The following is a 72,089-nucleotide window of genomic DNA, read 5'->3' as shown; positions in this document are numbered from 1 at the left end:
GCGTGTCATTCCCCTAGCCCTGATCAATATTGCTTTGCTAATGATAAAAATGACAAAGAAATAATAAAAGCAATGGAAGAACACGAAAATAAAACAGCAGTTATTGAAGATACAGAAACAGTTAACATTTCCAATGATACGACTATTAAAGAAGTAAAAATTGGATTAACACTAAGTCAAGATGAACGCAAAGAGCTAATTAACTTGCTTAGTGAATTTGTTGATGTATTTGCTTGGTCATACCAAGATATGCCAGGAATTGACAGGGATATAGCTCAGCATACGATACCACTCATTCCAGGTATGAAGCCTGTCAAACAAAAGCTGCGCCAAATGAAACCGGATGTGGCTCTCAAAATCAAGGAAGAAATCAGGAAGCAATTGGCCGCAGGTTTCATCAGAGTATCCAAGTATCCGGAACGGATAGAAAATGTGGTTCCAGTTCCAAAGAAGGATGGAAGGGTCAGAATGTGTGTTGATTACAGGGATCTCAATAAAGCAAGCCCAAAAGATGGGTTCCCTCTACCTAACATTGACATTCTGGTCGATAATACAGCAAACCATGCACTCCTGTCATTTATGGATGGTTACGCCGGACATAATCAGGTATTGATGGCCGAAGAAGACATGGAGAAAACCACATTCATCACACAATGGGGCACATATTGCTATACGGTAATGCCATTCGGGTTGAAAAACGCGGGTGCCACCTACCAAAGAGCAGCTACAGCATTGTTACATGACATGATGCACAAAGAGGTGGAGGTCTATGTCGATGATATGATTGTCAAGTCTAAGGATCGCCTAGGCCATATCGACGCACTTCGCAAGTTTTTTGAAAGACTCCGTAAGTACAACATGAGATTAAATCCAGCAAAATGTGCATTCGGAGTCACGTCAGGCAAATTACTTGGATATGTGATCAGTTCCCGAGGGATTGAAATAGATCCTTCAAAAGTAAAAGCGATCATGCCCATGCCACAACCCAAAAATGAGAAGGAGATCTGAGGCTTCATTGGAAGGTTGTAGTATACAAGTAGGTTCATATCAAAGCTCACAGCAATATGTGAACCTATATTCAAGAATCTTAAGAAGAATGTCCCAGTCACATGGGATGATGATTGCCAAAAGGCTTTCGACAAAATCAAAGAGTATTTGGCAAACCCACCCGTGCTAGCGCCAGCAATACTTGACTTTCCTCTTCGACTCTACCTTACGGTCACAAGAGAAACGATGGGGGCAATGCTAGCACAAGAGATCGAAAGCAAGGAGAATGCAATCTATTACCTGAGCAAGAAACTCCAAGGATATGAGACGCGATACACGCCACTCGAGAAGTTGTGTCTCGCACTTGTATGGGCCGCACAGAAACTAAGACATTACATACTCACTCATACAGTGCATGTCGTGTCTAAGATGGATCCTCTCAAATACTTGTTCGAGAAAGCAACACTCAACGGTAGATTATCAAGGTGGATACACCCATTTGTGTCTCCCCAAAACCAAACCTAGTGATGAGTGCCTTTCACGTCGAATCATAATCGAATGAAACGAAAGTGTGGAAAGGTCTAGTGTTGCGGAAAGTTTTATTTCTTTTCTCTTCTCTCTGTTTTTGAAAACTTTATTTTGAGAAAACAGCCAATCCAGTTTGGTTGGTCCATGATATGGGTCCAATAGTGGTGTATTTGGATGGGGCTTGCAAAGACCTTTCCAACGGTATATTATAAGCCCAATTCCGATGAATATTGAGGAAGTTATGGCCAATTTACTAAATTGGGCCTGGTTTGAGCTTTAAGTACGACCCAATGATCTAGGGGAGGGCCTAATATGATTTATCATTCCTAATGCAATTAGGAATGGTTTTGGTCTTCTAGAACATTCTAGAAGGTTCTTATCATTCTTAATTCAATTAGGACTCTTCAGAGTTTTAATTAGATCAAATAGCATTTTCGACTGAAATTATATTATTTTATCTTCCAATATAGGAAATTTATCAGATTTTCGAAAACGCGTTGAATTCCGAATTGGCGTCCAACCCCAGGCCTTGGCGCCTGGAACCGGGATTGGCGCTAGACGCCAGCATTGGCGCCTGGCGCTAGCCACTGGTCCTGGCGCCAATGAGCCAGGGCTGGCGCCAATGTGTTTTTGTGGTCTTCAGACTCTGTTTTGATAAATTATCTTTTTTGGATGATTTTCTCTATAAATATCGTATCAAAAACTCCGTTTTCATTCATCATCTACATCTATCGTTCACCAATTCTCTTTATTCTTAAGTTTTCATCAACTCTCTTCATTCACAAATTATTCATCAATTAGCATTCATCTCTTTCAATAATCCTTTTCATTCATCTCTTCATTCATCAACTTTCATCAACATTCATTCTCTCTTTTCTAAAACTTTGCTTTTTAATACAAAATTCCGCATTCACAAGATCTAGAAACACCTAGCCATATTCGAAGTTGCCTTCGCCCTAGACGTGAAAGGTTTAATTTCTGAGGGTTTGGTCCCAAATCTCTCTTTCAATTATTTAATTTAATTGTTTTGATTATTATTTTCCTTGAAGTTACTAACGTGTGTATTTTGTTATTAGAAAGAGGTACGAGGCATCCACGTAAGTATTTTAATTGATTTATTGATATTATGATGTAGAAATCATGTTTATATTGTTGTTAGGATATTCCTAGTATCATGTCTAGGGTATTTTTAATATTAAATATGATTGCTATGATGTTTCCTATTTTCTTTCTAATATTAATTCATGTTAGTATCATGTTAGGGCTAAAGATTTTTTTTTTATTGCTTAGTGACATGCTAGGGTTTGTTATTAATCTTGTTAGTATCATGCCTAGGATCTTGCTATTATTATGCTTTAATATTAACATGATCATGATTATGAATATTATTATAATTTAATTTTATGATGATTTTATTATTATTATTATGATATGATTATGATTATTATTCATGATGTTATTTATTTATTATGTTGCTTGATATTTATTTATTTCTTGATCACCTTTATTGCATGTTAAAGGGAATTGGTATTTGCAATCACGCTTAATAAGATATTTAATAATCTTGTTTAGGGTTAATTGTGATTATAATTCAAGTGATCGCCAATAATAGTTTATTTGTGTATTATATTCAACCAACATAGATTAAACAGGTTTAGGGTTAACCTATTGATTGCATGTTAATCAGAAAGCGCACATGAATACGAGCAGAATAAAGTAGAGGCCTATTATTAGGGCATGTTCAATCTCTTTTAGGTTGGATTTGTACCATCATCCCTGAACCCTTATTTGGTTCATGACCTTATGGAGTTAACGATCTCTTGGATCGTTAAGGGGTGTAACCTTCACCTCGTGAACGGTTTACAAGTTCCTTAAAAACTTGTTGGCGACTCTTTTGCTCTATCTTCTTCCCTTTTGGACGCCACCGTACTTTAGTGTATGATCACAGTGGGGTTAAAGCTAGTGGGATTTTAAAGGCTTGAAATTATTCCCTACAATAGTCAATCTGGCTCAGTTTGACTTGAGATTTGTGCCACAAAAAGCCATCAAAGGTTCTGCAGTTTCTGACTTCTTAGCAGACTTTCCGCTAGAAGAAGCTGAAAAAGAAGAAGATGAGTACTATTTCCCTGACGAAGATTTACTCATGACCGAAGACCATAGTTGGACGCTCTATTTTGATGGAGCATCAAACCAAAAAGGATGTGGTGTAGGAGTCTTACTCGTATCACCCAATGAAGAACACATCCCAATTTCCATGAAGCTCGACTTTGATGTGACCAACAATGCCGCAGAATATGAAGCATGTATTTTGGGGTTAGAAACAGCTGTCGCCTTGGGAATTAAGAAACTCAGAATCTATGGTGATTCTTCACTAATAATAACCAAATCTCCAAGAGATGGAAAGTGAGAAGCGAAAGTCTCGCTACGTATCAAGCTCATCTAGAAACTCTCACGGAGCAACTAGATGAAGTGGAATATACGTATTTGCCAAGAGAAGAAAAACAGTTCGCCGACGCACTAGCTAAATTAGCATCCATGGTGCAAATTCCAGCCGACACAATCAGAATGCCACTGACCATAGAGAGAAGATATGAACCAGCTTATGTTCACGCACTTGACGATGAACGAGAACCACAGGAAGAAGATGAAGAGCCATGGTATACAGACATCCTTAATTATGTGACAAGAGCAGAATATCCTCCTAATACTGATAAAAAGGCACGTCGTGCTTTGAGGCTCCTGGCCTCACAGTATGTGCTCATCAGGGGATAACTCCACAAGAGAACTGCAACAGGAAGGAATCTCTTATGTATAGCCAAGAAAGAAGCACATAAAACCATGGAAAACCATCATGCTGGTATATGTGGAACTCACATGAATGCAAAGATGTTAGTCTAAAAGATTCAACGTCAAGGTTACTATTGGACTACTATGGAGAGAGATTGTCACAAGTACGTCAAGAAGTGTATGAAGTGTCAAATCTACGCAAACTTACAACATGTTCCACCTTCGCTTCTCTACACGTATACTTCTCCATGGCCTTTCTCCACTTGGGGCATTGACATCATTGGAAAAATAACACCACCAGGACAAGGGGGGCATGAATTCATTCTCGTAGCAATCGACTACTTCACCAAATGGGTCGAGGCTGCCTCATATGCCAAGCTGACGGCAAAAAACGTAGCTCAATTCATTGAGAAAAATATCATATGCCGCTATGGGGTACCACATGAGATGATCAATGACAATGGAACACATTTCCAAGCCGAATGCGCGGAATTATTGCAAAAATATCATATCAAACATCACCGATCATCACCTTACAGACCACAAACAAACGGAGCAGTCGAATCGGCCAACAAAAATGTGAAGACCATCATCGAAAAGATGACGGAAAATTATAAAAATTGGCCAAGTAAGCTACATTTCGCCCTTTGGGGTTATCGAACCTCTGTTCGTACATCGACAGGGGCTACCCCTTTCTCTTTGGTCTATGGAGTTGAAGCTGTACAACCTATTGAGCTCGAAATACCTTCTCTTCGAATCGCATTGGAAAGCCAACTAGATGAATTCGACTGGATTAGAGTAAGATACGACGAACTGGTCTTGCTTGATGAAAAACGCTTGGCAGCTTTGCATCATGTCCAAACCTACCAACAGCGTATGGCACGACATTTTAATAAAAAAAGTCAAGACCAGGAATATCAAGAGGGTGACCTAGTGCTTAAGGCACTTCGTAAAAATGTGTTAGATCCAAGAGGAAAATTCAGACCGAACTGGTCAGGCCCGTACATTGTTAAAGCCATCCTGTCTGGCGAAGCGGCACAATTGGTAGACATGGATGGTAACGGCTTCCATAATTTGACCAACTTGGATCAACTCAAGAAATTCTATGCCTAGTCGCATGGGTTCATGACCCAATAGAGCTACGTCTGGCCTGATTCCTTTTTAGGATACGTAGGCAACCCCTCAAGGGGGCCCGACCACTTTAAAATAATAAAAAAAAATCCTCCCTCTGTTGATCAAATATTTGCGTCGGTTCAGCATTGCGTCACGGCAAAAAAAAAAAAAAAAAAAAAAAAAGGGGGAAAATGCCGCGACACGGGAATTCATCCCGTCTGACGGGAGAAGTTCCCGTGCCACGGCACCCTCTGAACGAAAATAAAGGAAAGGGAACCTCCAGTGACACGGGAATTTATCCCGTCTGACGGGAGAAATGTCCCGTGCCACGTCATCTCTGTCAGCCAAAAAAAAAAAAAAAAATTTGTCGTGACGCGGGAATTTGTACCGTGTCACGGGACTGTTCCACCGTGACACGGTGGAATTTCAGTTTTCCCGTTTTATTTTTGGAATATTGGCGCATTCGTTGCGAATTCATTGTTCGAGTTTTTATTTTCGTTCTTCCATTGCGTCCGACTCCTTGACTTGGATAAATAAATAATGAATAAAAGTCATTGTAATTTTTGTTTTTAAGACTGAAATAAATGTGCTATTATTAAAGTAAATGCGACTACAAGTATTGGCATCATATGCCTTATTTTAAATAAAAATTATAAATAAGAAAAGCACTATTGATCTAATCTCTTTTCTCTTTAGGAACATCTTTCTCCTGCTCAATTAGGTCGGCCTTCACCATTAGTGTGTCTTTTGTAGCTCGAACCGTCACACCCCTAGTCGAACTTTCACCCCTTTCACCTTTCTTGAACTTTTTCGGTTGTTTCTCCCTATACACCATCTTTTCTTTACCCTTTCCTTTCACATAGGTCTTCTTTCTTGGCATCTTAGGAGTCTTAAACTCAATTCCTTGTGTTCTCGGACCTAGACGATCTTTAAGGGGAGCTTTCTTATCTCCAAGACGACTCTTTACATCAGACTTGCGTGATCCAAATCGTTCCCTCCTACTTCTAGGATTCAACCATGCCTTGTATGCACTAGATAAAGGAGGAGGAGCTTGGTCACTTGCAGAAACGGTCCACAAAGGTCTTCCAATCCAATAAGCCTCGTACTTGTGAACGTTACTTTCATGCAACGATACTTCACGAGGACTATCGTTATAGCGTGGAATTACTTGTTCAAGTCCATACTACCGCATCAGTCGAGAGGGACAGTAAAAGGTCAATTTGAAGATACTAGGAACGCAACAATATGGAGTTTCATTCGTGCCAACCATCCTAGTAAGCCTCCACCAAGACACCACCCAACGAATGGAAAATTCCCTCTTTGCAAAGAAATTTTTCCAATCTTCATACGACATGTTCGCAGAGTAATTCTTTTTCCTACGGACTAAGTCATTAGGGCCATATTTTTCAATATCGTCGGGGGCTTCAAATAACTCCAAACGCTCCATCAACCAAATCTGCAAAAAAACAAAAAAAAAAAGGAAAAATTAATTAATCGACAAAAAAAAAAAAAAAAAAAAAAGTATGCAGATTCCCGTGACACGGCAGTTTTAACTGTGTCACGGCAGACACCCACCGTGACACGGTGACTGTTTTGTGTCACGGGGGCTATTCGGAGCGTGTTTTTACCTGCAGTAGTACCAGAGAGCCCTTCCTGATGGCTTTCCGGTCATCTTTTGCCTCGTCAAGACCACGAAATGTTTCTCCAAGGCACGTTGGCATAGGAGATCTTCCGGATTCAACATGCTCAAGCACAGACGCTAGACAAGCATGTCCTACCCTACCGTTTGCAAATAGTAGCTTGCTAAACATGCAAAAAATATATGCCCTTCTACGATATACATGATAAGACTCAGAGATAGGGCGATTAAAATATAAATTAGCAAGTTTTTCTAAGTCTACTTCATTACCACAAACGATTCTATTTAAATCTGGATCTGTTAGATTCAGATGGCGTTCAAAATCTTGGTAATAATATTCACGTAGGGTAGGCATGGCAATAAGATTTCTAGCAGGAAATCCAAAGATTGCACCAAATTCCTCCGGCAGAGGACAGATTTCATCATAATCAAATTTGAAACAGTGTGTTTCTGGACTCCAATAATCTAATGCTACCCTAAGAAAATCATGTTCAATAGCTACGTGTCGCAGGGCTAGCAAACCCCTGACATGAAATAATTCTAACTCTCTTTTTTCAGCATTGGTCAAAGAATAAGACCAATCGCGCAATGTATTATCAAAATTCTGAGACATTATTATTGAAATATGAAATTCTAAATTATTTTGTGTTTCGTAGTTATGCATATCGTGAATAATATGGTCTTATTTTATAGCAAAAGCGCTCGAAGCTGCCCAGAATTTATCTTTTCACACGCGTAAAACAAACCGCTGGCTAATACGCGTCCCGTGACACGGGAAATTCCACCGTGTCACGGGAACTTTTGCCGTGACACGGCACTTTACGCGCTTTCTTTTTTTTCATCTTTTCCCGTATCTATCCGGATTTTTTTATAATTTTTTATCTTTAACGTTTATTTTTCAGTTTTTTCTGAGAGTTTTATTTCTAATAAAATTCTCACCTTTTTTATTTTTATCTTTATTTTATTTTAAGATTTTATTTCTTTTTTTATTTTATTTTTATTTTGGGAAGATATTTTTTATTTTATCTCTTTCTCATTTTATTTTTATTTTTATTTTTATTTCTTGTCTTTTCTTTTCTTTTGGGGAAAGTAATTTTTATTTCTTTTTCTTTTGGGGAAGGTCGGTACCCTCCATTACTCCACTTATGTCTTTTCGTCGTGTCGTTAATAAATACACAATCACACACAAGAAGTCTCAAACACACACTAACACACACAATAATAAATATATAAACTGTAAATAATGTACAAAGAGTCGTAATACATAAATATGTCAAGTGTCATCATAGTATGTACAAAAACCCTCGGTCAAAAATCTCTAGAACCAGAATCAGTCTCATCTCCACCATGTGCATGTGGTCCACCCTGTGTATATGGGAACGGCGAACTGAAGAGTCCCTCGACCATTCGGGTACGGGGAGTAGCGTCCCTACTAGTCCCCGTAGGCCGAGCAGTAGCCAAGCTCAAAGCAGGACCCGTCCAGCCGGAAAACGGAGTAGACTGGCCCAAAGATACTGGAATCGTCGGCGAAGGCATCGTCCCATACATCGGAACCAAGAACAAGCCCGACAGCGGTGGAGGAATCCCGGATAATGGAGCTGAAAATGAACTAGGATCCAAAGGAGACCCAAACTCGGGAACTGGAGGCTGTGAAAATGACTGATGTTGCCCCTGACTCTTGCCCGGAAAACGCTGAGAAGACTGACCCTGCTGCCACTGAGCCTCCTGAAATGGCTGAGTAGTCTGGGGCTCTCGCTGAGAACGTCGGTGAGCCTCAGGAGATCGTCTACCGCGACCAAGCTCCTCCTCGTCCGAGCCTCTGGGCCTCGAACGCGAGCGGGACCTCCGTCGCTCCTGAAAGATACAAAATCAAAAGGTGTCAACAATGCAAAATAAAAAAAATGGTAGAAATGAAAAAAATAAGTGATACCTCAAGAACGTCGCTAGAGCTCCGACAACTCGCACCACGCCGAAGCTTGATGATACAATACTTCAGCGCGTCCACCAGCTTCATGATTCCCATCATCTCCGGGCGGTTAGGCTAAGGATAAAACAAAGAAAAGTCAGTAACAAGCGACGTTAAAAAGATGAATAATGCATCAAAGAAAACTCACCGGCTCAAAGACCTCGGGCAGAGACTCCTGCGCCTGTCTGTAACCCTCCGGCGCATCAGCAATATGGTCCTCCGTGATACCGATCGGCCCGGGGTAGCGGACAGACTGAGGAGGAATCTGAATCCTCCCCACAGGGTGGATGGTCGTCTGAAAATATGATCGAATAATCAAGTTATTCGACTATTTTAAAACAGAGACTAGCAAAGAAGATTCTCAAAAGAAATCATACCTCGGGAAGACGGGGTGGAGGAGCCAGAGAGGGAAGCAAATCTCGCGCATAGTCGCTCTCCATGTGAACGAGCTCCTGCCATGGAAGAGTGTAGCGCTCTCCCCTGTCGATCAACTCTCTGATCAAGCGGGAGTCCAGCATCGACTCTGGCGGGGATGAAGGCACCACAAAGCGATCGCCGCTATGCTGACGGACGACTCGCTCCCCCAAATACCAGACGAAGCGCCCGGTACCAACCAAAATGGTACGGTACACTGAAAGACGCAGGGCCTCGGGTAGATCAGTCATCCCGGCCCAAGGGCGGTACTGGACATCGATGGGAACCTGGGAACCGTAAAAAGTTAGGCGTGAAACAATAGAAACAACATCAGAAGGAAAGAACGCAACAAAACTAATCCTTACGCCAACGGAAGAGGTGCCTCGGCGTAGTAGCCCACGAAGTGCCGGAACAGACTCCACCCGCGACTCTCCTCGGTCGCGCCAGCTGGCCCCGACGGGGAAGTCATGGACCGCTCCCCGACACCGGCGAGGAGCCAAGCCTGGGAAGTACTCGTAGAACCATAGCTGCAACAAAAATAATATTTAGCACACAAGTCGAACAAACTAAAATGAAACAAAAAGTGAAAAAATTATCACCTCTACGACTCTCCACAAGCCATAAACGGTGATAGGGGACTCGTCATTCAACTGCCGACAGCCATGACGAAGAGACAAAAGAAGATCTGCGTACCCAAGACTGGCCCAGCTATAGGATCCTATCTCGATGATCCTGGCCAAAGAAGGGAGGTAGCAAAGGAGCACGCGTGAACTCCTATTGGGAGAGAGGGTCATAGAGATCAAGATCAAGATGAAGATCCGCACCCGCTGCTCAGCTGTCGTATCCTCCATCTCGAAGCCGTGAGCTAGAACTGAAGCCAGCTCCGATCGTCCACTCCTAGGACCACCTCGAGACACTGGTCGGGTCTTGATGTGCTGAACAATCGGGCCCAACAAATCAGCTACCTCAGTCGATCCCCAATATAGATCGGACATCTGGCCTACAGCCCGGTCAGTAAAGCGCAGCCCGCTGATCATGCTGAAGTCTAGGGGGGTCACCGTCATCTCCCCCCAAGCAAAGTAAAACGTGTTGGTAGTATCCCAGAAATACTCCAACAATGCGCGAACGACCGTCGCGCCGCAACCCCGGGGGCTGCGAAACCCTACAACCGCCGCGTAGAAATCGACCAAGCCAGCCGACTCCCATAGATCGCTCGTAGCAGGATCCCTCGTAATGACCTGGTGAAGTCGAGGGATCAAATCACCGGCTCCGGAACCATGCTGGCGAAGTGTGCCATCGACTATGCCGGAGAGTGCGCGGTGAGAGACGTGGTTTTCACGGTAGAAAACCAACTGGTCTGGGGTCCACGGAGGTGGAACCCACCTACCCCTACTCGTAGAAGTCCGAGGCTCGGACTCTAAGACGTCGTCGTCCATGCCCTCAGGGACAGTGGGAGTGTCCTCCCGAAAAGCCCGACGTCGGCCGCGGATAGAAAGGTCGCAATCTCGTCGTCTAGGCATGCTATTATAAAAATCTAAATGTTTAGCATCATTTCCTAAACATTTTAAGTTGCGTATTTATAAAAATAAAAATTTAAATACTTAGCATCATTTCCTAAGTTATTTAATTTTTGAGTTACATGCTAAATTTTTACCTCCAGGCTAAAAATTAGCAAAATTATGGTATTTAGTTTTTCCATGACAAACTAATACTACAGTTCTCCTAGCCGCATGATACTATGTTCTCCATGAAAATATAGTACATATGCAAAATATGAATCAACACATCATTTCACAAGATTCACCACCATTTTTTCACCATTTCAAGAGCAAAACATGAACATTATTTCACAAAGTAGCACCCAAAAATGGTGATTTGCTCAAATCTCCATCAAATCATGCAATTTTTGTCTCAAATCTCTCACAAACACACATGTATACATATACAAGTAAAATCATGGCAAGAATTTCAACATAAAGCTTTAAAATCAAAAACCCCCAAATTGATTTTTTAGGGTATGTCATGAAATTGTTTATGTGAAGCCAATTCAAAGCAAAAATCAAAGGAAACTTACATGAATGTTTGTAGAGGGTCGAAAATGAGGAGAATATCGAGAAATTACAGCAAATTGGTGATATCGAACTCCAAAAACTCGAAAAAAATTTCCGGCCACCAGCACGTTTGCCGCGACACGGTCAACAATAACCGTGACACGGAGAAGCAATCCCGTGTCACGGTGAGCTTCAAAGCTGACGGAGCTCCGACGACTTAGGCGGCAGCTCCGGGACAGAAACAGCAACGGCAAACAGCAGCAGCGAAGAACAGCAGCAAACCGCAGCAAAAATACAAAAAAAAAAAGGAAAAAAGTCAAATCTGCAGAATAACCGTGTCACGGTCGCCGTTACCGTGTCACGGTGAGCTTCGACGGCCGGCGGTTAACCTCAAGCGTGGCGCGGCGATTTTTGGTAAGCAAGAAGCAAAAATGGAGAAATGAAGAGGTGATGTGAAATGGTGAAGTGTGAAAGCAAGTATGCGAATTTAAAGACAGAAAAGGACAAAAAAAAGAAAAAGTGATCGTTGCTTTGAATGATTCAAACAGCGAAAAGAAAAACAGAAAAAAAGAAAAAGAAGAAAAAAAGGGAGTCCCGTGACACGGGATTCTAGTCCCGTCTGACGAGAAGTCTTTCCCGTGTCACGGCAAATGGCTGACGTGGCACGGCAAAACTGCGCTTGGTCAGGGAATATTCTCGGCTTTTTGACTTGTTTGACTGATTTTCCGAGCTTATTGGGCGATTATTTTTCGCTAGAGTTACGCGGAAAATCCCAACTGATATTTAAGGGGGACTAAAATTACCATTTTACCCCTGGCAAGCGTCAAAGCCTATTTTCGGCATTTTAAGCATTTAATATGGTCGGATAATCGGCTTAAAATTGTGAATCATCTGCGGCCAACGTTCGGGGATAATCAAACCACCATTCACTTACTAATTTCAGCAATCATCGGCTTTCCTCAGGCTTGGAAAGCGTTATCGGTGGATTTTTCTTCAAGTATAGAAAACCGCCAAGTCGGCTTCCCTCAGGCTTGGAAAGAGTTATCGGTGGATTTTTTTTCTTCAAGTATAGAAAACCGCCAAGCATCATCAGTGGATTTTTCTTCAAGTATAGAAAACCACAAAATTCCTTTGTCAGCTTTCCTCAAGCATGGAAGGCATTATCGGTGGAATTCTTCAAGCATAGAATGACACCAAATTCATATGTCGACTTTCCTCAGGCATGGAAGGTATTATCCGGTAGCTTTCTTCAGGCTTAGAAAACTACCAAACTCTTCAGTCGGCTTTCCTCAAGCATGGAAAACATTTCAACAAACGCCATCAGGTGGATTCCTTCAAGCATAGGAAGCTACCAAACTCATTTGTCACCGATACACTGGTGTCAGATACGTATTCTATCCCTTTACTCTGTAGAACTAACATTTTTCTGCAGGTATCGGCGTATACAGAATGATTCAGGATCGCAGAACGTCTTAAATCATTCTCCGTCCCTATCGGCTACTTTGACTATCGTTTTCGAAACTGACGTTTCTACAAACTCAGTCAAAGTGGGGGCTTCTGTAGACACCTAAAAATGTCTCCCCAAAACCAAACCCGATGATAAATAACCTTTCACCGCCACTATTGGCCGGGTTTAGTATTTAATCCCGAGAGTGCTTAAAAAATCGTATTTTATTAAATTCATACTTTTGAAAGGTCCATGGATTAGTCTTGATGTTTGGTAAAAGCATAGTTTTAATTTTATCCCAAGCTTATTAATTAATTTTAAGCCCAAACCTTTTTATTTTATTATTTTATTATTTATTTTTGGCCCAAACATTTTATTTATTTTTATTTTATTATTTTCTTATTTTAGCCCGAATAATAAAAGTCAGAAAAAAGCCCGAAATTATCAATCGGCACTTAAAAAGCCGAAAGAAATTAGGGTTAAAAATGAATTTAGACGGGAAAATGGACTGGAAGTGACCGTGTCACGGTACAGTCTGACCGTGTCACGGGAACCCTTCCCGTCTGACGGTGGGACTTCCCGTGACACGGGAGGTCTGCCGTGACACGGGACGTTCCGTGTCCTTTCCGCGTAAACCCTTAACGCGTTTTTCATTCCGTTTTCTGAAAATTTCCCGCGTCACTCCAAAACTGTACCGTGTCACGGGAAAGTGTACCGTCTGACGGTACAGTCTGACCGTGTCACGGGATACTTTTTTAGGGTTTTTATCATTTTAGGGTTCCGTGTGCCCCCTCAGCACATTTTCCCTATAAATACCCCCTCATTTCTGATGTACGGGGCAACCAGAATTTTATTATTCTTATTATTCTCTCTTCTATGCTATTAACCTAAACACTAGCCTACCCTTTTCACTTCAAAATTCCTTCTTCAAGCACTCAAAGGAGTCCATATTTCACTCGAGGTTCTGTCCTTAAGCCAAGGCGTGAAAGGTAGAATCGTTTGAGGGTTTAGCCCCAAAATCAACCTTATTTTATTTAATTTAATTTAGTTATTGTTTTATTATTTCCTTGAAGTTACTAACTCGTTTATTATTTTGTAGTTGCAAACAAACAGATTCAAAGTAAGGATCATGCTCTTTTTATTATTATTTTTCTAACGATTTTTATGTTGTTGGAATTGTGATTAAATTGGTATTAATGTTGATTCTATTATTATTTTATTTATTGATCACCCTATTGCATGTTTAAAGGGAATATGTAATTGAAAATCACGCCTAATAAGATAATTTAGACAACCGGTTTAGGATCCTTTTAATCTTATTATTAATTGAAGTGATCACCAAATTTTTAAAATTATGTGTGCATTAATTTTGAACCCATTTAGTTAAATAATAGTTTGGAGCGAATTGAATATTTTTTTTGTATGCCTTTGAGATCACATGAATTCTTTTCAATATAAGAATCGAGTAGAGGCCAATACGGGCGAATGTGACTCCATGACTCACTTCGTACCATCATCCCCGATCCTCATTTCGTGGTTCCGAACCATATGGAGTTAGTAATCTCATGGATTATGAATGGGGTGTAACCTTCACGGGTCAATCGTTGTTGCCTATCGTTGTCCCTTATCGTGGTTGCCTTTTATGATCCGTGAACGGTTTACAAGTTCCTTAAAAACTTGTTGGCGGCTCCCTACTTTATTTGTCCCTAATCGTTGTCCCTAATCGTAATGTCAATTCCCACTTCCTATGAGTGCCAAACATATTCACACATGCTTTTTACGTATGCGCACTTCGAGCGACGCCTACAGGAACATTAAGGGCTTAAATAACCCTAATAAGCATCTAAAGATCAAGAATTATCTGATTCAGAATCACATAGGTCTCTGCTGCTAGTTTGAGAATGAATAATTTTTTCCTGAGATTTATAAGAGAATATTTTCAGGCTTGTGTGTTACTACAAATTTTAGCACTATAAAGGGTGGCAGAATCCTGGTGGCATGGTTACTGGAAATTTTTAGTGTTAACGTAGTTTTTTTTTCCCCCTCAGATTATTCATACTAGAATATATAGTTAATAATAATCTAAAGAAGACTTTTGACTACTCTTTTGTGTATGGCTCGAATGAGGCTAAGGATAGACTAGTGGCATTGTGGGATCAGCTTTTTCACATAGAAAGTGTCTGTAATGGACCTTGAATAGTCTCCGGTGACTTTAACTACCCTATAAACTCTGAAGACAAAATTGGCAAGCAAGTTACAAGTGGTGAAATGGCTCCTTTTAGGAATTGTGTTGATTCTTGTGGTCTCTAGGATACGGTTCAGGTTGGTCCAAAGTACACATAGACTAATAAATTAAACAACTGGGTAATGAGGTTCGAGTTTACAACAAGAAAGATAGAATTTTTGATAAATTCAGACTGGATTTCAGCTTTTCCTGGCTCTTATATATATGCTCACTATAATCCTGAAATGTGGTTTGATCATTGTCCTGCTATCATTTATTTTAACGAGGAGGTGTGTTCAAGCCTTAGAATTTTTTAATTTTTTGATATGTAGGGAAATAGTCCTAATTTTGGAGAGAGGTGAGAAAAGCTTGGAGTATTGGTGTTGTAGGGAGGAAAATGTTCCAAGTGGTGAAGAAGCTAAAAGGGGTTAAGAAATCTTTGAAAGGCTTGAATAGATTGGATTATTCTGAAATTGGAGCCAGATTTTAGGCTGCTAAAGAGGATTTAATTGTTATTCAAAAGCTTATTCAGACTAACTACAGTGATATTTCTTTACATGAAAAGGAAACTGATCTGTTAATTGTATGTGCTAAGTTAAGGTAGGATTACTTCTCCTTTCTTCAGCAGAAAAGTAAGTTTAACTGGTTGAAACTTGGTGTTGAGAATACTATTTTTTTTTTCATCCAAGTATCAAGATGCAAGCTTATAAGAAGAGAGTAGCTTCCATTAAAGATATGAATAGGCAATGGTGTATGAATAGATCAGGCTCTATTGTAGATGCTTTTATAGAATATTATAAATGGCTTCTTGGGTCTGAGCATGAGTATTCTGTCAAGAATGATCTTGAAATTATTGCCTAAGTTGCCCTGGTTTCTGAAGATCATAAAAAGATTTTACAATTTCGTTTATCAAGGATGAAATCAAGAAGGCCATGTTAGGTATTCCTAGGATTAAGACCCTAGGCTATGATGGTTTTAATAGTACCTTTTACAAGATTTGGTGGGGAATAGTTGGGGAAGATGTTTGTGATGTAGTTCTGTAGTTTGTTGAAACTGGAAAGTTGCTCAAAGAGATAAATTGCACAAATCTGGTTTTTTTGCCTAAGTGTGATCAACCAAAATCTATTACTGATTTCAGACCTTTTGCATGTTTTAATGTGTATTACAAAGTTATCAATAAACTATTGTGCTCCAGGTTGAAGAAGATACTCCCTGATATAATCTCTCATAATCAATATGGTTTCGTGAAAGGAAGAAGAATTTGCCACAACATTTATTTGCATTGTTTGAAACCTTATTGGTAGATATAATAGAAAGAATTCACCTTGTTCAAAGTGGATATCAGAAAAAACTTATGATTCTGTGAGTTAGAGTTTTTTAGAAGATATGTTAAAGGCTTTGCATTTTCCTAATCTTTTTGTGAGGCTTGTTATGGAATGTGTTACTACTCAGTGTTTTCTTTGGTGATTAATGGAGAAGTTTAAGGGTTTCTTACTTGAGATAAGAGGTTTGAGACAAGGGGATCCTTTATGGCTTTATCTCCTTTATTGTTTGTGATATGCATGGATTATTTGACAAGAATTCTGCATAAAGTGAGTGACGATAAGGATTTTATCTTCCATCCAAGGTGTATAGGGGTTAAGCTCAATCATCTTGTTTTTGCAGATGATTTTATTGTGATGTGTGGGGGGGGGGGCGAAAAATCTGCAAGCTACGTTTGCTGTTGTTTTTGGATTGATTGAAAATGGATGGAAGTCTAATGTCTATTTCTTGTTTTAAGAAGGAAGCCTTAACCCCTAGCATGAACCCCACTGTGATCATACAGTAAAGTACGGTGGCGTCCAAAAGGGAAGAAGATAGAGCAAAAGAGTCGCCAACAAGTTTTTTAGGAACTTGTAAACTGTTCACAGGGTGAAGGTTACACCCCTTAACGATCCAAGAGATCGTCAACTCCATAAGGTCTAGAACCAAATAAGGGTTCGGGGATGAAGGTACAAATCCAACCTAAAAGAGATTGAACCTGCCCTAATAATAGGCCTCTACTTTATTCAGATCGTATTCATGTGCGCTTTCTAATTAACATACAATCAATAGGATTAACCCTAAACCTGTTTATCTATGTTGGTTGAATATTAATGCACAAACAAAACTATTATTGGAGATCACTTGAATTATAATCAAATTAACCCTAAACAAGATTATTAATTATCTTATTAAGCGTGATTACAAGTACCAATTCCCTTTAAACATGCATAAAAGGTGTGATCAAGCAATAACAATAAATATCAAGCAACATAATAAATAATAAATAATGATCATGACAATAAAATTATAATCATAATTAAAATAATAATAATCATAAAAATAATAATCATAATAATAATCATAATAATAATCGTGTTCATGTTAATATTAAAACATAATAATAGCAAGATCCTAGGCATGATACTAACAAGATTAATAACAAACCCTAGCATGTCACTAAGCAATAAAAATCAAATCTTTAACCCTAACATGATACTAACAATCATAAATATTAGGAAGAACATAGGAAGCATCTTAACAATCATATTTAATATTAAAGTTACCCTAGACATGATACTAGGAACCATAATAACAATATAAACATGATTTCTACATCATAACATCAATTAATCAATTAAAGCACTTACTTTGATGCCTCGTAGCTCTTTCTAATAACAAAATACACACGTTAGTAACTTCAAGGAAAATAATAAACAAACAATTAAATAAAATAATTGAAATAGAGATTTGGGACCAAACCCTCAGAAATTAAACCTTTCACATCTAGGGCGAAGACAACTTCGAATATGGCTAGGTGTTTCTAGATCTTGTAGAATTTTGTATTCGAAAAGCAATTTTAGAAGAGAGAGAGAGAGAGATGAAATAATCAAGAAAACTTGATGAGAATCGGTGAATGATTAAGAGAGAATTAGAGAATTAATGATTGCGAATGAAAACTTATTGTAGGTGAGAATTCGTGAGAATTGGTGAATGAAAACGAAGTTTTTAATACGTTATTTATAGAGAAATCAGCCAAAAAGATAAAATATCAAAATAGAGCACTTGGCGCACGCAAAACGAGGTTAGTGCACGCAAAACAGAGCTGGCGCCAGAACCAGCTAATTGGCGCCAGGCGCCAATGGCTAGCACCAGGCGCCAGGCCTGGTTCCAGGCGCCAATGCCTGGAATCAGGCGCCAGGCCTGTTTTCAACGCGTTTTCGAAAGTCAGATAAGTTTGCCGTACTGGAGGATAAAATCATATATTTTCCTCGAAAATGCTATTTGATATTAATTAAAACTCTAAAAAGTCAACAAAAGTCAATTTATCAATGCTAATTGAATTAGGAATGAAAAAAACCTTCTTCTAGAAGAATCTACAAGACTAAAACCATTCCTAATTGCATTAGGAATGATAAATCATATTAGGCCCTCCCCTAGATCATTGGGCCGTATATAAAGCTCAAACCGGGCCCAGTTTAGTAAATTGGTCATAACTTTCTCAATATTCATCGGAATTGGGCTTATAATATATCATTGGAAAGCTCTTATCAAGCTCCATCCAACTACACTACTATAGGACCCATATCATAGATCAACCAAATCAGATTTTCTGTTTTCTTAAAATAAGATTTCAAAAACAGAGAGAAGAGAAAAGAAATTAAAACTATTCGCAACACTAGACTTTCATCACTTTCGCTTTATTCGATTATGATTAGACGCGAAAGGTACTCATCACTGGGTTTGGTTTTGGGGAGACACAAATGGGTGTCTACAGAAGCCCCCACTTTGACTGATTTTGGAGAAACGCGAGTTTCGAAAACGAAAGTCAAAAGTATCGATAGGGACGGAGAATGATTCAGAACGTTCTGCAATCCTAAATCACTCTTGTAACGCCGATACCTGCAAAACTAGCGTTAGTTAAACAGATAAAAGAGTTAAGAAACGCGTATCTTGCACCGTCGAGCACACGTCTCTGAAAGTAACCGATTGTTTTGACGACCTCCTGCAAGCTAGAGAACTCCATCCCGCTTGAAAACTGCTACGCCCGTAACTGCTTCCAAATTAGAATATTGCTTCGCCTGAAACGATCCTCCTCTGCTATGATAGTATTCCACATCCAAGGGAATACTATCGAAGATTGCTTCTCTTGAAACAATCCTCAGTTGTTTGTGAAAACTCTCCACAATCTAGGGAACGCCACCTTGTTGTTTCGATGTTCACTCGTCTCTGAACAAAGAGCTTCCTTTTGATATGTTCACGCGCTTCTAAACAAAGAGCTTCTTTTTGATATGTTCACGCGCCTCTGAACAAAGAGCTTTTTTTTATATGTTCTTCTGAATGATGTGTCCACGCATCTCTGAACGAAGATCTTGATAATAGGATGTCCACGCGTCTCTGAGAAAAAGAGCTTGAAAATAGGAGATCTTTGATGATATGTCCACGCGTCTCCGGACAAAAGAGCTTTTGAATGATATGCCCACGCGTCTCTTGAGCAAAAGAGCTTTTGAATAATATGCCCACGCGTCTCTAGAGCAAAGAGCTTTAATGGAGATGTTCACGCGTCTCTGAACAAAAAATCTTTAATAATATGCCCACGCGTCTCTGGAGCAACGAGCTTTGATGAAGATGTTCACGCGTCTCTTAACAAAAGAGCTTCGATGATTGAATGTTTGTTGCGATAATATTCCGAAGAAAAATTTCAGAAGACCAACGTTTGTCGATCTCTAAAGCTCGCCTGAACTTTGCTTCCGCTAAAACCAGTATGTCGGTGTCTCCGTGATGAGCCAATTCTTAGGCGCTTTAAGCTAAGTGAGACGATCTTTCATCAGGTCGACCACTTATTGCAATTGTAATCAAACTGACTACTTAATCATGTCAAATTGCTTATAGGGGCTAACTGGCGTACCAAGGAACCCGAAATTGTCGTATGAGGTCGAAATCACTTTTCTGAGAGGTTTCGAGCTTTGTCGCTGCTGAAATATCTCTGGCGCCAAGAATTGACTCTGTCGCCGAACGCTGTGATAGGGTCTTCCCTATTCTGTTGCACCTGTATTTATTTTGACTATAGAACTTTGCCAACTTCTTTAACCATCTTAGGGTTGACCTAAGGTTTAACATCGCTTAACTTATCGACTTGACACGGCTCAAGGTATAAACTTGACTCGACATGATTGACCGACTCAAGGTTGACTCGACTCGAAGTGAAATGACACATGTGTTGGACTAAAATCAAAGTGATATGACACGACATGACTCAATGTGTACATGACTCGTGTGTGCATTGTATTATGATTGTGCGACTCGAAAATGCAAAAAACAAAAATTTTCCGTCATTTTTGTGGAGGGTACCGACTTTCTCCCGAAAAAGAAAGACGTGAAAAAGAAAATCGAAAATTTGAAGATGCATGTTGAATGAGCTTAGTCAAATGTTGTTTGATACTATCTCTCAAGGTGCAAGGATTAATCCATCTAGGCTATCTCAACTGTTGACTCAATGATAAAAGTATTTTGGTAACTTAGGCACGGAGGCTAAGCACTTCGTACTTTGTGATGCAATGATGAGTGATGTTGATATGACAAGGCATGCTTCAACGGTGTATTAAGATTTCATGACAAAGGGTTCCTAAGGGAAGTATGTTTGGTCATGTATCTGTGATGTGTGTGAAAGTGACACTAAAGTTAGGCCGCGAGAGCTAAGCGTGTGGAAAAATATAATTATTAGAAGAGTCAAATAATGGTGACTCTTAGGCTAGGTAGGCTAATGATGTAGGGATCAAGCCCCCAAGTCTAGCTCTAAATGAATAGGGATGAGCATAGGGAATCCCTTGATATGATCATGGTGTAAGTGTGTGAATGTGAATATGAATGCATTTTTATTACGGCCGCACCTCAATGTGAGGTTGCCTACGTATCCGTTAGGAATCAGGCCGAACGTAGCTCTTGCCGAACCTCGCACAAGCGTGTATACCTCAAAAAGGTCTTTTTAAGGGTTGTAACGTGGTTAGGCTAAAGGTTTGAAGAAGAAGGGGATAAAGGCTCAAGACCCTAGATAAGCCCTCAAGATGTGCAACCTCGCTTTTGAATCCTCATATTTTTATGCTAGAGTTCCTACTCTTTTTTAGCTCTTTTTTTTAGCATTTATTTCATTTTTATAAGTGTGGGAAATCCCGATCATGTGGTATATCACTCACTTGGCATTCATGTTTCTCAGGCACGGTACCGAGCACTCGATAAGAGACGCAATCTGAGACGTGTTCTTATCGAAGATATTTTCATATCAAAGACATTGGAACACTTGCCCTTTTGTACACTTTTATTTATTTTTTGCTTATTTTAATTTTCTGAATTCACTCAAGCTTTTTAGAATTGCATAAGTTTCACACCATCCCATCCCAAGGTTAGGTAGATGTAGGTTGAAAAAAGAAAGGTCTGTCGTTAGATGAGGCTCAAAGTGGTTTATGAAGAAAGGATTGTATATTATAAAGGTGAAAGGAGATATGATGTGGCTACAAGGGTGCCTCAAATCATTGGTATACCTTGTGCTCAATTCGACATGGATCTTTTTATTTTTTTTATTTTTTTATGTTTTTTAATGCAATATTAATGAAATGATCATATATAAGGAAATAAATTATCATTTTATTAAAAAAAGGGAAAAGAATCTACAAAATTCATCCAAAGGAAAAGAAAAGGTGCCTATGCTAGACTTATTGGGGAAAGGGAAAAAAAAAAGAAATAGAAAAAGAGGTCATGAAATCTTGTCGTTGAAGCTCGCCTCTTGTCTGGTGTCATTCGCTTCATCATCACTCAGTATTTTCGCTAGCTAGAGGCAATGGGACCTTGTTTGCTTCTATGAGATCTTGAATGAGATTTTGAAACCTGTAGCATTAATCAGTAGTATGACCGTTTCCTCGATGGTACTTGCAATAGGAGTTTGGATTCCATCTCGAAGATCAATTTTCTGGTGTTGGATCCTTGGTAGGGCCAATAGGTTTGATTAATCCTCGACCATAGAGACGATCGAAAGCAGCATCGTAGGTCATTCCAATGGGTGTGAACTCTCGCCTGGGTTTCCTTTTAGATCCTTGATTGTCCATGGCTAAGACACCATTATGGTCAAAGGTACTAACATTATTAATAGAGTGGGCGTTTTCGGAAGAAGAAGGATTGTCGCTCTTCTTTCCTTTCCAGCCACCGTGGTTACTATTGTTAGTAGCTTTTTGCTTTGCGAGGTCGTCTTCGATTTCAGTTCCGATGTCATAAACGGCCTTGAAAGTATTCAAGTTGTGTTGATATTTTAAGTGCTTCGAATACTTCTCTTGGAGATTCTTGATAAACATCCTCACAGATTCCTTTTTGGTGGGGACCTCAATCATCTTAGCGGAAGTTTCTCTCCACTTATTAAAGAAAGAAGTAAAGCCTTCATTCTCTTTTTGTCTTAGCATCTCAAGTTGTCTATGATCGGTTTCAACTTGAATATTGCACTTGTACCTATCAATGAAAGCGTTTACTATCGATTCCTAGGTAGAGGTTTTCTCTTTGTCAAGGGAGAAGTACCATTGTTGGAAAACGGTTTCAAGAGATAGAGAGAGGGGAAAACCTTCTTATCGATACCCTTAATGTTCATTATAGTTTCGAAAGCTCTTAGATGAAAATAAGGGTTATCCGTTGCCTTGAATTTAGGGATGTCAGTGGCGTTGAACTTACGCGGAAGAAGTTCCTTGGCCAGCGAGACCCCTTGTGAACTCATGCCCTGAAATTTATAGTCGCTAGATAGCTTGCTCAAGCTTTCTTGCATGAGGTCCATCTGTTGTTGCTTCACGGGATCATTGATCTTGAGTGTAAGTAGCTTCAGTGTCTCAGTCACGGTAACCAGTTAGTTCCTAAGATCATTGACTTCTTCTTGAGTTGCCATTATCTTTTTAGCCTTCCTCTTTTGACGAATTGACTTATCAAAAAAACGAGACTTGAATAAAGAGGTTGTCCTTGATTAATCGCCCTTCTCTCCTCGACCAAGTACTGTGGAAAAGGAATTTGGGGATATTCATTGTTAATTATTTGACTCAAACTTTATTCAATGTGCAATGGATGGAGGAAGTGAAGAAAGATTGGAATAGAATGTGAAAGAAGATTTAGATGGAGGGATATGAAGAATTAGGAATAGAGTGTATCCCCCAACTCAAATGACGGAAAAGACCGACTCATGCATGAACCTAAGACATGGTCATGGTGACATATACTCGAAGTGTATGCTAGGACTAGTGAGTGTAGTTAATATGTTAAGACTCGTGTCATGACCATGTGGCTAGACTATGTGACTAGACTCAAGCAAAGACTAAGTTAAGACCTCACGCATACGCATTAAACTGGACAGGCGGTGGTATTTTAGTCATAACTTTTTATCTGTGACTCTAATTTGTATGAAACCAACGCCAAATTAAAGACAAAACTCGGGGCTACAGATCCATAGGTTGTAAGACTCGTAGTTCTTCCTATAACTCTGGCTATAACCAATACAAGTTGACGCTTGTGTAGTATACGAGAATAAAAATCCGGGTTGACTTTAAAGGAACTATGACTCGATTTTATGTTTATTTATTAGCTCTAATTAATTAATTAATTAATTAAACAAATTCCTTTAGTCATTAATCAGTTTATTTAGTCTTAACACAAGTCAAACAAGCGGTTAGGAAAAATCACATAGAGTATGCACAACAAATAATGCACAATTAGTCAAGTAGGCACAATATGATGCAATGAGTTTGCAACCTAACCATGGCTCTAGTTCTCTAAAGTTTGGGATATGGTTTAGTCAAAGAGGGTCCAGGTTAATTGTCCGGATGCACCACACGGAAGCCTAACCGTGAAGGGTTGGCGCGAGTGGATGGGACACCGCGAGCTTTAGAAAAAACTCGCTTCCATGGTTTGGTGAATTCAACATCTCGGATGTACCCTTTGTTGCACGGAGCGTTCAATCGGGTAGATGGAGCATGAATTCCCAGAGGGTTATGTCCATATGTAGAACACATATGGGTTTCGGAAAAGTGAGAAAAAATTCAATCAGGAAGTAGGATCGAGCAAACAATACAAAAAACCGGTCAAAATTAGAGCACATATTTCTGGCTCAGTATTGGGGGAAATTGGCGCCAGCAAACAGAGACTGCGCCAGCTTTTAACTGTAGCGCCTGGCGCCAATATTGGCGTCTGGCGCTACGACTAAAATGCTGGCGCCAAGCTCTGGCCCCTGGCGCTACTTCCCACATGCCTCAGCAGCTTTCTATGCTCGATAAAATCTTCCAGTTTCGCGCGGTGTTATTTCAGTCCTAGTTGTGAAAGATATTTCTCAAATTTCCTACGTGTAAAATCCTATGTTTTCAACTCATTACGGATGGTCTTTCCAATGAGATCTTTTTTATGCATATGACAATAATGTTAATCAAAATTACGCACATGAAATACTTAGAACGTTTCGAGTCTCATCCACTCATTCTAAATCATTGCCGAAACAAATTCAGGAATTAAAATAAAAATCCTCCCCAGTGGAGTCGCCAAAAACTGTAGGGAATAAATTTCAAGCGTTAACCCCTAGCTTGAACCCCACTGTGATCATACACTAAAGTACGGTGGCGTCCAAAAGGGAAGAAGATAGAGCAAAAGAGTCGCCAACAAATTTTAGGAACTTGTAAACCGTTCACGAGGTGAAGGTTACACCCCTTAACGATCCAAGAGATCGTCAACTCCATAAGGTCTAGAACCAAATAAGGGTTCGGGGATGAAGGTACAAATTCAACCTAAAAGAGATTGAACCTTCCCTAATAATAGGCCTCTACTTTGTTCAGATCGTATTCATGTGCGCTTTTTAATTAACATGCAATCAATAGGATTAACCCTAAACCTGTTTATCTATGTTGGTTGAATATAAATGCACAAATAAACTATTATTGGCGATCACTTGAAATTATAATCATATTAACCCTAACAAGATTATTAAATATCTTATTAAGCGTGATTAGAAGTACAAATTTCCTTTAAACATGCAATAAAAGGTGTGATCAAGCAATAACAATAAATATCAAGCAACATAATAATAAATATCATGACAATAAAATTATAATAATATTCATAATCATCATAAATTATAATAATAATCACAATCATATTCATGTTAATAATAAAGCATAATAATAGCAAGATCCTAGGCATGATACTAACAAGATTAATAACAAACCCTAGCATGTCACTAAGCAATAAAAATCAAATCTTTAACCCTAACATGATACTAACAATCATAAAAATTAGGAAGAACATAGGAAGCATCGTAACAATCATATTTAATATTAAAATTGCCCTAGACATGATACTAGGAATATCATAATAACAATGTAAACATGATTTCTACATCATAACATCAAAAAATCAATTAAAGTACTTACTTTGATGCCTCGTACCTCTTTCTAATAACAAAATACACATGTTAGTAACTTCAAGGAAAATAATAAACAAACAATTAAATTAAATAATTGAAAGAGAGATTTGGGACCAAACCCTCAGAAATTAAACCTTTCACGTCTAGGGCGAAGGCAACTTCGAATATGGCCAGGTGTATCTAAGACTTGTGAATGCGGAATTTTGTATTTGAAAGCAAGGTTTAGAAAGAGAGAAAAAGATGATTGAAATAATCAAGAAAACTTGATGAGAATTGGTGAATGATTAAGAGAGAATTAGAGAATTAATGATTGCGAATGAAAACTGATTGTAGGTGAGAATTCGTGAGAATTGGTGAATGAAAACGGAATTTTTAATACGTTATTTATAGAGAAATCAGCCAAAAAGATAAAATATCAAAACAGAGCACTTGGTGCACGCAAAACGAGGTTGGCGCACGCAAAACAGAGCTGGCGCCAGAACCAGCTAATTGGCGCCAGGCGCCAATGGCTGGCGCCAGGCCTGGTTCCAGGCGCCAATGCCTGGAGTCAGGCGCTAGGCCTGTTTTCAACGCGTTTTCGAAAGTCAGATAAGTTTGCCGTACCGGAGGATAAAATCGTATCTTTTCCTCGAAAATGCTTTTTTATTTTAATTAAAACTCTGAAAAGTCAACAAAATGTCAATTTATCAATGCTAATTGAATTAGGAATGAAAAGAAACTTCTAGAAGAATCTAGAAGACTAAAACCATTCCTAGTTGCATTAGGAATGATAAATCTATATTAGGCCCTCCCCTAGATCATTGGGCAGCATATAAAGCTCAAACCGGGCCCAGTTTAGTAAATTGGCCATAACTTCCTCAATATTCATCGGAATTGGGCTTATAATATATCGTTGGAAAGCTCTTGTCAAGCCCCATCCAACTACACTACTATTGGACCCATATCATGGACCAACCAAACTGGATTGACTGTTTTCTTAAAATAAGTTTTCAAAAACAGAGAGAAGATAAAAGAAATTAAAACTATCCGCAACACTAGACTTTCCACACTTTCGCTTTATTCGATTATGATTCGACACGAAAGGTACTCATCACTGGGTTTGGTTTTGGGGAAACACAAATGGGTGTCTACAGGTTTTAAGAAGGAAGCCTTCCTTTCAGGTATTTATGAGTGAATGTTAATGCCAAGAAGCTTTCAAAAGAAGATTGTCAAGTGTTGATAGACAAAGTTGTTGCCACAATTAGAATTTGGGGTGAAAGAACTATGTCTTATAGTGCAAGAGTCGTGCTAGTAAATTTTGTGCTCCTTTCTTTGCAAAGCTCACTTGATATTGTGTCATATGCAGAGGTGATAACTTTTAAAATAGTTTCCCAAATTGTATAACCCACATAGAACCTATTCTTTTGAGCTTTTAGGCAGAGCAGAGCATATTTGAGCATTATTATTATTATTATTATTATTATTATTATTATTATTATTATTATTATTATTATTATTATTATTATTATTATTATTATTATTATTATTATTATTATTACTACTACTATTAATATTATTACTACCTCCGTTTCTGAAAGTTCAACTCACTTACTATGCATGGGGTTAAAATAAAATAATTTTGACCTTGTTCTATGACTTATACAATATAAATAAATTAGCATATGAGATCTTATTGGATTCCCCTTATTATAAATTTTCAATATATCAACTTTTTATAATTTTTTACTTAAACATAGCCGAGATATTCATGGTCAAAGATGTTCATTGGAGATTGCATAAATACAAAGTGAGTCGAACTTTCAGGAGTAGAGGGAGTATTAGTTATTGTTATTATTATTATTATTATTATTATTATTATTATTATTATTATTATTATTATTATTATTATTATTATTATTATTATTATTATTATTATTATTATTATTATTAATTATTTTTTATCTTTAAATATTAGTTATTATTATTATGTTTAAATATTAATTATTATAATTGAATATTAAATATTATTATTATTATTATTATTATTATTATTAAATTATTATCATATTCTGTAAATATTAATAATAAATATTATTAAATAATAATTATTATATTTATCATTAATTATTATTTTTAAGTAGAGCAAAGTTGAATATAACGTTAAAAGAAAATGTCTTCAATTTTCGTGCCAAAAGTATGCTTTTTAGAGGTTTTGGGGTCATTTTTCCATGTGAGATCCGATTTTAACTTAAAATTTGCAAAAAATTATCGAAAAAACCTCATATTGCATGTGTCACACAAAGTCACAAATCGAAGTATTTTTTAGTTTTTGACCTCAAATCAGATCTAAAAGGCAAAAATAAACCCCCAAAACTTCTAAAGAGCATGTTTTTGACATGAAAATCGAAGAATTTTTTTTAAACAGTTGATTTTTACTGTTTTTAACGGAAAGTGTTAAATGGTGGTGAATTTTTTTTTTTTTTTTTTTTGTCTTATTTGGGTGGTAATTTAAAATAAATTTTTTTAGATGGTAATATAGGTTTAATCTTCCTCAAATGTTTATATAATGTACATTTGCCACTTTTTTTTTATTATTTTTATTAAATAAAATCTCGGTGTTACTCCAATAATTTTCTTTTTCCTTTTTACTAATATCTTTTCTCAATAACTTTAATTTCGTATAAGAATGTTTTTTAAAGTAAACTTCCTTAAAATATTTCTCACTAGTTTATAACCCGTGCTATGCATAGTTTTACAATTAGTATTTTATTATTTGTTTATTAGAAAATGTACAAAATAGAATCATTGTAAGTAAGAAAACCATAATTAAATAAAGTACAATAAATATAGTGATATTACTATAAGATGTATCTCAATGTCTAATTTTAAAATACAAGTAATAATGTGAGATAGAAGGACAAATAATATTTAAGTATTCATAATATGAACTTATGAAGCGTACTTTTATTCTCAATTAAAAAGTATTCACTATTCATATTATTTTTGTTGGTAACCAATGTAAACTATGTACTCCTAGTATTTTATAGTTTTACGTAATATTTCTTATACTTTATCACCAAATTTTAAATTTTATTTAAAGTATTATTGTTATGCATCATTTCTTCTTTTTTTTTTTTTAAGAAACATCATTTCTTTTATTTAAAGTATTATTATTATGCATCATTTCCTAAATATAAGGCCAAACCTTGTTCTTGAGATATATAAGTATAGATAAGAATTGATTATTGATATTGAAAATGTATTCTGCTGTTGTATGAGACAACGAATCGAGAATATGACGAATTGTTATATCTATGTATTTGAATTTTTAGCATTTCTCCGATTAATTTTTGTTTAATTTTGTTAAATTTGTTTTCAATATCGTTATTATCAATTGTAGATGTTGTATGACTTTAATTAATGAAATTTAGGGCATGTTCTCTTCCGTTGAAATTCAGTTCAGTTCAGTTCAGCTCTTAATTTACGTCTAATGATATTGCTAATGATATAAAGCCAAATTTCATTCTTTTAAGCTCTTATTACAACGACGACAACAACAACAATAACAACAACAACAACAACAACAACAACAACAACAACAACAACAACAACAACAACAACAACAACAACAACAACAACAACAACAACAACAACAACAATCAACAACAACAACAACAACAACAACAACAACAACAACAACAACAACAACAACAACAACAACAACAACAACAACAACAACAACAACAATAATAATAATAATAATAATATTAACAATAATAATAATAATAATAATAATAATAATAATAATAATAATAATAATAATAATAATAATAATAATAATCAATAAGTAATAAATAATAATAATAATCAATAAATAATAATAATAATAATAATAATAATAATAACAATAATAATTGAAATAATAATACTAATAATAATAATCAATAAATAATAATAATAATAATCATCAACAAATAATAATAATAATAATAACAATAATAATAATAATAGTAATAATCAATAAATAATAATATTATTATTATTAATAATAATATGTACATTTGTATATACACATATGTATAGTAATAAATAATCAATAAATAATCAAAGTTCACTAATCCGTAGTTAAAAATCACTAATTAATAAGTTCAGTTGAAATTCAGTTCAGTTCAACTCAGTTCAGTTCAATTCAGTTCAGTTCAGCTGAGTTCAGTCAATCGGAACAGGCCCTTAATGTCCTTTTGGATTTCTTTCCCAAAAAAAAAAAAAAAAAAAAAAAAAAAAAAAAAAAAAAAAAATTGTATTCCGCCAAACCATACTAAATTACTAAGTATTAATACAATCTGTAGTGGCTGAATAGCTGATGACCTAAAATTTCTTAGACCTATATGTTTGTTAATTAGTTCATCATTTAATTTATGGACCAAATTAAAGAACTGACGCAGTGATACAAACATTTGTGTCTTATAAATATATATGCAGATCATCAACACTTTGTGCAAGTAAGACTAGTGATACTCAAACTTTAATTTAATAAGTCAACTTATCTTGATAACTCAATTATCTCATTCATTATTGCATATGGTATTGTGATAAAGGTAAAACCTTATTTATTATGATTTTTTTTTTTTTTTGAGTAGTATTATGATCTAATTAACTTTGAATATCAAAAGGATATAACTGTTTTTTTTTTTTTTTTTTTTTTTTAAAATAATATATTACACTAGTGTATGGCCCGGAGATGCACCAGGTTGTTATTTTGAAACATACTAGTCTTGTGTGTGCCGGCCACACCGTTGGCTACTTAAACTAAATCCTATAACATTGATTAAGTAACCTCTGTAATACCGATCGAGTAACCCCTATAACACTGAGGGAGTAATTCTATAACAATGACAAGTAATCCCTTTAACACTGATCAAGTAACCCCCTATTACACTAGCGAAATAACCTTTATAATGGTTGGCCACACAATGTGGCCGGTCACATATAAGACTTTGTGTATACAAATTTTTATATGTGGCTGGCCACATGGTGCGATAGGGGTTACTTGTATGGTGTTACTTGTATTCTAGGGTTACTTGTATGGTGTTATTGGTTTTGTTCAGGGTGTTACTTATATTTAGGTGTTACTCGTAAGGTGTTACTGGCTTTGATCAAAGGTTAATTGTAGGATGTTACTTGTATTATGGGGTTACTTGTAAGGTTTTACTGGTTTTGATCAGGGGTTACTTGTAGGGTAACTTATACAAGTAACCCCAAAATGCAAGTAACATATATAAGTAACTCATACAAGTAACCTAAAATACAAGTAACACCTACAAGTAACCCCTGACAAAACCAGTAACACTCTACAAGTAACCCCTGCCGCACTGAGAAACTTCTGAAATTTATTTATGTGTTAATCAAGTACATAAATTACAATTGACTAAGACGGTTGTTTAGTGTTCAAAGCTTGAGGAATGTTTTTTTCAAGAAAATAATGACATATAATAATTGTGGCAATGTTAGTGGTGATGTGAGGCAAAATAATGATGTGGCACAATATTAATTTATGCAGAAGTACGTGACACATAAACAATTTTAGAAACGTTTTTTAATATATAAGTATAGCTCTATAGATATAGATATAGATATGCAAATAAAGAGATCAAACAATAAATTAGTATATAAGTATTGATACTTTTTCGAACTAGCTGAGACTTCCTTCGCTAGCTAAGTTAGCGCCTCTCTAATTCTTTGTCTTTCAACTTTGTGAATACTGCATCATTAGAAATCCTTGACAATTTGATACAAAAATAATTAGTAATATAATGTAAGGATTTTAATTTTCTACCACGAATTTATATAATACAATGACAGAGGTTTGACATTCTTTTACCATAACCTTATTGGTTGCATGTTTTTTGTAAGTGTATAATGGTTACAAAAAGTTAATCCCACATACAATTGATGAGGTTACACCGTCAATGCCAATTAGGAGTTGAGATGTTACTATCTTAACATCATTTGCTTTACAAAGGGGAAGGTGAAAGTCAAAGGGGTTACAGTCTTACAAAGCCGATTGGACCTCGTCCAGATAAGGGCTTGCTCTTTTTTGTTATTCTTCTTTTTTTAAAAAAAAATAAAAAATAAAATTTATCGATAAAGAACCAAACATCATTTACAAAGAAAATCAAAGTTAACAATAAAATTGAATTTGACAATGGTGTCCTCCATTAAAAATACAAACATTGGGTTGATCTTGCAAAGTAGTTGTATATCCTTGCACATATCGTTAGTATAATTTTCTGGAGAGAAGGCCTAACAATTTGTTGTGGTTGTAAGGATGATGTTCATTTGAATTATTTGACCATATATATTTGAAAATTTGATGATCATCCATCATGTACAATTTTTTTTACCAACAAACTGATTACAAGAAAAAAAAAAAGATGAGAAACTTATTTATTCACCTTAACATACAATAATTTCATAAGGTAGATCGAACAACTACTAATGACCACCGAGTCACCGACTCACCATAAGGAGACTCTCCATTATTAGTAAGTTAAGACTCGCCATAAGGAGACTCTCTATTATTAGTAAGTTAATTTTGTATGTCATCATTTAACAAACATATGGATAAAAAACAAAGTAATTATTTTAATTTGATTTTGTTTTGGACCAAACCACCATAATCTAATTTGAATTAAATTTGGTGGAGACGATGGCATTGCCAAATCAATTAGTCAAAATCAAACTAGTTTTTGAGCACGGGTGGTATTTAAATTTGAGGTTATGAGTTTAATTCTTGTATGTCTCTTTTTTTTTTTTAACATATGGAGTGAAAAACCCAATTAAATGACATAGCACCACATGACTTAAACATATGGAGTAAAGAACTCGATTAAATAAAAAGAGTGTCATGTGGCGTATATTCTTAGTTAAATCGAATTTTATAAGACCCTATTCAAACTGGACCCTCGATAAACACAAATAGTAACTATCATTAATTATATCGGTTGACATGTTATTTTGACATACATTACCAGATTTATACAATTTAATGATATATTTTAAATGATAACCTAATGCCCGGGAAGGTTTGGTTAGCGAGATCCACAATGAAATTTATAGTGTGTAACCAATTCTCTTAATAATATACATATCTAAGAACTAAGGTAATTAACAAAAGTAATCTCAACCTCTTAATTATTTTTTTTATTATTATTATTTTCTTAAAAAAATTGTTCAAGTCTCGATTGAATTTGATTTATGGTGGGTTACAGTAAATTGTCAACCTCCACACAACTTTAAAGAAACCCTATGTCCCAGCATAATTATCCCAATTATGTCAAAAGGTTATGACTTCTGAGAGGCCAATTATTCATGAAAAACCTAAGGGGACAACAACAAGTATCATAATTCATAAACTCCATAAAGTATATAATAATTTTAATTTTTTTTCACTACCTTCTAAAAGCATAAAGTGAGGCCCTGTTCTAAGCATTCATCATCTACTCATGCCTCTTAACGGAAAAAAGGTAGGAAATCAATCATTTCCCTTTACCTTTTCCTTCTAGAGCCAAGCATAAATTTGCATTCTGCAGAGTAAGTGAGCCTTCCACTATCAAAAAGAGGGAGCAGTTTACGCTAACATTGTAACTGATAGACTGGTAACAGGGCCAACAGCGAAAGGGCATGTGAGCGAAATCACTTCTTTTGTAGCAACCTCGAGAGGGGCTGTGTGGTACTGGTACACTAGTATTGGTAGTAGACACCATGCACGGCTGATTGAGCTCAGCCCTGAGCAAGATGTGGGATGAGACTTGAACTCACTCCTGCGGTTTATTTCCAATGGGCTGACTGATACGCGGACCTAAGGCCACACGGAGGTCTTGCTCTGTCCACGAGTACGTCTACAAGTGTTTAATTATGAAAAATTTCAATAACACGAACACCACTGTAATCTTAGCTGTGTTTAGGACACTAGAAAGACCATGCTGCATAGTAATGCTGACAAAATTGTAAAAGCACCACCTCAAACAATATGGTAAACCATTTTTGATACTCGGCTGCTGAGCCAATTTAACACTAAGTTACTAATATACTGGTTTCAAGGGATATAGCTATAGAGAAACATGGACGATATGCCAACTCAAATACAATAAAACTAAAAAAGGGAGAAAAAAAAAAAGGAGACAGAAAAGGGGGGTGGACATTCATACAGGATGGCATCGACAACCAAAGATCAAAAACCAGAACCAAAATCATACTCCCTGATGTGATACTCCTAGAGATCTACATTCCTCCATACAAGCATTTTTCAGAGTTTGAGCTGTTTCAACTTCTCTACTGCTGAATTTTGAGTTTCCTCTTCACAAGCCACCTCCCTAACAGGATCTCTTGGCTCCATTGATGATGCTGGACCACCCTTTTCAGGTGGTGGGGCAGCACAAACAGGATTAGCCTGTCTTATACAGACAGGCGGTGCAATTCGAACAGGGGAAGCCCTTGTCACAGTAGGACACAAAGTGGATGGGGGAAGAGGTTTCGCAATTGGATCAGATTTTGTAGATTCTTGAGATTCTCTTTCAGCTGATTCCTGAATTGCTTCTACTTTATCTGCTTTGTTAGACTCCGGAAGAGGAACAGTTGATGGGTTCTCCTTTGGACATGGTGGAGCAGAGAAAACAGGAATACTTTGCCTGATGCATACTGGTGGTGCAATGCGCACAGGTGGGGCTGTTCTCATTACCGGAGGAGCTGCAGCTGATGATCGGGGAATGGGTGGTGCAGAGTAGCAAGGCACAGAATTCCTAATAGTCACTGGCTGTGCAATACCATGACACGGTGATCGCACATGGCGTATTGGAATGTATGGAGGTGCCCCCATGCCTAAGAATCTCTGGGACTGAGCTCCTCGGGATTCTGGAATCTGGGACTGGGATGATGGGACCATATTATCAGATAATGAAAATGACAAGGGTCGGACTCGAGGTGGTGTCTTCTTTGGACAGATGAGCGGAAGAATCTTGGATGCTGTCACTGGACGACGCTGTGGGCTTGAAGGCCTTGGATTCTGAATTGGGAATGTTTGGGGGAATGGCAAGGGTTTACTTGATGCAGTTGTCATCCTCTCCCTCAGCCGGTAACTCAACAATGCTCGGGCTATAGTCACCTGCTCAAGTTCGTCACTGTTTTCTTGCTCTGATGATGATGATGAGCTCCCCGACTGTTGTGCCACTGTTCAGAAGACACTAAATTAATACTTCAAGCCAACTTAGAACAACCTCTTCAAGACCACCTTATACTTAAAAAAGAGTTTACGTCATGTTGCTAAATAAGAGCCTGGTTTAGTGAGATCATAAAATGAAATTGATGCAAGAACTAAATTATCCATGCAGCTCACGGTGTAAAGAAATGTTTTTAATTCCGATGTCTCATGATTAAATGAAACCAAATGAAATTACTTACATTGTTTTAGAGACTGCCAAGCAGCCAAAGCTGCATTTTTCTCTGCCTGTTTTTTATTTTTGGCTGGCTCCCCTGTGAATATGATACCAGCAAGTTCCACTTTACCAGTGAAAACAGGTTGATGCCCTAGGCCTGATCTGTAAGTTGTGTAATGTGGCAATGGAGCTCCAACTCTTTGTGAAATTTCTTGTAAAAGGTTTTTGTAAACCCCTGTCTCATCCTAAATTTCAAAAAGAAAACAAATTAATCAGTCTCAGAACCCCATGTTGAATTTATTAAAAAATAATAATATATTGAGCTAATTCATTAGATTGCAAAAGATCAAAATTTTTCCAGTAGCACTGAAGAAACTTTGCAAAAGAACAGAAGGCAGACTACATCCTAAGAAAATCCAACATTGACAACAACTTAGAGCAAAAGGCTCCCAAAGGATAGAAGGGAAACAAAACAGTTTGCAACTTTACCAACTATCAACAATTGTGAAGCTGCATGTAGACTTATATAGACATTTTATCTAGCCCAATAGAATAACCATGGCACTACACTATACGTATGTTGTTCGATTTGTTCCAGACCTTCAATTACTTCTCTTTAAAATCCATGAAAAGGTTGTAGATTTCGCCTTCCACCCACCAAAGGCATCCGAAACACCACAATTTAAGGATACAAGAATTCTACATATATATATAGACATAATCATCTCAAACGAATGCAATCATAAACAAAAATTCATTACAGCATTATACACATTTTGTGGCTAAACGCATTAAGCTCAAGTTTTGCGAGCACATTTGTAGTTATATGATCACGGCCGCTAATCCACAATAGCTGTCGTAAACTAAGAATGTTATCAAATGAAAGCAGTAAGGAGTAAGGACCACTAATGACAGTAGCCAACCCACCTAATGCAACAACATTAGATGGTTAATCAATCCAACCTGAATTACTAATTAAGCAAAGAACTATCTAGACTTCCTCATTACCTCGAGTTTACAAATTTTTCATCTTAATTCACATGCTAAAACTTCATACATTCCAAGAAAATTCCAAGCAAAAGCCCCGCTTTTACACAATCCCATCATAATATACTACTACATTGAAAATTATTAATTTTTTAATTCAGATTTTAATCAACTTACCACATTTAGTTCATGAGTTAATAAAGGGGTTGATCAACATACATACCCAAAACAAGCAAAAATAAAATTAATAATAAATACACTAGAAAAAAAAAAAAAAAAAAAAAAAAAAAAAAAAAAAAAAAAAACCAACCTGAAATCAATTTCCAGAAATTTAATTAGTCTTCTGCAACATTTGACTAATTAAATCCCAATTCAAAAAATCCCAGGTTTGATCAACATTTACCCAGAATTAACAATTTCAAAATAAAATTAAAACCCCTTTTTTCTCTCCCAAAAATTAGGGCAAAATTCCAACAAAATCAAACAACATTCCCATAAAATTGAGGAGATCAAGAACATTCTAGAACAGAAGAGAGAGAAACCAACCAGGATTCTGGCGGCGAGAGAGTGAGAAGGACCGCGAGAGGAGAGAGAATTGAGCGCAACTTCGGCGGCGGCATGTTCAGCTTGACGAAGCGTAGAACAATACTGAGGGGACTCAAAGCTTTCGCCATTGAAGTTAACGATAGCCTTAAACCTAGGCGCGTGATCGGGACCTTCTCGAATGCAAGTATACGAGGGTAAGTTAAAGCAACTCCTCTGTGCCAGCTCTTGCAGCTGGTTCTTATACATCCTTGTTTCTTACTATCTCTTCTCCGACAACACAACAGCCGTTGATTCCGCCGGAAAAATACCCAGAACCACCGTGTTCGCCGCCGGAGATTGTCGGCAGCAAAATCGGGGGTTTTGGCAATGGGGGGTGAGATCGAGGAGATGGGGTTTTAGGGTTTTTGAAGGAGATTGAAAATGGAGGTGGGTTTGGGTTGAATGGGTCGGGTTCGGGTCGGGTTTTGGTGGGGGTGGGAGCAAGAAGAAGGAGAATGAGAAGAAGGGGGAGGAAGAAAAAGGAGGTTTGTTGGGTAGTGAAGTGGAGGTGAGTGGGGGGTGAAGTGAAGAGAGAGAAAGTGATAGAGAGAGAAAATTATAAAAAATAAAAATTATGAGAGAGAAAATGAGTTATTAATTAGGGGAGAGTTGGGAGATGGAATTTAATTTTATTCATTAATTTAACTTTTTTTAATTTTAATTTTATTTTATTTAATTTTTGAAATTATGAAAAGAAAAATGAAGTATAAATGGATATAGGAGGAGTCAACAGAACGTTGTAATTGTTGTTATGGTGTTGGTGTTTGCATGGTTGTGTATCACTGCATCTTTCTTCTTGGATTTTTCTGTCCTTTTTCATATTACTTTTTTTTAATAAAAAGAATTATTTTTTTTACATTTTTTTAAATTTGTTGGTGATTTGGTCATATTGTTGTTTAATTTAATTATGGTGCTTAGATTGTACTTTACATGAGGCTAGTTGAGGGGGAGAATTGTCAAATGTCAATGGTTGAGTGAGAACATGGTGAGCTAGTGATACTCCTTTTTGCTGGATCTTTAGCATCCAACGTCTCCTATATTCCATTCCAAAGATGTTTAAATTAAAAAATTATATATATATACTTTTAAGTTTTAATGAATGAACTTGGTCAAATCGGGTGTTCAAGTTTATTCGTAGAATTTGTTATATACATCCAGGTGTACCGACATCAATATATCCAAGATTAGTTTTTGATCTTCATTTGATGATTAAAAGAAAAACAATCATCATGATGAAAATAAAATATTCATAAGTGTACGATGCACCCGGGTATATAAAACAATCTCTTGTTTATTTGAATTAATACATGTCCGGTTAATTAATTTCTTGTCTAAGTTCTGTTGGCTTTCATCGAGTAAGGATGAATGGGTAGAATTGTATATTCTTTTGGGTTCAAATTGGGTTTAATTTAAGTTAGGCCGGTTTGATTCTAGGTAGAATCAATTCAAGTTTGGAGAAAACTGTGTTTATCATCAAGTATGATTTGTATTACTTTTGAGTTCGATATTAGGATTAATTTTGGATTTAAATACTGACAAGACTCCCTTTGCCTCCAAATAAAATTCACATTTCTCCCTAAGACCTTGCCCTCCTAAATAAAAGGTTCATTACGGAAAAGGTTCATTTCACCTTTATCTATTTATTTAATCACTTTTAATTAATCAAACACCACTCTACATTTTTATGTAATTTATCGATTTTTATTTTCACATATCAATCAAACCCCACTAAATATTTTTTTTATTTACCTACCTTAAAATTGCGTAAAAAGCTAACTTAATTAGTAGAGTCGAACTGGTTCAGAATCAAAATAATTTAAGGGTTGACAATTAAATGAGTTAAACTTATGGATGGCAATTCGAGTCAACAATATTTCAGGTTGTGGTTAAAAAACTATAAAAAAAAATAATAATAATAAATAAAATAATGTTAAACTTATTGTTATTACAAAACATGACATGTGGGTTAAATTGTTAAAATTAAAGTCGAGATAAGATCACAGCAAGGCACCACCAACAATTACTTGTTACTCCGTAGAAGTTTGTAAAATGTTGCTAGATTCTACTTACGAAACAACCAAAGGTGCAAATCAAAGGGACTTATCCAACAAGGTTACACCCCGACCATTGTTTGCATGAACTTGCTTAAATAGACTACCGTGATCCATGGCAGCAGCAGGCCGCAAATAAGCCCAGAAATTGGAATAACGTAAATTACCAACATAGAAGCGCTTGAGTTATGATGTTTTTGCGTTTGTTGAAAAAATGAAACAATTTTATCTGAGACTCATATAAAACCAAATTATACTTAAAGATATTGGAATCAGCCAGAAATTGAATAACGTTAAATACCATCATCAGAAATAATCGCCCACTGCTTTAAAAAAAAGAACTATGATCCCAAAACTTGCCTATACATGCACCAAAATCACATATTATTGACTAAATTTGAGATAAGTGAAAAATATTACGCTCCACAAGTTTAGCAAAGCCCTCACGCCCCTCAGTGCGCATGAATTTCAGCCTTGCAATAATCAATAGGTAGCAAACTCCTGGATCCTATGGGTGCAATAGCAGAAAGACTAAGATAAAGCCAGCTTTTCCACATTCGTTCTGAAAGTGCAGAATGAAGAAGATTACCACAAATTTGTGAAGCCAGTGCTTATAATTCCAATTGAAGACCTGGAACACAGTAACAAACCGCAGACCAGAATAGCAAAATACATCTGCATCCAATGCTAACATTATTGCAAGTTAATAAATACAAAATTCATGTCAAAACCAACAACCTTCCCCGCAAAACTGTGGAAAGTTTGACAGGGAAAAAAAATCTGCACAAAACCGGATAAATGGAGGTCCCCTCCATTAATACTATGATAAGACTACAATTTATGTCTGAGTTTTGATCTCATATTGGAAATTCAATCTTTTAACAGATCTGCTGGACCAGAAAGAAATATAGGTAAAAAGAACTAAATATGCCAAAACATCAACACAGCTCGAATAATGGACAGAACATATGCAATGAGAAAAAACAAAATTAAGCAGTGGATAAATTATCATTTGATCCTCCACAAAGAAAAGCCAAAGACATACTGTACATAAGTTTGGCTTAAATGCATTTGCCATTTTGGAAAGGGGGATCGGCAGCACTAGAACAAAGCTTAGCTTCATATGCTGATAAATCAGCTAGCTTCACTCAAGAACAGAAACCTCCTGTTCAACCTTCCAGTAATTTGCATCATTGAACTCTGTCCCTGGTGCACCTTCATCAGGCTTCTCCTCCGATACTTTTGATGGTACAACATTTTTCTTCAAAGGCCCTGCTTCACCAACTATTCCTTCCTTCAATGCCTGTTCCATTGCCTTCTCCGTACCTTCAGGTTCAACACCAACAAACTCTACATCCTCTTCAAATAATGAGGGAGCAGCAGAAGGTTTTTGGCTTAAATCACCATTAGCTGATGCTTCCCTGCAGTCATCAACTCTTGAAGTGCCATTTGGCAGTGTGACTTCCCCATTTTCTGAGCTTTTGTTAGGTATCACCACCTCATCCACATTGCAATCACTAACAGGGTGCACATGATCAACAAATGGGTTGGTGCTCGATCCATCAACCAACAAACCTGATGTTTCACCCCAATTCACCCAATCTGGTCCAGGCCTTTCTGTAATTTGATCCTTAGTATCAGAACAATCAGATACAACAGGTTCTGCCCCGAAGGAAGGGTCCACCTTGCAAATCTTACTCTCTTCGTCATCAACTGGATTTTTTCCACATACATGCATATCACTCTGCTCGGAACTGGATGGGCCACTGGTGGAATCTTTAGCATCAGCCAACTCTTCATCCTCACCGACAACAACCTCGTCATCACTGCTGCTGTTCCCACCATTTACAATTCCGTTCAAATTGATATCGTCCATTGCATCAGATAGAGAGGTACTCACTGGTGTGTCATCAGTTCGCTCGTCTTTAAATGTAAACCAATTTGAATTTGTGAACAAACTGCAGTAGACAAATACATATAAGATTCTAATTTCATGCATGTAAATCCATACAAGTGGATGTCAGGAAGAGCTAAGAAAACAAACAAACACAGAGCATTTAAGGCCAAGACGCAATGCAACTATAGAAAGCAAACCACAAGCATTAGCATATTAATTCGCAAGGCATGGAACATTAAGTTCATTACAGCCAAATTACAATCAGCCTTTGGATCATGAACCAGTAGTTTAAGAAAAGCTTTGCCTACTATCAAAATCAAGAAATTCAAAGAATTTTACAACACAGATGTTTTTTTGCCATTGGAAAAGGATTGTAGCTTGTCAGAAATGCCAAAGCACTTGTCTTTTCCTGACAGATCCAACTTTTAAAAGCAGACAATGATGAAAATTTTCACATTTTGGCAAAACATTACATTCATTCCTGAAAGCACAACACTCACTCTCAATCATTATCTCACAAGGGTACTAAGAAAATGATTAAACAGTAGCTATGAGAGGCAGTAAACTGCAAGAAAGTGGGCAGTGATTGTACGAAATTGAGGTACTGTTACAAGGGAACTAGGAAAAAGCTGTGCATCTCATTTAGCTGAGAAAAAGTTCACCCCTCAAAGTGTGGGTACTTGTAAGCTGTAATTACTCCATTTGCCTCAAATATATTTTAACACGTTCAATTATTGAATGTGAGAAAGTGGGACCCTAACTTTTGGAAATGGAAACAGTGATGTATTAATATAATTGAAGGGCCTTTTACATACGAAGTATTAGAAGTCTAAAACTAATCAGATGAAAAAGGAAAAATATAAAAACTAATATGGGAAAATGGGGATAGCTAATAAGTAATAACACCGATCAATCTAATACTTCCTCTGAATTTTTTACTCGCAATATTTCTTATTTTCACGTTTGTCCATGCATAACTACAATCGTTTATACATTTGTAAACAGTTATAAATTTTAGATTTTAATAAATTAGACATTGAAAAGAATCTAACAAGATGTCACATGAATATATTTTCATTAAATATAAATCACAAAATTCAATCTTACTTTCAGTAAGTGAATAGTAAACACTATTGAAATGATAAAAAATGAAATACAAGTTATCAGCTATCAGGCCACTTGATTAATGAGTACAGAAAAGGGAAAGAAGAAAACAAAAACAAAAAAACTCACCTAGTATAAATAAGACACCATAAAAAAAAAAAAAAAAAAAATAATTAATAAATAAATAAAAACAGATCTACCAATGAAGTCACTTCAGTCCTAAAAGGCTTGACACCCTAAATCACCAGCCAATCCTTTTCAGTCTCTATCACAGATATTCTAACATAAAGATACATGGATTAGATTTAAATAGCTATTTACAGGTGTCAGGTATGACTGCTAACCTGCATAGTATATCCATGAAACCTTAGAGATATGTTTCACAACAGATTCTCTAAACAGATGAATTCCAAACTCACCACATCATGTGCAAAATAAAAATTCCTATGTGGTGGCGCATGTGGCTAAAAATGTAAGGAAGTCACACATTTCCTTGGAGAAATCCACTTTGTATCCCTAACTTGTCTTGCCAATAACAGACCATCTTCCCGATTGTGCCTACCCAAATTGCATCAGGTAGAAAACTTTACTAGTCCCTACTCTATACACCCCAAAAAAAAAAAAAAAAAAAAAAAAAAAAAAAAAAAAACCTCCCACTATATTAGTATTTTATATTCACCTTTAATTAACCAAACCTATAATCTTTTTCTAAATATGTGTGCAAAAAGGAAATTGAACTTTTATTTGGGAATGTAGAGAGTAGAATCAAAGTGAAAAAATTATAAATGTCTAATCTAGTGTTTATGCTTCATCAGTTATCATCTCTTATGGTTTAGTTAAACAGTTCAACTTTGTTAATTAAAATTTCCAACAATACTATAGGTGGCCATCGCATTTTTCATTAAATGATGATGCCAAAAGCCAAAACTGAATCAAGATATCAGATACATGATATTTAATAGCTTCCTGTTACTTCATACATAAAACTGAATTAAGATGCAAACACTAAAAACCTTAAAAGATGAAATAAGTCAAATAAATAAATAAATATAAATAAAATGAAAACAAGTTTGAAGGCACCCCCAAGATATTACACTAGACTAGCACAATCACTAAACCACATCAAAACCTAACACTGGTATCACTGTCACAAAAAACAATATAATGTTAACAAGTAAATGATATACCACAACATAGGTGGGTTAACGTAAGCTAAAACCAAGTTACTAAACAATCATACCTTCCTTGGTCATCACCAAGACGCAATGATGATATAACAACTTCAGCAGATTCATCATCAAAGTAGACATCCTGCAAATAGGCATGAAGAAAGCTATAAGCCACAGAAGATTAATTTAGCAAATACATCTCCCTATTTCAAGATTGTCTTTGCCGCTTTTCTAGTGTTTATCTTTTCCACAAAGCAAGATATTATTCTTATACCTCGTCATCCCGATCAACAGCCCCATTGTCCTGCAACAATAAATATAACAACACATTACTTAGTTTTCTTTTTTTTAAAAAAAAGGCGCAGATGGTATAAACTTTAAAGCATAACCCAGACTAAATGCCAAAGCAGCCCTATACCTCTTCAGCACCCTCATTCCCGAACAAATCAGGTCTAAAAGCCTGACTAAGGTTATTGGCTAAAGCAGCAACATCGTAGTCTCTATCGTGAAGGTCATCATCATCACTATCCCTTGTTCTGTCATGCAATGCAGTCGGACGCCTGCATGTAATGAGGTAAAATGAGTTAAAGACACTTCATATATGTAGTTGCTTAGAACACAAGATCACTATGACAGCCACCATGAGGAACACATGCTAGCAATTTTATCATGACCATATCAAATCAATGCATAAGAATTATTCCACTCTTTTCTGAAAAAATGAATGACAGTATACTTGTGGTGTTTGGGGGGGGGGGGGGGGGTAGATGACCAAAAGCTACAAAGTTCAGAGTCTACAGAAATGACTAAGGCAATCATACTTCTCTTGGCATGGAGTTCAAAGAAAAATGTTCTCTTAATTTGCTTAGCCACAACAGGATAAGAGAGAATCATTAGCTGCACATCTACAGAAGTTTTCTTAAATTCACATTAAGAAGTGATGAGAGTGTTTTAACTACAGTATGAGATATGTAATTAATTATATTATACTGGTCCCATTAGATTAAGGAAATTTTCAGAAATACATGTATCATGTAGGAGGATAGGCCGAATTCCATTTGGCCAGCTCTACCTTTTTAAGTTCTCGATTTGCATACTAAGTTAAAATTTAGGTGTATGTGAGTAAGAAGTACCCAAAATGCAAAAAAAAATTCAAAACCAATGGTACAAAATCAAGGAATATTTAATTTTTTCTTTTTTAAAAAAAAAACACCGGTGCCCAGAAAAATATTATGCCTACACCAGGAAGGCAGACACCCATTGTGAAATACCTTTTCTCCTTGAGAAATGATCTAAGAAACTTCCTGTTGTATTCCTCACCACAATAGTCATCCTCTACAAATTGACATGAAGATGTGAAAGCATGTAAATGATTGCATCCTCGTCTTTTAATTTGTGTAGCTTTAAATACTACCTCTGTTTTTTTTAGTTGATACCGTTTGACTTTTACACTATTCATACAATACACTTTGACTTGCTTTTGCGATTTATAGATGCGATAAAATATAGTCATGTTGGATCGTCTTTGAATTGTCTCGGTATATATTATATTGATATCCACTTTTTATAATTTTACAATGTTATAATTAGAGATATTAAGCGTTAAAAACATGTGTTTGCAAGTGTGACAATAGAAAGATAACTAAAAAAAATGGAGGTAGTATATGATTAGTTCATTTTTTTTCCTTTGAAATAGCTGCCTTGCTAGATGATTAAAATACATACATGCATGGATGAACATGCACAAAGCCATTGACAACTATAAATAAAAACATGTCGACAGAATTTGCTCCAAGATTAGCAATATACGAGGAGAAGCATGGAGCTTATATGCTATTTACCACGACACCACTAAATTACCCTTAACAATGTCAATGACCATTGAGACATGTTTATAAAAAGATCCTCTAAGACAAAGGGGAAAACACAAGGGCAATGTAAGGCTGTAAGTAACATCAGCTTAACATCAAATCAAGTGGCATACCACAAACGATTGCCACTTCGTGGTAATCAAAAACCAATAAAATAATGCTATTTAAAACATTAAATGAGATAATTTATAGCAACTGCAATCTCAGACATGACTAAACACATACCCACAAGCCCAGCGATAGACATTTTCTAACACGTTCCTTTCCTGCAAAACTGAAGCATGCCATTCGTTCCATTCACCAGTTTCCTACAATCCGGATATATAGCAAAACGCAAAAAAAGGTCAACATAATAGTCAAACAATTGAAAAATAAACAGCACATGCCTAAAAAAGCAAGCATCAATAAACTTCTGAGTTTGAAGCCCTCAAAAAACTGTATGCACCTGAATATATGTTTGAATGCTTCTGTTGCCTTGTCCTAATTGTACAATTTTGTTAGCAATTCGAGTTATATGTCCCACATTACCAACCCTTGGCGGCTTCTTATCAACAGCAGGTACTGTTGGCTGCAATAATAATGTTGCACAAGAACATCAACCAAAGGCTACCATAGCTTTCTGTAATATTTTTTAACATGCTAAATAATCCAGAGCTTTCCCCTATACACATACCCCACCCCAACCCCCACCAAAAAAATAAATAAAAAAATAAAATAAAAAATAAAAAAAGTAAATAGACTGATTACACTTACTTTGTGTTAGAAGTTTTTATAATCTAAATTCTAAAAACATGAAAGAGTTTAACCAAAATAGTGGTAATCTTACATGCAAAACGTTTGAGAGATGACAATTTCTCCATATATTCAAGCAACACATGGTGGACCCATTTTATCCTGATTATTAAAAGCTTATTTGACAATTCTGTCACCAGATCTAAGGGAAAAAGCATTTGCTTGTACGGAGACACATGGTGCCATACTTAAAGTCAACAGGATCTGATAGTAGGAAATTCCTGGATCTTCCAAGAAGAGAATGACCACAATGCTCAAGGCAAAATCATGTCCAAGGGTATGATACACTCTGCTAATAACTGTGAGACCAGGTGACATTTTTTAAAAAAAATCTAGGGTGATATTAATTTGTTGGGTGTATTTTTCAGACATCTCAAAATGTATATGTGAGTCTCACACACTTAAGGTTTGCACATTGATCTAAATCATCTAACACCAGTTTAAACTGCTAAGTTTAAAGTCTACAACAGAGTAAAAACGTAAATGGTAAGCAGCCATTAAATTCATATTGACCTCTAGCCATGTTACACTTCTTTGGCCATGTTATAGTTGTTTATTCACTTGGTTAGCAACTTGGATTCTAAAAGAATGAACATCCTATATAAAACAACTATTTCACTACATACAAGAAGATTTTTACTTGAAAAACTATCTTAAGTCATAACATTGGCATCTCTAAGTTTGAAGAAAGCAAAAGGCCCCGTCAATTTACCAGTTCACGATCACTAGAAAGCATAGGATGCTTGTCAGCATCAAGAATCTTTCGAATCAAATCACAAACTTTGAAAAGATGATCAATAACAGTATCATTCCGGCTCTCCAAGCAGGATGATATTATGCTTTCAACATGATGATGTAATGCATTATTGTATGGGTACCTAAAACGTCAATAATACCCATATCAGCATCAATAGATACTAAATATATTTGACCAGCAATCAATTAGGACGATATAGAGCACCAGCAACTCACTCAAAAAAGAGATCTAATACTCTTTTAATGGTTCCAGAGTTCACCAATTCCTCTTCTGCAGCTTGGTTGCCAGCTTTCAACAGAACAGCAATGAACTCAACAACCTGGGGAAGGCATAATAATCAAGAAAAATATATCAACTGAGAGGAATGAATTCCATATTTAAGATTGTAAGGAAAAAAAAAATCCGCCAATGTAAAAAGAAGTGCCATAGCAGCAAACATTCAGTGTGGCTAGGCAACACTTCAGCACCTATATCTCAATAGAAAGACAAGGGATCAACCCACTAAGCACACATGTATTCCACCTTCCAAATTGAAACAAATGAAATGGGTAAAAGTGAGGGAAACTCATGGACAAAGTAGTGAACATCAACATCAAAAGGGTTAGACGAGCATTTTATCTTTTCTTCCATTATCATACTTTAAATACATTAAGGTCAGTTTATCAACAAAATATGTTGAGCAATTAAGCAAAAAATAATAATTTTGTAACTCTGAAGTTAAAACAAGCAATGGATCTAACCAAAAGAAAAAGAGTACATATTTGAGATCCCCATTACGACTATCTTTTTATCCCATAGAAAAAGAAGCAACAAAAAAATACTGGGTATATATGCACAAATCTACACCTTTGTAAATCATACACGACAATTATAACATTCGAGTTAGTAATATACTTCCTAGTTCTTATTTAGTTTACACGTTTCTTATACCACAATTGCGAACAAACAAGTTCAACAAGAAATATCTCTAATTATCAATAACTAAAAAATAAAAAAATAAAAAAAGTTGATATTATGAAAATATTCAATGAGACAATTCTAACAAGATAGCCGTTGACTATGTTTTATCATAACTATAAATCATAAAAGCTAGTCAAAGTAGAGTTTATGAATTGTGTCAAAAGTCAAAACATGTCAACTAAAAAAGAGTGGAAGAAGTAAAACGTATAATGTCAATGGAAAAAAAATGTAGAGGAAAAAATTCAAATCAATACAGTGATATTCTGCCAAATTAGGGAAAAATGCACTTAATATGGCTGACAGAACTACGGTTTGTCATCGGTGCGAGTATGTATCCAAATAAACCATTTAAAGGAGACCCTAACTCTTTTGCAAGACTGTTAGTTCCCAGACCAAACTATTTGATACCAAATTAATTAAGATAACCAAAGGAAAGCCTTTTTCAACATCAGCTGCCCACTTCCAAGCACCAAATGTTCCTTCTAAAGCAGAAAGTCAAAAACTCTTGAAAGAAGCACTACTCTCCCTAATCAAGCAGTTATTTTAGTTGACCACCAAATACTTGAGTACAACATACTCTCATTTCTGCATCAAACTAGAATGAATCACACCACACGCCAAATTCAAGTAGTGCCATACTAAACTTTCCTGATGTCCTTTTTCAAGTTTGTTTTATTAGTCAGGTATATTTATGTTCTTTCTACACACAAAAGAAAAAGATAGAGAATTTCAAGATGATGACTTGGATGTGATTATATACGGGAACTGAAACATCACAGAGAACAGTACCCATCGCAGAGCAAGCCAGAGAGAAATAGACCTTGAGCCGATGTTTTCCTAGAGGTGGTCTTAGAAAACCATATGGTGTGGGTAGAATCTTCTCATCAGATGTCACATTCAAAAGCATTAGCAAATCACCTGTTGAAAGGAAAAATAAATAGCTTTATAAAAGTGAGTGGCACATAATTATCAAATAAAAAAAGAGGCACCATTAGCTTTAGCACACTAATATAGCAAGCAAAAGAGAACAGACACACAGAAACCTGATGCAAAGGCAAAGAAAGCACAAAGAAAATAATAATGCAAAGACATCATGTAAGAAAGGACCTCTAATCGATTGATCCAATAAAAGATTTGACAAGATAACATAGCAGAACATTTACATATAGCAATGATATATATAGAGTCTCAAACTAACCAAGTCTAGGTATCATTGCGCTCACAGTGTCAGGATTTACAGCAATAGGCGCCTCGTACATATGTTGGCCTCGTAGAGAATGGTACAACAAAGAAGATGTCGATCTTCTTGGATCCAGTAAAGATATACATACAGACAAGGAATGTACTAGACCGGACTTGGTGGAGGAGTCTTCGAGCGCATGAGCAAAGATCCTTTCGACAAAACTGCATTTAATAAGAAATTACCTTCAGTTACTAGTTTGTATTTTTTTAAACAATTTCTACCTCCATCCCTAAAAAGATTTCGCACTTGCCTTCAACGAATGTCCCACATATTTCAAACTTGCCTTTCCAAGTAAATTCTCTTTCTTTTCCACTCTACATCGTCCCTACACTTTCTTTTACTGTTTACCTTTATATCCCTTATCCTTAATCTCCATGCAAAAACCAAGAGTGAAATCTATTTAGGGATGGAGGGCATAGTAAGCAAAAATAAGTATACAAGAAGTGACGGTATAGATCTACAAACCTGGGACTGGAAAGTTTTGCTGCCAGAGGCGAGCCCATATTCCGAGTAATAGCACACAGAGTTTCTGCTGCATTAGCTTGTACCTCTGATGGGCACTGATTCATTGAATAACAACAAAGGAGAAAAGAAACCATCAGCAAAAGTGAATAAAACAAAAGGAGAATGCAATACACTGTCACTAGTCACTACTACAGACTATGGCCTAGTTCATTTTCCATTAAAAATCGTTCAAAAAAAACAATATTAAGATAAATTTAAAATAATTAAATATAAAATAGCTGATAAGTTTAGGAAAGTCTTGAAAAGAGCTACCAAGATTATTAGCGGCTAATTTAGTTCAGTTGAGTACAAATAGGTGTATCGAAAGTCTTACAAGTCCAAATAAAGAAAATCTAGATAAAACAACATCGTCTACATGGATAAAAAAAGGCCAGATTTCTTTGGGACTTAGTACCCTTTTTCAGCTTATTTGGTATCATAAACTTAGCTTGTCTCATGTAAGAAAAATTCTGTCATTAATAGAAAAAAACAAAAAATCAATCCTCTTGTGGGTTTAAATTTGATCTACTATCATAAAGCAGAAAGTGGTTCTTGGGAGAATGGGGTAGAAAAAAATTGTAGACGGTGAACAATGTCCAAAAAGTGTGATTCCTTTGTACATAGGTCTTGCCTCCAACTCCTTTCTATATCTCAAATGTCTCCCTGTTTTTTCTTGCTGACATGTAAAGTAGGGAATAGTCACAATATGGCTTTTAGGAGCTTTTAAGCATGAGGCAAGCCTTTAACCAAACAAATAGTGTGCCTCTTTACTAACATTCTCTCAAATTTTCAGAACATCAAATTTGATAAAGTGATACTCTTTCATGGAATAACATCTCCAAAGGAACCCTGGGATTAAGTAGGAGCTTGTTATTTCGTCGAGAGTGTCAAAGGTTTGTTCTATTAAAAATTGTACATACAAAAGAGATTAATCTTCTAGACAACATTTGATTCATGAGGCGATAGATTTAGGTGTGTAGCCCATAAATATTTGGTAACAATAAAGGACAACCCAAAACCTATACCCTGAACCCCCATATTAAACTCGTACATCATTACTTCAAACCCAATAGAAAAGAGACTTAGGTTTGAAACTTTAAGCAGATAACCGACCACCCATTCTCCCCTGAAAACACTTTTTAATAACACAAAAGGCTCATCCTCATAAACTTGATCATTTCACCACCACCCTTGAAACAGATATGCACTCTCCCACCCTCATTTAGTACCATACTCACTTCAGACATTTAATTTGTTACATGAAAAACTAAGAAAAAGTACAGAAAAGTGAAAAGAATACAATATAGGAGAGCAAGAGCACAAGTTACACTTACAGAAGGGCTCAATTTATCAACTATCATCTCCAGCAAATTGCTGTCAGCTAACCACCTCATGACATCCATGTAATTGGGGTAAACATGATCATCAGCACCTACAAGTCGAACTAAGACCTGTCCAGAAAACAACCACCAGCACAACAACCACTAAGAACAAACCATGATCATTATTGAGTGAGGGACCAAAACTATCAGAGTAACTGACCTCCATTATGGATGTAATTCCAATCAAATCAACCAGCTGCTGGAAAACATCTTGGTGAGCCTGTTGAACCAAAAAATGTATAGTTAAAAACAAGTTACATGTCTACGGAAAAAAAAAAAAAAAAAGAGACCAACTACTCTCTTTTTTAAAACAGGACATTTCTTTAAGAGAGAAGGTAAGTACAGGAAAATATTTCAGGCTGATGACATTTTACTTTTAGATTCTTGCACACTTTAGCAACAATTCCAACTACACAAATGCGTAATTTAAGCACGGCATGGACGATGCAAGACGCGCACTTGAACACCTCTGAGGTTAAACAAGTCATCAAAGACCTCTTTGACATTTGATTGAAGCTACAGGCTCTATTTTAGGGTTTGAAAAAGAGAAGAATATGAGTAATTGAACACTTACTTGCACATAGTTCATCAGTGGAACTGTCTTCCTCAACATGAGACACACAACAACCTATTATGACAAAATGGAACCAAATCATCAGCTTCCAACAGAAACAGTACAACAGCACCATCACGAACATCATCAAGTTCAAAAAAATAAAATAAAATATGGCGTACTTTGCTGAAATATCCAGCAAGCAAGGCGCTATGAGGTCGGTTGGGTTCCAAAAATGAGAAGAGAAAATCCATCATCTGAAAAGTATCAGAAATAAAGTTAAATGTGCTAGATTCTATTTTGGGAAAACTGGAAAGGTAAGACCATGATGAACAAACAGAAGCCATACCTCTTCCTCTTCCACTAAAGTCCTCAAAATGACATCAATTTCACATGTAAAAACCTCTGATGCCACAAATGGGAACCTAAAATACCAAACAACAGCAAAATACAAACTTCATGAATTTTCAGATGGTCCAACACCAAACATCATATGGATTTTTAAGGATCAAATCATGCAATGAGAGTTGGCATTTGCACATCATTCATTCATAAACAACTATTGTCAGAGGCTCAAAGAATAACCAAAGAGCTTTCCTTGAAATAACTATCAAGTATCAGCTTACACCTCAGCTACCCAAATTAGCTGTTTAAAACTTTTCAAGCAAGCATTCACAGCATTCATTCAAAATCAGTTTGTCATACACTCAAAATACTTCCTCTCAGCAATGGAAGTCATCAAATAAATAACCATCAAACAGAGCTTCACTTGCAATTTAGGGCTGCATTTCTTGCAATAATATAATTTCAGAGTCTGAAGAAAGTTGAGCAAGCTTTAAAAGTCAAAAGGCATGAAAAGGAGAAATCAAAGGAGCTTCAATTGAAGTTACAGGCAACGACACTAAATTAGCTACAGTAACAGCTAATTCAAACAAAACAAGATTAAAGTTTGAAAAGGAAATATGAGTTTGGAAACCAATAACTTCGTAATTCCTTCAAAGTTAGTGACTGTAAAATGATTTATTCACCTTTAGGCCCTGTTTTGTTCACCTTATTTCCACTTATTTCAGGGTTAATAAGTTCAGATAAGGGTTAATAAGATAAGTTCGTGATAAGGGTTAATCAGGGCTTTCCAATTTAATTTATAACTAAAATAAGTTCTAATAAGGGCTAATAAGTTCAGATAAGTTCAGATAACAGGTCAAAAGAACGCACCCTTATATTCAAAGGATCAAAGCATCACAGGAGAAAAAGCTAAACAGTAACATTAAGTAGTCAAATTCACACAATAAATTAAACTATTTAGTGCCACATAAAACAGCTATCAACCAATGCATATAAAAAATATGCACTTAAGATGTAAAAAGTGTTGTACTTGAAGGTGCGTTTGCTGTCAGCATCTTCTGGAGGTTCTTCTACAACATAGCGCAAAAGCTGCTCCACCTGAGCTCTGTCCCGTAAGCTGGAGGAATTTACAAATCAAAAAGATATTAAAAAACAGAAACAAGTAGGATCTTTGCAGAATGACCAGGGGAAAACCTTAAATATTAATGAGAAAGGCAGATGGAAACAATAAAGGAAATAACAAACATCACTTTGAAAAGAATCGCTTACAAGTTAATCAAGCGACTGTTCAAAGCTTTGCATTCTTGGATTATTTCTTCTTCATCCAATAGCTCTTCCAAAGTGAAATTGTCCTTGTCTAATATTGCATCAACCTAGACAAAGAAACAAAGGTCAAGCATGAATAACCTTAAGCAGTGAGTAAAATCAGACTAAATACTAAGTTCTTCAGGCAACTATAATAAAAATTCATTCCAACTTATCACTGACCCAAAACCATTATTGATTACCGAGGAACCAGTGTATAAAGTATTTATCTTAACAATATAAAAGAATGTCACTAATGGAAGTCTCGATGCAAAGACCTTACTTATTTCCAAGCGGCACATTGCATTTAAATTTCTTTCTTAAGAGTATAAGCAATTCTTTAAAGATCTTATAGAATTCTACAGGAAAGTTCATCGATATTTATCTAAGCAAAAGTATAACCTGGAAATACGAGACCAAAGGGAAGCCAAAATGGCTTCTACAGCACAGCAAGATGATTTCCACATGAAAAGGGAATCTCCTTCTCCCTTTCCCTTTCTACCTCTACTTTTAAAAATGAAAACTTACCACAATTATCAGGAACCCATTATTACTTGTTTACTTCTTGCATATTTTACTGTTGTACACAAGCAAATTTATACCATACTAACATTCTAGTTTAGTCAAAAAATAATACTCCCACTATCCCTAGTTACTTAACCCGTAGAAATTTGTACAAGATTTTATGCACATAATATAGTAGAGAAAAAAAAAATGGTGGGTGAGTATTGTACCCAACTCAAGAGAAAAAGTAAAGAAAAATCTTTCTAATAAGAAAATGGGGCAAATAATGAGGGACAAAGGGAGAAGTTTCCTTCAAAACCTCAATAAAAGGCTATGGAATAAAGTGTAATATATTGTTGTCATAGGAGAGCATTGAGACAAAATGTGAGAAAATGTTTTATTGTGCCTTACCTTGCTGATTGCTACGACATGAAAAAGTAGGCTGATTCAATTGGTTTTGCCTCTAAAAACTAAAATGAATATGGCAATCATTTAATTTCTTTAGTAGCACCGCATGTCTCTGAACATTCATTTCAACAGAGCGTATACAAGGGCAATTAAGGGGAAAATATTGGGATTTGTTCAGCAACATTCATTTCAACAGCATGAATACAAGGATAATTAAGGGCAAAAGGAAATGGGATTCGTTCAGCAACTTCCTCACCCAAAATAGATACCAACATGTCTCAAATGATCACACATCCTAGGCATAACGTCGACGGCATAGGTCCAATTTGGAACATAAGATATAATATAATATTAGACAGGGAGAGAAGCCAATACTGGGGAAGATTTGATCTAACCTATTCAAATAACCAAGTAAAGATAGAAGCCCAAAGAACTAAAATCAAGCTAAATCCTCAATAACTCATCTAAAAACATTCGAAACCCGAATCTAACAGTTCAACTCCCATCCAAAACTCATCAATCATTGAACTTTGAACATTTCAATGAATCCCAAACACATCTAATACAGCATAAACCACAAACAGCAATACAAATTAAACCCAACAGATCAAAAATTAAGATATGATTTCATAACAAGAAGCTAAAAAACCCAACCCCGGATTCAAAATTAGAAAGCAAGTTAACAAACATACCGGCGACGAAGCAGACAAGGCAGTGAGCTTCCAAAACATGACGAAGAATCACCCAGTAAAAGGGGGGTACAAAGAAAGAAACCCCAAAAAGCTCGGAGCTTGAAGGTGCGCAAAAATGGCGGACAGATCTAGTGAAAACCCCAGAAATTGAAAGAGGGAAAAGGGGGCAAAAAGGTAGGACAAGAAAAGGCGAGATTTGGGAGGTGATCGAGTGAAAGGGAGGAGAGGGAAAGTAGAGAGAGAAAGAGAAAAACCCTAGATTTTGTTGAAGATGGAGGAAAGCAGAGGGGAGCTGGGGAAGGAGGAAGAAGAGGGCGGAATTTGATGTGGGTGTGGTGTGGTGTGGTGTGGTGCGCAAAAGTACAAATGTATTATTTAGACCAGATTTTACAAGTGTGTAATGAGGAAATTGAAAATGACATTATATAATGTGGTAGGTTTTTTTTTTATTTAAAAATTATTTAAAAAAATATGAAACAAAAATTGGTTTGTCAACATGAAATTTATAAATGGATCATGAGTAGTTAGGGAGAAAACTAACTTTTGAAAATTTTTGGTGAAATTTTAACTATTTTAGTTGGTTATAAAGTGAGAATTATTACTTAAGATTCCGAGTTAAGGATTTCATTTATAGGAGGTTTAGAATTCGATAATCATGAATTTGTGATTTGATTATTATAACTATTGAATATGTGGCCATTTGGATAAAGAGATCAAAATAATTTTGAAGATGATCAAATCGTAATACGAAAACCCTTGAAAATTTAGAGATTTTTTTTTTTTTAAGAATCTGTCTCTTGAAAAATAAAAAATCACATAAAGTGATTTGAATTTTTTTTTATTCTCGGTTTTCAAAATAATGATGATTCTAATAAATTTGTCCAGTTTTTTTTTTAATTCTTTTTATGAAATATATCACATGACTTTCAAAATTAAAAATCAAAAACTTATAACCACAATGATGCCGAAAAGGATCTTTAGGTATTTGTTTTAGGTACCACTACTAATTTAACGATAATCAAATACCCAAAATGACCATTTATTTTTAAGGTATAGAATCTATGTTATTCTTCCAATAATTTGCCGAGTAGGCTCATTGATATCTACTATGCATCATGTTATAAAAAATTAACTCTAAGAATTAAAACAAGTGGGATTTTAAATAGCTTGGTTGGTTAAATATTTGAGTAGTATCACTCAATAGCTAAAAACTTTTTTTTTTTTTTTGGGGGGGGGGGGGGGGGGTTCATGTTCCCTTTTAATGTGTTTTGAGATAGTTGTTCCACCTCCATTTTGGTAAATTTTAATACTACCTCCGTTAATTATTATATGCAACAAAGGGTATTATTTGTGAGAAATAAAATATTCCTTTGTTGCACATAATAATTAACGTAGGTAGTATAACAAAAGAGCTTTCTACATCTTATAAAGTGGATCACATAGATTAGCATACGAAGTATATGGTAATAGTTAAATGAAAATTTGTCAAAAATAATACCACCATTGGCCAGTCTTTCGACTTATAAAACGAGTTTTTTTATTATCCCTCCATTGGAGTATCAAGTGAGACTTTCAACGCAATATCAATTGTTGGTTGTTATGTTAAAACTGAAAATGAGCGGACATAGAGAAAAATGAACTCTCCTTAGAAGAGCGCGGAATAAACATATCAAAGGGGCAGGGCAACCTAATAATGTGAGGTAGAAGATGATAGGGATGAGATGGTATTGGCAAAAATGAGACAACCCCAAGAGTGGAGAAACCTACTAATTCGTATAGTATGATGACAAGAAATCAAGGAAATCTAAGGATCCTGACTTTCACTAGAGATTAAGAGGATGACGTGTCGGATATGATCAGGCCTATGAATGTGACTCAAAGGATGAAGGGTGTCCGCTAATTCTGTTGACTAAGGAGGAAAACGATTGCGAAGCTGCCCGTAGAAATGGTCATTGATTATGAAGTTATTTGATAAGAAATTATGATATGTTGTCTTCATGCGATGTATAAAATCTCTTTGGCAATTGAAGGGACTAAAGGAAAGATAGCCTTGGACGGATTTAGGGTGTGCCTTTTATGTGGTCAGGTTTACTTCAATGGAAGATTATGACTTTGTGATGACTCAAGGTCCATGGATGATTGGTGATAGCTATCTTATGTAATATCCTGTATTTTTATATGTATATTAATTTAAAATATTATTTTATGAAGTATTTAAATAATTCAAAATGAATTATATATTTATGGTATTATAATAATTTTTAAAGGTTTATTTAAATTAAAAATCCATTTTTATTTATTTATTTATTTATTTGTTTTGGAAATATTTTAATTTATTATTTAGAACTTTAGGGCATGTTTAATTTATAAAAGAAAGTTTTAAATTCAATGGATTTTTAAAGAAAGTCAAATGCCAAATTGAATAAAAATATGAATCATTAAGGGTAAAAAGGAAAAATTAGTTAGGACGGTTTTGAGAGAGATTATAAATACCCATTTTATGAGAAAATTAAGGCCATGTTCTCATCATATTATTTTCAGTTCAGTTCAGCTCTAACAAGTTCAGTTTAGTTTAGTTCAGTTTAGTTTAATTTATGTCTAATGATATTGCTAATGATATAAAGCCAAATTTCATACTTTTAAGCTTATATTACAACAACGACAACAACAACAGCAGCAGCAGCAACAACAACAACAACAACAACAACAACAACAACAACAACAACAACAACAACAACAACAACAACAACAACAACAACAACAACAACAACAACAACAACAACAACAACAACAACAACAACAACAACAACAATAATAATTAAAATTAAAATTAAAATTAAAATAATAATAATAATAATAAACAGTTGTGGCCGACAAAAGGATTCGAGAAGAACACCCTTGTAAGGAATATTTCAAGCATCCCACACTTGAGCCCCACTGTGATCATACACCTAAGCATGGTGGCATTCAAAGGGAAGGAAGCTAGAGTAAAAGAGTCGCTAACAAATTTTGGGAACTTGTAAATCGTTCACAGGGTAAAGGTTACACCCCTTCACGATCCATGAGATCGCTAACTCCATAGTGGTCTGGAACCATGACTGGATATTCGAGGATGAAGGTACAAATTCAACCTAAAAGATATTAAACCTGCCCTAAGCCTCTACTTTATTTTTCTCATATTCATGTGCGCTTTCTGACAAACATACAATCATTGTACTAATCCTAAACTTGTTTAATATATGTTGGTTGAATATTAATGCACAAACAAATCGATTATTGGCGATCACTTGAATTATAATCGTATTAGCCTAAACAAGATTATTAATTATCTTATTAAGCGTGATTACAAGTACAAATTCCCTTTAAAAATGAATAAAAGGTGTGATCAAGCAATAACAACAATATATCAAGCAACATAATATTAACAATCACCATCATAATAATATTCTCAATAATCACAATCATAAAGCTTAATAATAATAGCAAGATCCTAGGCATGATACTAATAAGATTAATAACAAATCCTAGCATATCACTAAACAATAAAGATCAAAGCTTTAGCCCTAACATGATACTAACATGATATATAAAAAAAATAGGAGCATCCCAAAATATTAGAAACATACATGAAATTAGAAATTTTAGTTATTACCCTAAACATGATAATAGAAATCATAAAAACATCCTACCATGAAACTAGAAATCAATATAATATAAGCATGATTTCTATATCAAAAGAATAACAAAATAATTAATTACTGACTTGGATGCCTCGTATCTCTTTCTAATAACAAAATACACACGTTAATAACTTCAAGGAAAATAATAAATCAAACAATTAAATTAAATAATTGAAATAGGGATTTGGGACCTGTAGACACCCATTTGTGTCTCCCCAAAACCAAACCCAGTGATGAGTACCTTTCGCGTCGAATCATAATCGAATGAAGTGAAAGTGTGGAAAGTTTAGTATTGCGGATAGTTTTAATTTCTTTTCTCTTCTCTCTGTTTTTGAAAACTTATTTTAAGAAAACAGTCAATCTAGTTTGGTTGGTCCATGATATGGGTCCAATAGTAGTGTAGTTGGATGGGGCTTGACACGAGCTTTCCAACGATATATTATAAGCCCAATTCCGATGAATATTGAGGAAGTTATGACCAACTTACTAAACTGGGCCCGTTTTGAGCCTAATATGCGGCCCAATGATCTAGGGGAGGGCCTAATATAGATTTGCCATTCCTAATGCAATTAGGAATGGTTTTAGTCTTCTAGATTCTTCTAGAAGGTTCTTTTCATTCCTAATTCAATTAGCATTGATAAATTGACTTTTGTTGCCTTTTTAGAGTTTTAATTAGAATCAAAGAACATATTTTGAGGAAAATACGATTTTATCCTCATGTACGGCAATTTTTATCTGATTTTAAGAAAACGCGTGGATTTCTGAGTCAGCGCCAAACGCCACCTGTAGCGTCTGACGTTACGATTGGCGCCTGGCGCTAGACTTGGCGCCTGGCGCCAACTTGGTTTTTTGCGTCAGAACTCTGTTTTTGATATTTTATATGTTTGGCTGATTTTCTTTATAAATAACGTCGTAAAAACTCCGTTTTCATTCACGAATTCTAACCTACAATCACCGATTCTCTCTATTTTCACCAACTCTCATCAAGATTCTCTTGATTGCTCTCTCTCTCTCTCTCTCTCTTTTCTAAACTAGCTTCTCTCAAATACAAAATTCCGCATTCATTAGATCTAGATACACCTAGCCATATTCGAAGTTGTCTTCGCCCTAGATGTGAAAGGTTTAATTTCTGAGGGTTTGGTCCCAAATCTCTATTTCAATAATTATTTAATTTAATTGTTTTGCTTATTATTTTCCTTGAAGTTACTAACGTGTATATTTTGTTGTTAGAAAGAGGTAAGAGGCATCAAAGTAAGTGCTTTAATGGTTTTTTATTGATGTTATGACATAGAGTTCATGTTTAGGTTGTTATTATGATTCCTAGTATCATGTTAGGATTCTTGATGTTTTGAATGACAACAATGATTCTTAGTATTATGTTTAGGGAAAAGGTTATAATATCAAATATGCTTATTATGATTCCTGCGATGCTTCCTATTTTCTTTCCTAATATGGTTGTTAGTATCATGTTAGGGCTAAATATTTTATCTTTATTGTTTAGTGACATGCTAGGGTTTGTTATTAATCTTGTTAGTATCATGCCTAGGATCTTGCTATGCTTTAATATTGACATGAATATGATTATTATAATTATTATTATGATGATTATTATGGTTTTTATTATTATTATGATTATTATTATTTTTATTATGATATTATCATATTGCTTGATATTTGTTGTTATTGCTTGATCACACCTTTTATGTATGTTTAAAGGGAATTTTGTACTTGTAATCACGCTTAATAAGATATTTGATAATCTTGTTTAGGGTTAATTTGATTATAATTCAAGTGATCGCCAATAATAGATTTATTTGTGCATTTATATTCAACCAACATAGATTAAACAGGGTTAGGGTTAATCCTGTTGCTTGTATGTTAATCAGAAAGCGCACATGAATACGATCAGAATAAAGTAGAGGCCTATTATTATGGCAGGTTCAATCTCTTTTAGGTGGGATTTGTACCTTCATCCCCGAACCCTATTTGGTTCAAGACCTTATGGAGTTGACGATCTCTTGGATTGTTAAGGGGTGTAACCTTCACCTCGTGAACGGTTTACAAGTTCCTAAAAAACTTGTTGGCGACTCTTTTGCTCTATCTTCTTTCCCTTTGGACGCCACCGTACTTTAGTGTATGATCACAGTGGGGTTCAAGCTATGGGATTAACGCTTGAAATATTCCCTACCGTTTTTGGCGATTCGCTGGGGAGGGTTTCTATTTTAATTCCTGAATTTGTTTCGGCAATGATTTAGAATGAGTGGATGAGACTCGAAACGTTCTAAGTATTTCATGTGCGTTATTTTGATTAACATTATTGTCATATGCATAAAAAAGATCTTATTGGAAAGACCATCCGTAATGAGTTAAAAACATAGGATTTTACACGTAGGAAATTTGAGAAATATCTTTCACAACTAGGACCGAAATAACACTGCGCGAAACTGGAAAATTTTATCGAGCACAGAAAGCTGTTGAGGCATGTAGGAATTAGCGTCAGCGAACAGAAGCTGGCGCCAGAAATTTAACTGTAGCGCCAGACGACAGCTCTGTCGCCAGGCGCTATAGCTAAAACCTGGCGCCAACCTCTGTTTGTTGGCGCCAAACTCTTCCAATACCAAGCTAGAAATATGCGTTCTAATTTCGACCAGTTTTTCGCATTGTTTGCTCGATCTTACTTCCTGATTGATTTTTTCTCACTTTTCTGAAACCCATATGTGTTCTACATATGGACATAACCCTCTGAAAATTCATGCTCCATCTACCTGATTGAACGCTTTGAGCAACAAAGGGTACATCCGAGAATGTTGAATTCACCAAACCATGGAAGCGAGTTTTCTAGAACTCGCGGTGTCCCATCCACTTGCGCCAACCCTTCACGGTTAGGCTTCCGCGCGGTGCATCCGGACAATTAACCATGGACCCTCTATTGACTAAACCATATCCCGAATTTTAGAGAACTAGAGTCATGGTTAGGTTGCAAACTCATTGCATCATATTGTGCCTACTTGACTAATTGTGCATTATTTGTTGTACATATACTATGATTTCTTAACCGTTTGTTTGACTTGTGTTGAGTTTTAATAAATTAATGACTTAAAGAACTTTGCCTAATTAATTAATTGATTAATTAATTTGAGTAAATAAAGTCTAATATTTTAATCAGAATTGACCTAGTACGACTTTAGGCATGCCCCTATTGATTAATAACACCGAAAACAGTTTGAGGTTGAAGTTCCAGCATTGGCGCCCAAGTCTGAACTGTAGCGCCACTCTGTGGAGTGTGGCGCCTGGCGACATCTATGTCGCCTGGCGCTACACTGCAAAGAGAGGCGCCAATCCTGTCGTTTTGACGACAGTTCGGATCATTGATCGAGTCATCACCTAGTGTCTAATTAACCAGTTTGCTAATTAATTCAGTTAATTTTCACTATCAATAGTACTTGGTTGAGTCATTAATCGAGTTTTGGCACTAAGTCCCATGGTCTTACACAAGAGTCCAAACATGTCACTTACACTCAATGCACACACCAATACACATACTTTGACCATGTCTAAGAGAGTCTTGTATGCGCGTTTTTTTCCGTCATTTTTTTAGGGGGGTAAGTCGGATATTAATCCTCCATTTTTTCTAAAACAAAAATACTATACTTAGCTCTTAAAAACATACACATCATTTTTGCTTATTTTTGCCAAAAATATGCACCCATTTTTTTTTTTAATTTTTTCCTCTTTAAAAAAACCGTAAAGTCAAGTCAATTCGAGTCAAGTAATTAAAACGCAAAATGGTTTAAATTACAGTGCGTGGTCAAGAAAGGAAGGATGGTTAATCAAAGACAACCTTTTCGTACAAGTCCAACTTTTCGACAAACCCATAGCTCGTAAGAGGAAAGCTAGGACACTAATGGCAACACAAGAAGAAGTCAATGAGCTTAGGAACCAACTGGTTACCGTGACTGAGGCACTGAAGCTCCTCACACTTAAGATCGATGATCCCGTGAAACAACAACAGATGGACCTCATGCAAGAGAGTCTAAGAAAGCTATCTAGCGACTACAAGTTTCAAGGGCTTACTTCACAAGGGGTCTCGGTGGACAAAGATCTTCTTCCGCAGAAGTTCAATGCCAACGACATCCCGAAATTCAAAGCAACTGATAACCCTTATTTTCATTTAAGAGCCTTCGAGACAATAATGAGTATTAAGGGTATCGATAAGAAGGTTTTCCCTTCTCTGTTCTCACTATCTCTCGAGACCGTTTGCCAACTATGGTTCTTTTCTCTCGAGAAAGAAAAGACCTCTACCTGGGAGTCCATAGCAAACGCTTTCGTTGATAGATACAAGTGCAACATCCAAGTTGAGACTGACCATAGGGAACTTGAAATCCTCAAGCAGAAAGAGAACGAAGCCTTCACCTCTTTCTTTAACAAATGGAGAGAGACCTCAGCTAAGATGATTGAGGTGCCAAGTGAAAAAGAGTCTGTAAGGTTGTTCATAAAAAACCTTCAAGAAAAATATTCCAAGCATCTCAAGTATCAAAATAATCTCCATACCATCAAGGTCGTCTACGACATTGGGATCAATATTGAAGACGACCTGGCTAAGTTAAAAGCTGCCAACAATAACTCCAACAGTGGCTGGAAAGGAAAGAAGAACGACAATCCTTCTTCTTCCAAAACCACCCACTCAAACAACGTTAACACTTTTAATTTAGGTGAAGTCCTTGCTATGAACAATCAAGGACAAAAGAAACCATTTAGGAGAAACTTTACTCCTATTGGCATGAGTTATGACACGACATTTGATCGATTAAATGCAAAAGGTCTTATAACTCCTATTGGACCATTTAGGGAGCCACTAGTCAAAAAGAGGTCGGCTAATTGGAACCCCAATGCACACTGTAAGTATCACCAAGGCAGGGGCCATCTCACCGAAAACTGTTGGAAGCTTAAGGAAGCTATCTAAGACTTAATCGATAACAACAAGCTACCATTGCCCCCTGCCAGTAAGAAGCCAAGCATTGATAATGCACCTCTCGCTCATGCCTTGGCTATCTCTGATGAGGAAAGCGAGGTTGACCCCTCGTCTCTCGTTAAACCTGTTAAAGAAATCCATGCCATTGAAAAAGACAAGGAGATATTCTTCGACGCCATGGATAGCCTTCCAGAATCGGCAAGTAAAGAAGACATACAATCGCTCACACTGTCACACTGTCTGTGATGGAAGGTTCGCATTTGCTACGTGAAACTCTCAAAGCTATAAAGGAACTTCAAGAGAAATATGACGAGGTTCCACTCCCGAAAGATGAACCCAAGAGAGAATTCACACCCACGAGAACGACTTATGAGGCAAAGTGTTTTCCTTTACAAGTCACTAAAAAACCCAAGAAGAGTAATAGAAATTACACCCCAATTGGGATCCCATATGCACAAATGTTCAAAATGCTCTCCGAGAGTGGCGAGATCAAACCTCTCGAACCGAGACCATTCGAATCATTGAAAAGGACAGATAGATTTTATTGTCAGTATCATCAATCAGGGGGTCACACTATCAAAAACTGTTTTAAATTAAAGGATTTAATTCAGAAAATGATTTATGAAAAGAAACTAGTCCAAGTTCCACAAGAGGACGATGCAACCATTAATGGAGTTTGGGACAGTGATGAAGAAGACGTCCTATTTAAAAGATATAGTAGGGTCTCCACCGTCTGTGTCATACACCATGGATGACTTTTGGGCTGAAGAAGACTCATCAATAGACGTCCTCACAAGATCTGGGAGAATGCAACCTCCCGTTTCAACACAACCTATGCCGACCACACAACAAGTTCCCATACCTATCATTGAAGACAATGATATCGTTAAGCAATTTAAGAAGACAAAAGTTGAGATGAACGTATGGAAACTTTTGGAGACATCTCGAGAACATAGGTTGGCTGTAATGAATGCGTTGAACAAAATAGGGATAGATTCTGACACTAATCCTGAGGGGTTAGCCAACTTCCTCACAAGTGATCTTCCTAGTTGTAGACACCCATTTGTGTCTCCCCAAAACCAAACCCGGTGATGAGTACCTTTCGCGTCGAATCATAATCGAATGAAGTGAAAGTGTGGAAAGTCTAGTGTTGTGGATGGTTTTAATTTCTTTTCTCTTCTCTTTGTTTTTGAAAACTTATTTTGAGAAAACAGCCAATCCAGTTTGGTTGGTCCATGATGTGGATCCAATAGTAGTGCAGTTGGATGGGGCTTGAAAAGAGCTTTCCAACGATATATTATAAGCCCAATTTCGATGAATATTGAGGAAGTTATGGCCAATTTACTGAACTGAGCCCGGTTTGAGCCTTATATGCGGCCAATGATCTAGGGGAGGGCCTAATATAGATTTATCATTCCTAATGCAATTAGGAATGATTTTAGTCTTCTAGATTCTTTTAGAAGGTTCTTTTCATTCCTAATTCAATTAGCATTGATAAATTGACTTTTGTTGACTTTTTAGAGTTTTAATTAGAATCAAATAACATATTTTGAGGGAATGTAGACACCCATTTGCGTCTCCCCAAAACCAAACCCAGTGATGAGTACCTTTTGCGTCGAATCATAATCGAATGAAGTGAAAGTGTGGAAAGTCTAGCGTTGCGGATAGTTTTAATTTCTTTTCTTTTCTCTCTGTTTTTGAAAACTTATTTTAAGAAAACAGCCAATCCTATTTGGTTGGTCCATGATATGGGTCCAATAGTAGTGTAGTTGGATGGGTTTTGCAAAGACCTTTCCAATGATATATTATAAGCCCAATTCCGATGAATATTGAGGAAGTTATGGCCAATTTACCAAACTGGGCCCGGTTTGAGCCTAATATGCGGCCCAATGATCTAGAGGAGGGCCTATTATTAATTATCATTCTTAAAGCTATTAGGATTGATTATAGTCTTCTAGAATACTCTAGAAGGTTCTTTTAAATCCTAATGGAGTTAGGATTGATAATTATGTTTTAAAGAGTTTGAAATTGAATAAAACTACTCCTTTTAAGAATCCTTGTTTTGTACGAAGTGGAATATATTCAGATTTTATTTTCGTGCCTCATAATATTTATCCAAATTTTATATGGTTGGATAGATCTTGAAATTATCTTTCCAATGATATATTATAATATTAAATCCGAGTTATAACGAAAAAGATATGAATGAGACATGAAACTTTATCCAAAACTGACACCCTTCCACTATTTTGACCATATCTTTTTATCTACAAAATATTTTAATCTGATTCTAATTGGATTGGAAAGTAGACTTTAAGAGCTTTCTAACCACATATTATATGCCTTATTTGGACTTCCGAATCAAAAGATATGATAAAAACAAAAACGCGTTAAAAACAGGCTTGACGCCTGACTCCAGGCATTGGCGCCTGGAACCTGGCGCCTGGTGCTAGCCATTGGCGCCTGGCGCCAACCTCGTTTTGCGTGCGCCAGACTCTGTTTTGTTAATTTTATCTTTTTGGTTGATTTTCTCTATAAATAACGTATTAAAACTCCGTTTTCGATAACCAGATTTCATCAATTCTTATTTCAATTCACCAACTCTCATAAAGATTTTCTTGATTATTCTCTCTCTCTTTCCTTTTCTAAACCTTGTTTTTAAATACAAAATTCCGCATTCGCAAGATCTAGAAACACCTAGCCATATTCGAAGTTGTCTTCGCTCTAGACGTGAAAGGTTTAATTTCTGAGGGTTTGGTCCCAAATCTCTCTTTCAATTATTTAATTTAATTGTTGTTTATTATTTTCCTTGAAGTTACTAACGTGTGTATTTTGTTATTAGAAAGAGGTACGAGGCATCAAAGTAAGTACTTTATTGGTTTTTGTTGATATTATGATGTAGAAATCATGCTTACATAGTTATTATGATATTCCTAGTATCATGTCTAGGGTAATTTAATATTAATTATGGTTGTTACGATGTTTCCTATGTTCTTCCTAATATTTATGATTGTTAGTATCATGTTAGGGTTAAAGATTTGATTTTTATTGCTTAGTGACATGCTAGGGTTTGTTATTAATCTTGTTAGTATCATGCCTAGGATCTTGCAATTATTATGCTTTAATATTAACATGAACATGATTATGATTATAATCGTTATAATTTATGATTATGAATATTATTGTTATGATGATTATTTTATCTATGATTATTATTATAATTATTGTTATGATTTTATTTATTATGTTGCTTGATATTTATATTTATTTCTTGATCACGCCTTTTATGAATGTTTAAAGGGAATTGGTACTTGTAATCGTGCTTAATAAGATATTTAATAATCTTGTTAGGGTTAATTGTGATTATAATTCAAGTGATCGCCAATAATAGTTTGTTTGTGCATTAATATTCAACCAACATAGATTAAACAGGTTTAGGGTTAACCTATTGATTGCATGTTAATCAGAAAGCGCACATGAATACGAGCAGAATAAAGTATAGGCCTATTATTAGGGCAGGTTTAATCTCTTTTAGGTTGGATTTGTACCTTCATCCCCGAACCCTTATTTGGTTCATGACCTTATGGAGTTGACGATCTTTTGGATCGTTAAGGGGTGTAACCTTCATCCTATGAACGGTTTACAAGTTCCTAAAACTTGTTGGCGACTCTTTTGCTCTATCTTCTTCCCTTTTGGATGCCACCATACTTTAGTGTATGATCACAGTGGGGTTCGAGCTAGGGGGGATTAAGGCTTGAATTTATTCCTCAGTTTAGTAAATTGGCCATAATTTCCTCAATATTCATAGGAATTGGACTTATAATATATCGTTGGAAAGGTCTTTGCAAGCCCCATCCAACTACACTACTATTGTACCCATATCATGGACCAACCAAACTGGATTGGCTGTTTTCTTAAAATAAGTTTTCAAAAACAGAGTGAAGAGAAAAGAAATTAAAACTATCCGCAACACTAGACCTTTCCACACTTTCGTTTCATTCGATTATGATTCGACGTGAAAGGTACTCATCACTGGGTTTGGTTTTGGGGAGACACAAATGGGTGTCTACAACCCTAGACGTGAAAGGTTTAATTTCTGAGGGTTTGGTCCCAAATCTCTCTTTCCATTATTTGATTTAATTGTTTTGGTAATTATTTTCCTTGAAGTTACTAACGTGTGTATTTTGTTATTAGAAAGAGGTACGAGGCATCCAAGTAAGTATTTTAATGGTTTTTATTGATGTTATGATATAGAGTTCATGCTTAGGTTGTTATTATGATTCCTAGTATCATGTCTAGGGTAAATTTAATATCAAGTATGATTGTTATGATGCCATCTATTTTCTTTCCTAATATTCATGTTAGGGTTAAGTTTTGATTTTTATTGCTTAGTGACATGCTAAGGTTTGTTATTAATCTTGTCAGTATCATGCCTAGGATCTTGCTAATATTATGCTTTAACATGATTATCATGATTATTTTTATGATTTATGATTATAATTATTATTTTGTTTATTATTATTATTATTATTATTATTATTATTATCATGTTGCTTAATATTTATTGTTATTGCTCACACCTTTTATGCATGTTTAAAGGGAATTTGTACTTGTAATCACGCTTAATAAGATATTTGATAATCTTGTTTAGGGTTAATATGATTATAAGTGATCGCCAATAATAGTTTATTTGTGCATTAATATTCAACCAACATAGATTAAACAGGTTTAGGGTTAATCCTATTGATTGTATGTTAGTCAGAAAGCGCACATGAATACAATCTGAATAAAGTAGAGGCCTATTACTAGGGCAGGTTCAATCTCTTTTAGGTTGGATTTGTACCTTCATCCCCAAACCCTATTTGGTTCAAGACCTTATGGAGTTGACGATCTCTTGGATCGTTAAGGGGTGTAACCTTCACCTCGTGAACGGTTTACAAGTTCCTAAAAAACTTGTTGGCGACTCTTTTGCTCTATCTTCTTTCCCTTTGGACGCCACCGTACTTTAGTGTATGATCACAGTGGGGTTCAAGCTAGGGGATTAACGCTTGAAATATATCCTACACTAGTCCAATCAATTTGATCACCTTTTCTGACAAGGATTTACCTCCAGAAGGTGACAAACATTACAAGGCATTAAACCTCACGGTAGTTTGCAAGAGAATGAATGTCCCTATGAATCTTGTAGACAATAGATCGGCCATCAACGTTTGTCCACTTAGAACTGCAAGGATGCTAGGCATAAGGGATGAAGATTTAACTCCGTCTACACAAGGAATAAGGGCCTACGACAACACTCGTCGTCAAGCTCTTGGTAAAATTACCATGAACGTCACCGCGGGAGCAATAGAACATGCTACTACTTTCCAAGTAGTAGACATTAAAGCTTCATTCAATTTGCTGTTGGGGCGCCCTTGGCTTCATGACCTAAAGGCTGTCCCCTCATCTCTCCACCAACAAGTAAAAGCTATAGTTGGGGGAATTCCTATCACCATCGATCCTTCGCCTATGAGGATCAAGTCTATAGCTAGAAAATCCAATAATCAATGTGGAGCACGACGAGGATGATGAAGACTTATGGGGCTTTAACGAAGAGGTCTCCTTAATCCCAGAGGATGAAAGGACCCCTCTTTTCCATGACCCCCATTCCAACATGATTGTAAATGTTATTATGAAGAAACAAGGACATTTTCCTGGGATGACCCTAGGAAAGAAGAAAGGAATAGCAAAATCGCTGGAGTCACCTGGCCTCCCTAAGTTAGACACTTTCGGACTTGGTTTCGAACCGACTCGGAAAGATCTCAAGCAAGCCTAGGAAAAATCAAAGGCACATAGAGACGCTCGCACTCAAAAGAAAGCAATCCCAATGGATCAGTACCATCTTACACTTAATGGTCAATTTATAAAAGAAGGAGAGGACTATCCATGCCATGAATTTCCCGAGCCGTTTGTTGTAAACGGAATAAGGCAACCGGGATTTGAGATTTTCTTGGATTGTTATTTCACAGATTAAATCCCAACTCCTATCCATAAGGAGAAAGCACCCCCGTGCTTTGACTTTAACGTCATAGGATTACTATTTGGGCGAGAAAAGAATGAGCCAACTTACAGAGAAGATAACTCCTCGCTCATTCAAACAGTCTTACAAAGCGAAAGCTTCGATCTCTCGAAGCTAATCACTCCAGCTGAAGGATCACTACAAGGGTGGCGCAAGACCGTCAAGGTGACTACTTCAAGTGGAAGAAAAATATCCATCACGACAGGGCAAGGACCAATGTTTGAAGAGTCGTCTGAGTCAGAGTCTGAGTTGGAGTCTCTCCCTATGGAGTCTTCTAGGTCTTTAGTAGTAACACATTCCCCTCTATTTCTTCTCCTAGAATAGTTAGTGATCAAGTCCCTAAGGACATATCACTCTTTGATGTAATGATCTCAGAGTATAATAATATTTTTTCTTCTCCTTATTTCTTGTGTTCTTCTCTAACCCAAGATGAAGAGTATTGCTTAACTAACAATGAAAAAGACAAAGAAATTGTTAAAGCAATGGAAACACTCGAAAAGAAAACACCGGTAATTGAAGAAACTGAAACGGTTGATATCTCAAATGATTCAACCAATAAAAGAGAAGTTAAAATCGGATTAACACTTAATGAACAAGAAAGAACCGATTTAATTAACTTACTTAAAGAATTTATCGATGTATTTGCTTGGTCATACGAAGATATGCCAGGCATTAATAGAGAAATAGCTCAACACACTATACCACTAATTCCAGGAATGAAACTCGTAAAACAAAAGTTACATCGAATGAAACCCGACGTAGCTCTTAAAATAAAAGAAGAAGTCCAAAAACAAATAAATGCAGGTTTCATCAAGGTATCCAAATACCCCGAATGGGTCGCCAATGTCGTCCCAGTTCCGAAAAAAGATGGAAGGGTAAGAATGTGTGTCGACTATTGAGATCTAAATAAGGCAAGTCCAAAGGACGACTTCCCTTTACCACACATCGATATTCTGGTAGATAACACGGCAAATCACGCGCTTCTCTCATTCATGGATGGGTATGTAGGTTACAACCAGATTCTCATGGCAAAATAAGACATGGAGAAAACAACTTTTATAACACCATGGGGCACTTATTGCTACACGGTAATGCCATTCGGGTTGAAAATGCGGGTGCTACTTACCAACGTGTAACAACTGCCTTACTTCATGCATGATGCATAAAGAAATCGAAGTATATGTCGAAGACATGATTGTAAAATCAAAAGACCGTCTAGGCCATCAAGTAGCCTTAAGGAATTTTTTCGAAAGGCTAAGAAAATATAATATGAGGTTGAACCCATCTATGTGCGCTTTTGGAGTCACCTCAGGCAAACTTTTGGGTTATGTCATAAGCTCTAGAGGAATAGAGATAGACCCAACCAAAATCAAAGCAATCATGTCAATGCCACTGCCCAAAACCGAGAAACAGATTCGAGGATTTATTGGTCGGTTGCAATACATAAGTAGGTTCATATCAAAATTGACGACAATATATGAACCAATCTTCAAAAAGCTCAAGAAGAATGTACCAGTGATATGGGATGACGAGTGTCAAAAAGCCTTTGAAAAGATCAAAGCCTATCTCGCAAATCCTCCCCTATTAGCACCAGCACTTCCCGGAATACCTCTTAGGTTGTATTTGACGGTTACTAAAGAAACAATGGGAGCTATGCTAGCACAAGAAGTAGAAGGCAAAGAAAACGCAATCTACTATCTAAGCAAGAAGATGCTCGAATACGAAGCACGCTATACGCCACTTGAGAAGTTGTGCCTCGCCTTGGTGTAGGCCACAACCAAGTTAAGACATTACATGCTAGTGCATACCGTCTTCGTAGTCTCCCGATTAGATCCACTCAAGTATCTATTCGAGAAATCTACACTCAATGGACACATATCAAGATGGATAGTCAATTTAGCCCAGTTTGATGTAAGGTTTATGCCGCAAAAAGCTATCAAAGGATCTGTGGTGTCAGACTTTCTAGCAGACTTTCCAATAGAAGACTCGACGCCAATACAAGACAATGAATTTCCAAATGAAGACTTAATGGTCACTGAAGATGATAACTGGACCTTGTACTTCGACGGAGCCTCAAACCAAAAGGGATGTGGCGTTGGAGTATTACCAGTATCACCTAAAGAAGAGCATGTTCCAATCTCCATAAAGCTTGATTTTGACGTTACCAACAATGCTGCTGAATATGAAGCATGCGTGGTAGGCCTTGAAACAGCTTTGACATTGGGAGTAAAAAAGTTTAGGATATTCGGAGACTCTTCTTTGATTATCAATCAAATATCTAAAAGGTGTAAAGTAAGGAGCGAAAGTCTAGCCCCTTACCAAACCTATCAGGAAACTCTTACCGATCAGTTAGAGAAGGTAGAATACACATATCTACCTAGGGAAGAAAATCAATTTGCTGATGCCTTGGCAAGACTAGCCTCAATGGTTAGGATTTCCACGAAAATCGAGCAAATGCCTCTAACTATAGAAAAAAGGCACAAACCAGCATACATCCAGGCTATAGAAGACGACGAAGTAGTCCAAGACGAAGAGGAAAAAGAAGAAGAACCGTGGTACACGGATATACTCAATTATGTCACTAAAGGAGAATACCCTCCCCATGCTGACAAAAGGGCAAAACGAGCATTAAGGCTTTTGGCTTCCCAATATGTACTCATAGACAATGAGCTACATAAAAGGGTACCTAAGGGTCGAGCTCTCCTATTTGTAGGAAAAAAGGATGCACAAAGAGCAATGAGAATAGTCCACGAAGGAATCTGTGGCACGCACATAAATGGAAAAATGTTAGTCCAAAAAATAATGCGAGAAGGATATTATTGGACTACAACGAATAGGGATTGCCATCAATATGTAAAAAGATGCCCTAAGTGCTAAATCTATGCCAATTTACAACATGTTCCTCCATCCTTGCTCTACACCTACACATCATCATCACCATTCTCTACGTGGGGAATTGACATCATCGGCAAAATCACTCCCCCAGGAACAGGAGGCCACGAATATATCTTAGTAGCAATTGATTACTTCACAAAGTGGGTCGAAGCGCAATCATACGCTAAACTCACTGCAAACACATGTAGCACTTTTTATCGAGAGAAAATATTATTTGTCGATACGGAGTCCCGCATGAAATGATAAGTGACAATGGAACTCACTTTCAAGCTGAATGTGAAGAATTGTTACAAAAATACGGCATTCAACATCATCATTCTTCCCCTTATAGGCCTTAAGCAAATGGAGCAGTCGAG

General features: G+C 36.3%; 2 protein-coding genes across 2 annotated transcripts; both read right to left on the bottom strand.

Annotated features, from left to right (window-relative positions):
* Positions 1–33,618: 33,618 nt before the first annotated feature.
* LOC145558377 (double-stranded RNA-binding protein 2-like) lies at positions 33,619–37,088 on the bottom strand. The gene is made up of 3 exons (XM_081619604.1): positions 36,553–37,088; positions 35,045–35,264; positions 33,619–34,813 (listed from the first exon to the last, which is right to left on the bottom strand). Exons 1-3 carry the CDS (start codon positions 36,796–36,798, stop codon positions 33,894–33,896), a joined length of 1,386 nt encoding a protein of 461 aa, XP_081475730.1. The 5' UTR covers positions 36,799–37,088; the 3' UTR covers positions 33,619–33,893.
* A 2,380-nt stretch (positions 37,089–39,468) lies between these two features.
* LOC145558376 (uncharacterized) lies at positions 39,469–54,496 on the bottom strand. Its single transcript, XM_081619603.1, has 19 exons — positions 54,129–54,496; positions 52,489–52,592; positions 52,250–52,336; positions 51,224–51,299; positions 51,057–51,131; positions 50,896–50,949; positions 50,482–50,541; positions 50,274–50,390; positions 48,901–48,995; positions 48,391–48,596; positions 48,013–48,110; positions 46,448–46,551; positions 46,188–46,353; positions 45,129–45,251; positions 44,909–44,991; positions 43,231–43,372; positions 43,087–43,116; positions 42,884–42,954; positions 39,469–40,600 (listed from the first exon to the last, which is right to left on the bottom strand). The coding sequence occupies exons 1-19, from the start codon at positions 54,165–54,167 to the stop codon at positions 39,787–39,789; spliced, it is 2,544 nt and encodes an 847-aa protein (XP_081475729.1). The 5' UTR covers positions 54,168–54,496; the 3' UTR covers positions 39,469–39,786.
* Between the last annotated feature and the right edge of the window lie 17,593 nt (positions 54,497–72,089).

This window comes from Chenopodium album, chromosome 9 (genome assembly GCF_948465745.1).
Source record: "Chenopodium album chromosome 9, dcCheAlbu1.1, whole genome shotgun sequence".
Lineage (NCBI taxonomy): Eukaryota > Viridiplantae > Streptophyta > Magnoliopsida > Caryophyllales > Amaranthaceae > Chenopodium > Chenopodium album.
Note: the sequence above shows the minus strand (reverse complement) of the source record. Positions and strands in the feature narration are given on the sequence as shown.

Excerpts from the sequence above, each read along its gene's own strand:
- LOC145558376 (XM_081619603.1), bottom strand. The coding sequence starts at position 54,167 with ATGTTTTGGAAGCTCACTGCCTTGTCTGCTTCGTCGCCG. Across the intron at positions 51,300-52,249 it reads GACAGCAAACGCACCTTCAA|GTTCCCATTTGTGGCATCAG; the intron begins GTACAACACTTT and ends TTGGTATTTTAG. Across the intron at positions 51,132-51,223 it reads CTTTAGTGGAAGAGGAAGAG|ATGATGGATTTTCTCTTCTC; the intron begins GTATGGCTTCTG and ends GATACTTTTCAG.
- LOC145558377 (XM_081619604.1), bottom strand. The coding sequence starts at position 36,798 with ATGTATAAGAACCAGCTGCAAGAGCTGGCACAGAGGAGTTGCTTTAAC. Across the intron at positions 35,265-36,552 it reads CTCTCGCCGCCAGAATCCTG|GATGAGACAGGGGTTTACAA; the intron begins GTTGGTTTCTCT and ends TTTGAAATTTAG. Across the intron at positions 34,814-35,044 it reads TTGGCAGTCTCTAAAACAAT|TGGCACAACAGTCGGGGAGC; the intron begins GTAAGTAATTTC and ends TCTTCTGAACAG.